The 60,948-nt window shown below is 38.5% G+C and overlaps 2 protein-coding genes across 6 annotated transcripts; both read left to right on the plus strand.

The window, feature by feature from the left end:
* Positions 1-28,779: 28,779 nt before the first annotated feature.
* On the plus strand, positions 28,780-60,235 carry LOC114307375 (uncharacterized). The gene is made up of 3 exons (XM_028252783.2): positions 28,780-29,245; positions 48,813-48,899; positions 59,976-60,235. Exons 1-3 carry the CDS (start codon positions 28,913-28,915, stop codon positions 60,048-60,050), a joined length of 495 nt encoding a protein of 164 aa, XP_028108584.2. The 5' UTR covers positions 28,780-28,912; the 3' UTR covers positions 60,051-60,235.
* On the plus strand, positions 49,956-58,838 carry LOC114302267 (uncharacterized). 5 transcript variants are annotated; one of them, XM_082877826.1, is made up of 7 exons: positions 50,016-50,438; positions 52,508-52,693; positions 52,807-52,941; positions 54,780-54,861; positions 54,970-55,047; positions 57,250-57,312; positions 58,143-58,838. In XM_082877826.1, exons 3-7 carry the CDS (start codon positions 52,884-52,886, stop codon positions 58,228-58,230), a joined length of 369 nt encoding a protein of 122 aa, XP_082733952.1. In that variant the 5' UTR covers positions 50,016-50,438; positions 52,508-52,693; positions 52,807-52,883; the 3' UTR covers positions 58,231-58,838. The 5 variants fall into 5 exon arrangements, with proteins under 5 accessions (XP_082733953.1, XP_082733955.1, XP_082733952.1 ...); XM_082877825.1 differs by having other exon boundaries at positions 50,024-50,431; XM_082877827.1 differs by lacking the exon at positions 52,508-52,693 and having other exon boundaries at positions 49,956-50,431.
* Positions 60,236-60,948: the final 713 nt, after the last annotated feature.

Raw genomic sequence — 60,948 nt, forward strand, 5'->3', positions numbered from 1 at the left:
ATATATATGAATTTATAATATTGCTTTGTGTTGGTGAAAATACCACCAGAAAATAAATAAATAAATAAATAAAGGGAAAAAGTAAATATTGAGCCAAAAACAATTGAGAAAACACCAAATTTAACATAGTTTGGCTAACTCAATCTATGTCCACAAATATTTCCTTTTTTTCCACTATATAAAATCATTTCTAAAGAAGCCGTGTCAATCGCGTTACTCTGCTCATACCGTATATATTGACAACGTACTTCGTCTTCATCTTCTTCTTGTTCTTTGTCTTCATCTTCATCCTCTCTTGGTCTGCGCCGTTGTGTTCATCGTCTTCCTTCATTAATAGGCGTATTGTGTGATTAAATTGAAATATTTTTATACATTGAAAATTAAATTGATATTTAAAATTTGGGGATTAAATTGACAGATATTTTTTTTTTTTTTTAGCATTAAAAATCAAATTGACATAATCTAAATATTGGGATCTAAATAACTCATATTTTAGGGACTAAAAATATAATTAACCCAAAACAGTAAATATAAATGTTATTGAACAAGCTGGGTCAATTCAACAATACTATTTTTCAGAAAAAGTACTCAGAAAACTACCCACAACAATGCATCTATGGACTATAATGGCCCATATCCCTCCAACTTTAAATCTGCACCATCTACTTTATTTTCAAAATAAAATTCAAAGAACAATTTCATGGCGGGTAACATTTTTCAAGTTAACTTGTATATCAAAAATGCTACAAACAAAATTTACATAGAATTGCTTCTCATAAGTGTTTGTGTAGTATAAATTTAAAATTGAAAAATATCAAATAAGTGGTATTTTTTAAAAAAATAATTACAAATTAGTGATAAATTTTATAATTATTAACAATTAAAATAATTAATTTTTTCACCCATGTGTAATTATTATTTTAAAATTACACTGCGTGCAATTGCTCTATTTAAAATTAGTGAGATATGAGTCATACTCACAATAAATGTAAACTGTTGATTTCATTTTTCGTTTAATTTTCTAAATGTATATATATATATATATATATATTTTCCAAATTTATAGTATTACTTTGAGTTGGTGTAAATACCACCAGAAAATAAATAAATAATTAAAGGAAAAAAGTTAATATTGAGCCAAAAACAATCAGAAAACACCAAATTTAACGGAGTTTGGCTAACTTATTCTATGTCCACAAATATTTCCTTTTTTTCCACTATATAAAATCATATAATTACACATCATTTACTATGACTAAAATAATAGTGATTACACAAAATATATCCAAATGAACAATTTATACAAAGTGGACTGAGGTGCAATAATCTCACTTTATTTAAAGAGATTCAAACCTTCGATAATCTCGCTTTATTTAAGGAGATTGAAACCTTCTATGGTTGATAAATCCTTTAAACCATCTAGTGCAATAAACCATGTCAAATGGATTGTCTCCTCCAGTATATAACAACTGACTATACATCGTAATGATTTAAACCATCTCTGCACAAAAGGTTAAATCCAAAGGTTAAATACACCCTTACAGCTTGCCTGAAATCTCTTTGTAAATAGAATACAGAATATATATAATGACAAATTCTTGAAAACTTAATCAAACAAAAACTGCCTTATATCTTAGAGAAATTCGTGAGACTTCTTCCTTAATCACACACTGCCTTATCTTGGGCTCCGCAGAAACTCCAAGGAAAGAGTCAAATTTATAGAAAATGAGAGCAACACTACGGCTTTCTGACCCACGTGAGAGACTTTTATGTGAATAGGATATATTTATGTAGTACTTTCTATTATTGTGATGGATAGAACATAGTGAATTATGATGTATATTGTTAGGTATTTGAGAAATAATAGGACGCATATATATTTGTGATTGGTAAAAAATAGTGCCATATGATACCTTATTGGCATACAAAACTTTTTGCTAACCCTACACCATGAATTTTCTACCTGATACTCTAAGAGCATCTTCAATGCTTCCTCTTTTGTTTCATCAAATTTAGATTTGATAAAAAAAAAAAAAAAAAGGCATACAGTTTTGGTGCTCCAACTAAAAAATTTAAAAACTTTTGAGATATTGATTTATGATTATGTTTCAATTTTAAACAGTGAATATCAATCCCAATCAAACAATTAACGACAAAGCAGCACAAGATTTAACGTAGAAAAAACAACAATTGGAGCACCTCCAATTGTGATAAAAAATCACTGGCCAAAACCACAAACAATCCACTGAGAAGATAAACAAAAATTACACATGAGTGCCCTTAATTACCTAGTGAATTCATATCCGAATTGAACTAAGCCTGATGTGCCTATTCCACCACTGTCTTCACTTTGGAATTGCTTTGCCCAACTGTCACGACCCAAACATGCCCCTATAGGTTTAGCATCGTAACCGGTCAGTAATCCTTGGATTACCAAAGGCCTCTTGGCATAATGATATATAACAAGGGCTGCGGAAGCAATTAATCAAGACGTACATAGTCCATAGAGCTGTGCTGACATACATGGAGCAGGTAACTTAAAACTTTTTATAACAGTAATACAAACCTTACACATCACTTCCAGATACACATTACCAGACACCTTGCCCAAACAAAACATAGTATAAACATAGTCTTACATAATAGCCAAAAACAACCATGAAACTTGACTTCAATCGGAACCTCCTCGGGAGGCGCAACGGTTGGCTGACAAAACTGAAGTGTAGGCCATCAACTCTGGGCCTGATCTCGTGCTTGCTCACCTACATACATAATATAAAGAGTGAGCTAAAGCCTAGTGAATAATAACAGAGTAAAGACTTTAATGAACGATGCCCATAACATATTTCAAATCTCGTAACAGAACAAAATCATAATTATGTCCATATTCAAATCATGTGTGGTACATCCCTTAGCACAAACATGTCTCTTGGGTCAAGCTTATCAAGTTCCATGAAGGAACCTCTGGTACCGAGTAACATATCTCATACATAGGCCACAGTATTGTCTCTCCCGGGCGAGGACCTGTGCGACGGTATTGTTTCCCCTGGGCAAGGGCCTGTGCCACGGTATTAACCCCCGGGCTAGGGCCTCATGACCATAAGCCACGGTATTATGCCCCCTGGGCGAGGGCCTCTGCTAAGAATACCACAATTACGTTCAAGGGAAATTTGGATAATCATTCATTCATACAAACATAGCATTTCAGGGAACTTGTCATTTCATATCATCAGAAAATAATTAAAGTTAAACATAACGTTACAAGTTATTACTCACAAACAATTGGTCACCCCAACTAGATGGCAAAAAGGCACTTCACTTATCCTAAGGCGCCTGACCTACACGAATACACATACAATTACCCACTTGAAACACACGTTCGAGTTTTACATAATTTACTTTGTTTGTTCTTAGTATGTGTTTAGCCATTAACCTCATTATGGAGTTTTAATCATGGCCTATGAATGCCTAGGATGGAAAGAGGATGCAGTAATGCACTTGAAAACATTTCTCAATTTTTGCTGAAAGTGGGGTTCCTGCTCGAGCGTGGCTTTCCCTGCTCGAGCGGATATGCAAGACATGAAGGCTCGCTCGAGTGGACTGCAAACTTGACGAAAGTATTGGATGCATGAATTTCACGCTCGACGGACGCTCGATCCCCGTTCGAGCGTGAGACTCAAACCTACGTATGAGCGTGGATTCCCTCGCTCGAGCGAACTGTAAAACATAAGAACTTCTAGGTATATGCATTTCATGCTCGAGCGTGACTCTCGTTGCTCGAGCAGGAGCGCATGTACTCAGAGTGCACGCTTGAGTCTAGAATTTCCAGATTGATCTTCAAGCACAAAACTCAACTTTTAAAGCCTTAAACTTGATTTTTTTGGGCCAAATTTTTCGGAAAACATTTAGAAACTCATAACATAACATGTTTTGAAGGTCATTTCATAAAATCAAAGCCCAATAGTGTGCCAATTGAACACAATTTCAATGTAAGTTTTATGAACAATTCGAAAACATAACATGCATGAGTTCTCATGAACTTCAAACTTCCAAAGCTTGATCAAATGCAAGATTCAACTTAAAATCATGATGAGGTTCTAAAGTATAGCCATGATATGACCATGCATGCAAGAATTTCATGAAAACAATCTCAAGGTTCAAAGATATGTACATGCATGGATTGTTTAACTCTCAAATCTACTCTTTTAGGCTATTTCTTGACTTAGTCTCTCATTTTTCCATGAACCATGCAATGAACAACTTAAATTCACAATCAAGAGGGTGATTTTCCTACCTTAAATCTTGAATTCCAAGTGTGGCAGCTCAATTATGAAACTCTCCTTCAATTTCCCCTAAGTCTCAAGCAAATTCTCTTGTTGACAGTTTCTTTCAACTCTCTCCCTCTCTCCCATGTTTTTGGGTCTTAGAGGACTCAAGATGCATGTAAGATGAAGAAAGGAGTGAGTGGAGGTGTTTTTGTGTTCAATAGAGCCACTAAGGCCTTAATTAGGCCATTAAACAAAATGTGCTCAATAAGGTTAATTAGTGGACATTAATTTAATCTAATTTAATCGCTCCAAATCGAATTTTAATTAAACATACCATAAAATTCCATAAATCCCAATTAACACATAACACAAGTCAATTTCTGAATCGGTCACCGATAGGGTTTTCAATTCGCAAATTTGAAATCAAAACTCGAATAGATCTTCCTGTGCTAAACAGATATAAACACTATAACGCAAGGCACACATGCAGATTAATTCAGAATCTCGTCTTAATTTTAATCAAGCATAATTAATTACGGATTAATGTTAATCATAGGTCGGGGTTGTTATAGTCTTCCCCCCTTAAAAGAGTTTGGTCCCCCAAACTCGAATTACCTTCGTTCTGGAACAACATTAGGTCCAATGGGAACAAATCCGGATATCTCTTCATCATGTCTTCTTCGGTTTCCCAGGTTGCATATGTTCCCCCATGATTTTGCCAATCAACTTTTACTAGTGGTATTTCCTTGTTTCTCAATCTTTTGATCCGGCGGTTTACAATCTGGATAGGTCTTTCCTATAAGTGTAGTCGTCCTTCAAGAGCACGTGTTAGTTCAATGACATGGAGTGGATCTCTCAAATACTCTCGAAGCATCGATACATGAAATACATTGTGCATAAGCTCCATTACTGGAGGTAGGGCCACCCGATACGTCACGAAATTGATCTTTTCCAGGATCTCATACGGCCTAACATACCTCGGTGCTAGCTTGCCCCTCACTCCAAATCTCGTTTGACCCTTCATCGGAGTTACCTTGATAAACACGTGATCTCCAACTTCATATTCCCTATCACACCTTCGAACATTAGCATAACTCTTTTGCAGGCTTTGTGCGATTTTCAAACGTTGTTAGATCAGTTTCACCTTCTCCGTTGTTTTTTGCACAAGTTCCGGTCCCAACAAAGGTCTATCACCTACTTCAGCCCAACATATTGGAGATCTGTATTTCCTTCCATACAAAGCTTCGTAAGGAGCCATTCCAATGCTTGAATGGTAACTGTTGTTATACATAAATTCAGCCAACGGCAAATCGGTCTCCCAATTTCCCTAGAAGTCTATTACACAAATTCTGAGCATATCTTCCAAGGTTTGGTTAGTCCGTTCAGTTTGTCCATCTGTCTGTGGGTAATAGGCGCTACTCAACCTCAGTTCTGTCCCCAAAGCCTGCTGCAAACTCTGCCAAAATCTTGACACAAACTTTGAGACCATGTCAGATACAATAGATACTGGCACTCCATGTAATCTCACAATCTCAGCCACATAAATATTGGCCAATTTGTCAGCATTGTAAATGGATTTAACAGGTAGGAAATAAGCAGACTTAGTTAAACGATCAACTATAATCCAAATAGAATCCATACCTTGGGAAGAGCGAGGCAATCCCACTATGAAGTCCATGGTAATGTGCTTCCATTTCCATTCCGGTATTGGGAGTGGTTGTAGCAACCCAGCAGGTCGTTGATGTTCAGTTTTAACTTGTTGGCAATGTAGACATCTAGCCACGAAGTCTGCAATACTCTTTTTCATTCCAGGCCACCAGAAATTCTATTTCAAATCATGGTACATTTTTTGTGTTTCCTGGATGCATGGCAAATTTGGTGCTGTGAGCTTCGGTCATAACACGCTTCCTTAAATCAGCGGAATCTGGCACACAAAGTCTATTCTAAAATTTCAACACATTATTCTCAAACACAAAACCCGGCCTCGGTTTTGAATCAAATTCCACTATGATCTTTTTCAAGTACTCATCTTCGCATTGCTTCTGTTTGATTTCTTCGATAATCGTAGGTTGAGCAGAAATAACAGCTAAAATCCCACCTTGCTCTCGTAGGCCAATTTCAATTTCATTCTATTCCAGGTCATTTACCAATTCCTTTCGATTGGACAACAAACATGACAAACTTGCAATGGATTTTCAGCTCAAGGCATCTGCCACAGTATTTGCCCTCCCCGGATGATACAAAATCTGTAGATCGTAGTCTTTAATCAATTCTAGCCACCTTCTTTGTCTCATGTTCAGTTCTTTTTGGGTAAAGAAATATTTAAGACTCTTATTGTCTGTATACACTTCACAAGTTACCTCATACAAGTAGTGACGCCAGATTTTCAAGGCAAACACCACTGCTGCCAATTCAAGATCATGTGTCGGGTAATTCTTTTCATGAGGTCAGAGTTGTCAAGAAGCATAGGCAATCACTTTCCCATTTTGCATTAACACACAGCCCAAACCTTTGTAGGAAACATCACTGTAAATTTGAAAACCATCAGTACCATTGGGCAAAGTTAAAATTGGTGCAGTCACTAACCTAGTTTTTAACTCTTGAAAGGCTGCCTCTGTTTGTTCATTCCAATCAAATGACACATTTTTCTGGGTTAACTAGGTCAATGGCATGGAAAGTTTAGAAAAGTCTCTCACAAATCTCCTGTAGTAACCTGCAAGTCTTAGAAAACTTCTAACTTCTGTCGCGTTCATCGGTTTAGGCCAGTCCACGATAGCTTCAATCTTCTGAGGGTCAACAAAGACACCGTCTTTATTGATCACATGTCCCAAGAATACTACACTGTCAAGCCAGAATTCACATTTGGACAATTTAGCACACAATCTCTTTTCTCTCAAAATCTGCAAGGTAGTTCTCAGATGGTTCTCATGTTCTTCCCTGTTTTTGGAATAGATCAAAATGTCATCAATAAACACAACAATGAATTCATTGAGATAGTGTTTGAAAACCCTATTTATTAGGTCTATAAAAGCTGCAGGTGCATTTGTTACTCCAAAAGGCATTATCAAAAATTCATAATGTCCATATTTAGTTCTGAATGCAGTTTTCTCTACGTCTTCTGCTTTAACCTTTAATTGATGATAACCGGACCTAAGATCAATTTTAGAGAACACTTTGACTCCGTGGAGTTGATCAAACAAATCATCTATTCGGGGTAACGGATATTTGTTCTTAACGGTCACTTTGTTCAATTCTCGGTAGTCAATACATAGCCTCAAAGACCCGTCTTTCTTTTTGACAAATAACACTGGAGCACCCCAAGGTGAAGTACTTGGGCGAATGAATTTCTTGTCTAAGAGTTCTTGAAGTTGGACTTTTAGTTCCTTCAATTCTGAAGTTGACATCCTATACGGAGTCTTGGAGATGGGTTGTGTTCCAGGCATTACATCAATGGTAAACTCAATTTCCCTATCAACTAAATCCCTGAGTAGATCATTAAGAAACACATCAGGAAAGTCATAAACTACAGGAATAGTTTCAGTACTGGCACTATCCGAAGGCTCAGTCAACGCACTACACAAATAGCCCCGATACCCTTTTCTTAACAGCCTTTTGGCTTTCAAAAAGGAAATCAAGTATGGCGGAGGAACTACCCAACTTCCTGTGAAAGTAAATTCGGGCATACCGAGTGGATGAAATATGACAGATTTATTCACACAATCAATGGTGGCACAATATGTAGTCAACCAATCCATACCTAGAATACAATCAAAATAATTGATATTCAAGGGTACTAAATCAACATACAATGTCATTTCCCTAATCATAAGATCGCATGCTGGATATACATAGGCACATATCATGGAACCCCCAAATGGTGTAGTTACAGATAACACACAGTTCATAGGTTCTAATGGTCTTGTTAATTTTCGAGAAAAAGCATGCGATACGAATGAATGTGTAGAACCAGAATCAATCAATACATATGCGTTGTGAGTACAAATAGAAATGATACCTGACACTACTGATTCAGTGTTTTGTACATCGCCAAGCACTAAGGCGAATACTCTCCCTTGTCTCAGTGTTTCATTCCCATTGTTACCCCTGGCGTTAGTTCTGACGTTTGATTTGGCCACTGAAATAGACTCAGCTGAACTTGCTGCAGGGCGACTGACATCCCCAGATCCTACTGGACAGTCTTTCATCATATGGCCCACTTTGCCACACCGGTAACAAGCACCTGACGCACGATGGCATACTCCCATATGTCTCCTGCCACAATCTGCACAAATCGGTATAGACCCACTACTCTGGCTGGAACTATCGGAGGATCCTGTGTTTCGTTTCTTCAAAAATGATCGGGCCCGTCTAAAATTAAACCCGACCCCCTTGCCTTTCCATTCGGTTGGTGGATTTGTAGTTTGTTTCTTTGCTGCTATTGTAGCTTCTGCCATTAATGCTCTGTCAAGCACCTCCACATAAGTAGGCAGTTTCAGGTCACCCACTCGATCAAATATCTCCAGGTCCAGTCCTCCCTCAAACTTTCGTGCTTTCTTGTAATCAGTGTCTACCATGTGTGGAGCAAAACGAGATAGTTCAGTAAACTTAGCTTCATATTTGACAACAGACATTCTGCCTTGTTTGAGTTCTTGGAATTCCAAAACTTTTCGGTCCCTAAAACATTGGGGAAAGTACTTGTTGTAGAAACTCATAACATAACATGTTTTGAAGGTCATTTTATAAAATCAAAGCCCAATAGTGTGCCAATTGAACACAATTTCAATATAAGTTTTATGAACAATTCAAAAACATAACATGCATGAGTTCTCATGAACTCCAAACTTCCAAAGCTTGATCAAATGCAAGGTTCAACTTAAAATCATGATGACGTTCTAAAGTATAGCCATGATATGACCATGCATTTAAGAATTTCATGAAAACAACCTCAAGGTTCAAAGATACGTACATGCATGGATGGTTTAACTCTCAAATCTACTCTTTTAGGCTATTTCTTGACTTAGCCTCTCATTTTTCCATGAACCATGCAATGAACAACTTAAATTCACAATCAGAAGGGTGATTTTTCTACCTTAAATCTTGAATTCCAAGTGTGGTAGCTTAATTATGAAACTCTCCTTCAATTTCCCCCAAGTCTCAAGCAAATTCTCTTGTTGACAAAGTTTCTTCCAACTCTCTCCCTCTCTCCCACGTTTTTGGGTCTTAGAGGACTCAAGATGCATGTAAGATGAAGAAAGGAGTGAGTGGAGGTGTTTTTGTGTTCAATAGGGCCACTAAGGCCTTAATTAGGCCATTAAACAAAATGTGCTTAATAAAGTTAATTAGTGGGCATTAATTTAATCTAATTTAATCGCTCCAAATTGAATTTTAATTAAACCTACCATAAAATTTCATAAATCCCAATTAACACATAACACAAGTCAATTTCTGAATCGGTCGCCGATAGGGCTTTCAATTCACAAATTTTAATCACCGGACATTCAAACTTTTTGTCGCCAAAGACAAATAATAATTTTTTATTTTCTGTTTGGTGATGAAATAATTTTGCTAGCCAAAACTCAATATACGGTGATTAAATTTTTTTTTTGTCGTTGAAAATATGTTTTTGGCGACCAAACTTTTGGTCACCAAAGATAAAAAATATTTTTTTATTTTCCAATTGGCGACTAAATGGTTTTAGTAGCCAAAACTCAATATACTACGACTAATTTTTTTTTTGTCGCCAATTCTGGCATTTTTAGTGACTAAATTTTTTTTAGTCACCAATAATCAATATACGTCGACTAAAAAAAATTAGTAGCTAAATATTTTATTTTTGCCGACTAAAAAAATTATTAGTTGCCAATTCCACAAATTTTGGCGACTAAATTTTTTTTAGTCGCCAATTTTAGTCACCAATGGTGCATTTTGTTGTAGTGTACCAAAATTTATTTCAATAATTATGATTTATATCAACTTTAAAATTATATTAAATTGCAAAGAAATATAATATTATAATTATTGTAAAAAATAAATTACAATCTATTCACTTGATGTTTGGTAGAGCTGTGGGAAAGTGCATATAGCTTATGCCTCAACAGCTTCTAGCTTATAACTTTCAGCTTAAGTTGATTTCCAGCTTATTCTTAAAGCATCTCCTGCCCCACTCAAAGAATAAGCTGATTTCTGACTTTCAAAAAGCTATAAGCTATAAGCTATAAGCTAAACTAAACACATCAAAATAGCTTAAATTAAGCTGAAAGCTGAAATAAGCTGTAATTAAGCTCTGCCAAACAGGCACAATATCTTCAAATTAGATTTATTACATAATATTTTTTGTGAGTAAATAACTACTAATTTGAGTGTTTGTCTGAGCAAAACTTACTAATTTATCAATAAATATATTTTTTAAAAAAGAGTTTGGTTTCTATCATGTTTACAATTCAATTTGAAAGAATATTTGGACTTAGTAGACCCATTGTGAGTCCAATCTCAGTGATTTAAACCGTTTACTTTTTAGTATTCATTGAAAAAAATATTCATGTAAAAAATCAAAATGATTAGATTTCGATAGTTATATAGTAATCATACTTGGGTTTGGTCTTGATCAGTTTTACTTGTTGGTTTTTTCATCCCATGGGGTTTGGTCTCTCACCAACCCTTTGTGGTTGAGTTTGCAGATGATTGGACTCTCTTCTCAGTTGGGTTTGGGGTAGTTTGCTATGATGCTTTTTGTTCTTCCATCCATTTTTTGATCTCTTCTCGGTGCTAATCTAGTTGAGATTGGGATAGCTTGCTATGATACTTTATGCTCTTCCACCCCTTTTTTGATGTAATCTCAATTGATGTATGGTTTTATCATCAATAAAGGCTCCTCTTTTTTTTGCTGATCTATATATATATATATATATTTCAATGACATTTATCTTAAAAAAATAGCAGGCAAATATAATTTCAATTTCAAAAAATCACTGTCTATATTTTAAAGACAAATGTGATTCAAACATATAACTATCAAAATTCAATCATCTTAGTTTTTTAAATGAATAAACTCTCAATGAGTTTTAAAAAGTTAACGGTTTAGATTACCGAAATTAGACTTACAATGAGAACACTATTTATCTTAAAAAAATAGCAGGCAAGTATAATTTCAATTTCAAAAAAACACTGTCTATATTTTAAAGACAAATGTGATTCAAACATATAACTATCCAAATCCAATCATCTTAATTTTTTAAATGAATAATCTCTCAATGAATTTTAAAAAGTAAACGGTTTAGATTACCGAAATTAGACTTACAACGAGAACACTAAGCCCTGCATCGCTATATAAGGATCATTCATGTCTTATTTAAGCTTGCAGTGCAAAACAATCGATCATCATCCAGCGACGATCTGAGAGAAAGGGTGAGGCAGATGGAGGAGTTGCTTAAGACTGCTGGTATCTATTACAACTCCAGCTCTGCCAATCTGAAGCAGTTGGCTTGCGAGTTTTTCAAATCACTCGATTTCGACAATGATGAGAAAGTCAGCCTCCATGAGTTCAAGCGGTTCATGAGGGATGAAGGCCATCACAAAATGAACAATCGTCACTTCTTCGAACTGCTCGACAGGGAAGGAAATGGCCATGTGTTATGGGCGGACCTTTGAATAATTTCCCTTAGCTTATTAGATTGAATTTTACCTTCTGACTTTTTCATTTTTCATTTTTTAGTTTTTGAATATATAGAGTTATGTAAATCTTTTGAAAAGGGTTATTTACAAGAAAACCTTTTAAATTATTGAGAAATATTATTTTGACCTCCTAAATGATAAAAGTATATAAATAGATCTCCTAAATTATTGATAAGTATTACTTTACTCTCTAAACTATAAAAACCTATAAATTGATTCCTTAAATTATAAAAGTGTATCAATTGGACACCCTAATGAAAGAAAGTCAAAATGAACATGTCAATAGTTTAGAAGGTCTATTTGTATGCTTTTATAGTTTATGGAGCAAATTCATACTTCTCAATAGTTTAGGAAGTCTATTTGTACACTTTTATATTTTAAGAGGTCAAAATGATACTTCTTATTAGTTTAGGGGGTCTCTATAAGTGAATAACTCAAAAATAAATAAATATGATGGTGTCCAAATTATTCATAAACAAAAAAAAAAAAAAAATGAAGCAACAAAAAGTCACATTATTATAAATAAAAAATTTATTTTTATATGAACTTTTTTGTAAATAATAATAATAATAATCTTATCATAGACTTACTTTTTTTTTTATTCTGTTTCTTTATCTTTTTAATCGATATAATTCAATCTATTCGAATTACTTGTGCAATATTATTATTGCAAACATAATGATAGGGAAAATTACTATAAAAAATCTAAGGGTTTGACCTATGTAACAAATAAATTCTAAATTTTTAATTTTGTTATTTTAAATTTTAATATTTTGATTTGTTTTTAATTTAAATTACTTGTAACGCCTTCAAAATAAACCCATAAATCATACATTCTTGACATGCTTAGACGAAAGAAAATAAAGCATAATTTCATAAATCAGAGTATTCTTTACAAAATGTATTACATGTTGACACCAAAAGTAAATGGCCTATAGACTTACAACTTTCCAAGTCAACACTTGGTTTCAAAATGAGAGTACTAACTATACACAAAATAAGCCATTGGCTTGATATACATGTAATACAACAAAATAAAACAAAAAGAGTCTTCGACTCCCACTGCATCCAAGCTAAGGCCTCGGAGACGGCATACTACCTGTGCCTACAAATAATGTCCTATATAGGGTGAGCCAACGCCCAGTAGAGATATGCTAAACATAACATGAGTAATAACAAAAACATTAGCACTTGATAAATGTTTAACTTAACAAAACTCAACTTATAAACATGGCTCAGAACCTGGCCAAATAACTGAAGTAAGACTACATCTCATGCCAACAATACTACATCTTGCCATTTTACGGAAATTAAGTCTGCGGAATTCGGCACCCATGTATTTTCATTCTCTTATGGCCATTTTATGGATATTTCATCCGCGGGACTCGGCACCCATGTATAGATATATTCGGATTGCCATTTTACAGAAATTACGTCCGCGGGATTCGGCACCCATGCATAATTATATTCAAATAGCCATTTTACGAAAATTTCGTTCGCGGGATTCGGCACCCATGTATTCAAATACACAACTTGACTAGTTTCAATTTACCTAATCATCATGCAATGTCTACAACAATCAAGGCTATCCTCCATTGATAGCACAAAGCAGTTATTTCTAAATAGATAATAAATGCCTCAACAGATATATAATTGACATTTTCAAAAGTGAGCGATTTATAAATCCAACTCCACCATTCTATCTCTTAATGATCAAAATTCATTATCCCCAACTCAATCTCATAACAAATGTCATTAATTACACTAATGACCCAAATATACCCAAATATGGCATTTTCCCATTTAAACTCAATATTGACCCAAAAGTCCAAATGTTACCAACAACAACAATAATCTCTTTTTAAGACCCCAAATATATATATATATATATATATATGAGCCAAAAAGACAAAACCCCTCTTCTTCAATATAATACATTGCAAACCCTAACTTCCCAAATTTAAACCATTTATACAAAAGCTCCACATTTAGGTTAAAGATCATAAAAATAAGTAGGAATCCCTACCTTAAGTTTAGAAGGGGAAGGAGGAAGAAAAACCCAAAAGTCGACGGAGGAGAAACCAAGCTTTGCTCCAATCAAAATGAAGCCCTTGACAAGCTCTACACTTTATCTCAAAGGAGCAAGGTGAGTAGAGGTCTTCAAACAAGTAGATCTAAGGATCTTTGTGTGAAAAGTGCCTTGAGAGAGAAAGAGAAGGTGTTTCACGGTTTAGAAAGAGGAAATGAAAGAAAAAGTGAGAGAAAAGGTCAAGCGAGGGCCTTTATATAGTACTAGGTCAAAAATAGATATAAGCCCCAAAGTCAACTCAAAATATCTAGTCAAAATATCCCCAAAAAGTAGGTCCAAACCGTGAGAAAAATCTGGGAAAAAGTTGCAGGTGTCGACCTTTGCAACAGTGGTGTCGACACCAAAGAGGAAAAAAAATCTGGGAAAGCTTTGACTGCACTGCAGGTGTCGACACCACCCCAGACTGCTGTCTACCCTATCTTCCAGCAATCAACACACAGACAGAAGAGGGTCGACACCACCCCAGACTGGTGTCTACCCTATCTTCCAGCAACCAACACACAGACAGAAGAGGGTCGACATCACCCCAGACTAGTGTCTACCTTATGTTCCAGCAACACCTCCAGGACTTCATCAACAGGTAAGGGTCGACCCTAGGAAGGCTGGTGTCGACCCTAGAATGGAATTTCTAAGTCTCCAAGGAACTTTCGACAAGAATAAGTGCGAACAACCAAACCCAACAAGTTTAAATCAATTTGTACCCCTCCAAAACTAAAGCGCAACAACACCAAAGGTTCCCGAAATAGAATATAGGGTTCAAATACATTTACCAAAAGCTTTAAAAGGCACAAGTGCTACAACCTCCCCACTTTAGGAAATTTCGTCCCCGAAATTAGGCACAAGTTTTCAAAAACAAGTTTTTCTCAATTTCCAACGATATCACATTTCAATATACAATAATTTGATCCATTACTGATCATTCCATCTCTATTCAAGAGGCATTTCACAATATATATTACAATATGCATTATCAACATGCATTTCTTCCAAATCCAACAATATTCCAACGCACAAGATTTACAATTCCATAACATATTCCATGTTCATGATATGTGTCCATTTCTACAACACATTCAACATATGCAATGCTATAATAAACTTCCATTTCAAGGCAAGTTTTACAATATTTCCATAAACCGAAACATATACCATGTTTTACAACTTAAGATACATTCAATGCTCTTAAAGTTTAACAACACAATAAAATATACAACATATGCTCAAACATCCACAAATAGATCTGGATATTTCTATCGGACCTCCAAATCACGTTCCCAAGTGGCTTCTTCCACTCCGTGATGTTTCCACAAAACTTTCACCAAGGGAATGGTCTTGCCTCGCAAGACTTGATCTCGCCTATCCAAGACTCGAACCGGTCTCTCTTCATACGAGGCATCCTCGTCAACCTCTAAGTCGGTCCAATCTAATACATGCGATGGATCCGGCTCGTACTTCCGAAGCATACTAACATGAAACACGTCATGCACTCCGGACAACTGCGGCGACAAAGCCAAGCGATAGGCAACCTCACCAATCCTCTCGAGGATCTCAAAAGGGCCGATAAACCGAGGGGACAACTTCCCACTCTTCCCAAACCTCATCAAACCTCGCCTAAGTGATATTTTCAGAAAAACATGATCACCTGTCTCAAATGCTAAAGGCCTCCTCCTACGGTCGGCATAACTCTTTTGGCGACTCTGGGCTGTAACAAGCCTCCTACGGATAAGCTCAACTTTCTCCATCGTTTCCCCGACCAACTCCGAGCCTAACAAAGGTGCATCACCCACCTCGGCCCAACAAACTGGAGACCTGCATGGTCGGCCATACAAGGCCTCAAACGGTGCCATACCGATACTCGACTGAAAACTGTTGTTGTAGGCAAACTCCACCAAGGGCAAGTGCCTCTCCCACGACCCACTAAAGTCAAGAACACAACCTCGAAGCATATCCTCAAGGATCTGAATAGTACGCTCGGACTGCCCGTCAATCTGAGAATGATAAGACGTGCTAAAGGTCAATCTAGTGCCTAAAGCACTCTGCAAACTCTGCCACAATCTAGCAGTAAAACGAGGATCTCTATCAGAGACAATCGACACTGGGACCCCGTGCAACCTCACTATGTCCTAGATATACAAGTCGGCAAGATGATCTACCGAATCTCTCACGCGCATAGGGATAAAGTGCGCTGACTTAGTCAACCAGTCTACAACCACCCAAATAGCATCACTACCTCCCTGAGTCCTCAGAAGACCTATAACGAAGTCCATAGTAACATGCTCCCACTTCCACTCAGCAATAGGCAAGGGTTGCAACAAACCCGCTGGCCTCTGATGCTCGGCCTTCACTTGCTGACAAGTAAGGCACTTAGACACGAAAACTGCCATATCTTTTTCCATACCCCGCCACCAAAACTGATGACCTAGATCACGATACATCTTGGTGCCTCCTGGATGTACCGCAAGGCGTGAATAGTGAAACTCTCGGAGTACTTCTTCTCGGCAAGACTCCGGCACAAACAAACGGTCACGGTATCTCACACTCAGGTCGGGATACACAGTCAAGCCCTTCTCAGCCTTCCCACTGGAGATCTTCTCTCGGAGAGATTCTACCTCAAGGTCACATCCCTGTGCCTCCAACACTCGTGTCACAAGTGTAGGTTATGCAACAACAGAAAACAAGGCCGCAGCCTCACCGGATTCGCCCAGAAGCAAATCAAACTCGCCAAGTGCACCCAATATCCCCCACTCCCGGATGGCTATACAAGCTACATCGCTAATGGATTTCCTACTAAGGGCATCGGCCACAACATTGGCCTTTCCCGGGTGATAGTGCAACTCAAAATCATAGTCCTCAATGAACTCCATCCACCTTCTCTGCCTCAAATTCAAGTCCCACTGTGTAAACAGATACTTCAAACTCTTATGATCCGAGAACACCTCGAACCTCTCACCATAAAGGTAGTGCCTTCAAATCTTTAAGGCAAAAATTACGGCTGCTAACTCAAGGTCATGTGTAGGGTAATTCCTCTCGTGTATTTTCAACTGACGTGAGCCATAGGCTACCACTTTCCCTTTTTGTATCAAGACACAATCCAATCCCTCCCGTGAGGCATCATAATAAACCGCATAACCCAAACTTCTCTCCGAAATAATCAAAACCAGAGCGGTGGTCAATCTAACTTTCAACTCTTGGAACGACTTTTCGCACGTCTCACTCCATACAAACTTGACCCCTTTCCACGTCAACTTGGTCAACGGCGAAGCTAGCTTGGAGAAATCTTTCACAAACCGGCGGTAATACCCAGCTAATCCCAGAAAACTGCAGATCTCAAAGACACTCTTAGGCTGTGCCTAATCCTGCACTGCCTCTATCTTGAATGTATCAACAGACACCCCTTTCCCAAAAACTACATGGCCAAAGAATTTGACTTCCCCTAGCCAGAACTCACACTTCCCAAACTTGGCATACAGTCTATGGGCTCTAAGCAACTCAAGCACTACTCTCAGGTGTTCCTCGTGTTCCTCCTCAGAAGGCGAATAAATCAGAATGTCGTCTACGAAAACGACCACAAAGCGATCTAAGAATTCTCCGAAGATCCGGTTCATCAAGTCCATAAAGACTGCCGGTGCATTGGTGAGCCCAAATGGCATCACCAGAAACTCATAGTGGCCATACCGCGTACGGAATGCCGTCTTCGGAATATCCTCCTCCCTGACCCTCAACTGGTGGTAACCCGATCTCAAGTCTATCTTAGAGAAACAACGGGAACCCTTCAACTGGTCAAATAGATCATCTATACGGGGCATAGGGTACTTATTCTTAACCGTAGCCCGATTCAACTTCCGGTAGTCGATACAAAGTCTTAAGGCACCATCTTTCTTTTTAGCAAAGAGGGCCGGTGCTCCCCACAGTGAAACACTAGGGTGAACAAAACCCTTATCTAGCAACTTTTGGAGTTGAACCTTCAACTCACTCAACTCGGCTGGGGCAAAACGGTAAGGTGCCATAGAAATTGGTGCTATACCCGGCACTAAATCAATAGAGAACTCTATCTCTCGATGTGGTGGCAAACTAACAAGATCCTCGAAAAAAACATCCGAATACTTGCAAACCACTCTCGGTAACTCAACCCCGGTCTCATCACACTCACTACTCATAAGGTTAGCGAGAAGACCACTAAGCTCACTCCGCCCTCGTGGATCATACACCAGTGGCAACACAATACCAACCCGATCCCCCAAGAAATGGAAACACTCCCCGCTCACGGTACAAACTGTGACCCTCTGGCGGTAATAATCAATAACTGCCCGGTATAACGATAACCAGTCCATACTGTAGCACGCGCCCGCGAGGGACCCCGCTACTACAGTTCGGACTCGATTTTGTGTCACGGTTCTTAATCTTGAACCAAAGAGTCCAAATCTGGCAAATCGTTTTGAGAAAACAGATTTTGAAAAGAAGTGCCAAACATGGACTGCTTTGCCAGATACAGAGTCGCCACCTAAATATTTTAAAATGGGGAAATTTAGGAAACCCTGACTCGGTGCCAAAGGCCACGTGTCCGTCATCACCGGAGTTGTCTCGGCTCGGGAGCTAGGGTACGATCGGGGAAGGTCAGCTATGAGCACCCCCTTTCGCCCGGTCCGAAGACCGGCCTCTACTAACCATGATATTCGATTTTGAAAACGTTATGTGTTCTTATTCCATTTGTTAGCCTAGAATTACTATGTTATGTGCACAGCAAATAAGTATAGACTAAATTGTCTAATTTGGAAATAAGCATTGCATATCCGTTTGTTTTGAAAAGCGCTTTGGAATTTGCTACTCGCAAGTGGGCTAAAATACGGATTTCAACGAGTTTTTCCAACTCAAACAATCCAACCTTCACCCACAGGCATCCAAACAATTATATCACGTAAGCATTTAGCCGCATGGCAGGCATGCTGTCATGGCAACACTCGTACGCATGCAGTATGCTAAAGCAGGAAAATACTTACATAGTACTCCGTGCCAAAACAATAAACTAGTTAGCAAACATGCATGATCCTAGTTCATGTTAGAGTGGCTAATGCAACGCATGCAAAATGCAATTAGAGTAGGCTCGACTAACCTAAGCATGGCATGTGAAATGCAGTCAATTGATGCACGTATTCAATTTGGAATTGAAGTACAAATGCAGTTAGCGTGATGTACCGAGCCCGGTGCATGTAAAACAAATGAATGAATGCACGCACACATTGCATAAGGTATGCTAATTTAAACGTGCCCTAATCTACCATCAAAACAGGTAAATAAAAGGGAAGAAAGAAGTGGGGATTGGAAGACATACACACCACTCACACACACTTATTACAGATTTGCCCTCGCCCGGAGGGACCAAATAAATATTACAGATTAATTAATTACGCAAGCTAATTAAATATTACAAATTGCCTAATTAATTAATAAATTAACTAAGCTAGGAAAAATAGTAAACCGCCTCGGGAGGAGAGCCAGATGCAGTGCATGCTCGGGTCCCGTTCGGAAGTGCACGGCCATGCATAGTCTGCCTCTGTTTTCCCTGCTCTGCTTCTCTGGAGGCTACCAAAACCTCAGGGATGTTTCTCTGGATGTTGGGAATCACCACCGGCTGAGTAGAATTACCACCGGCAGTGGTATATGGTCACCGGCACAGAATGAATCCATCGGCTGGTGAATTAATGCCGGTCGGCAATGTACACTGCCGGTCGGCAAAGAATGCCTGTAGAACCTGCAACTCACAGCAACAGAGGACAGAACTTGCATGGCAATACAATTCAAACAATGTATGCACCAATTATGCCCTCTATCATGTTTATGACTCAAAAGGGCACGTGTCTTGATTCTTGGACCGCCAATCACGCATTTCCATGCATGACGGCCCAAAGAATCAAGTGTGCAACTTTCATGTCAAATGAAATGCAAACCAAACAAACAAACCAAGGCCCAATTCCTATCACCAAGTCAAGGAACAAAGCATGCATGCAAGATGCAATGCAACCTAGGCATACATGCTAAAGATGCAACATGGCATGACAAGACACTTGTGCAAGCATACAAGCAAACATGAGGCAATGCAAATTTATGAAAAGGTGGACTTATACATGATTTAGGCAACTCTAAATAGGCCTAAAACAGTGGCCATAGTGCTATAATAAGGGACCAAATACACATGCACACATGCACATGATTAGAGGCCAACACTTAGGCACAAATGGGACAACTCTCAAGCACACTTGAAAAGGGATATCATGGACAATTAGCATGCAACATAAGCTCTGAAAATCATGTTAAAACATGGTGCCAAACCAAGCAACAAATCAAGCTAAACATGCAACAAATGGCCCAAGTGCTTGAAGCAAGTCAAAGGGGCTTGAACCATGACCAAGCCAACCAAGCCTAACAAGGCTAAGAGGACTTAAAATAGGTTCAAGGTAGACCTAGACCATGCAAAGGGGACCTCCTAGATGGCATCTAAGTGGCTCAAATTCAAAGGCATACACAAGGCCAAAACATGGGGCATGCAAGTCAAGCTTCCAAAGCTTCAAAAAGGTGTCCAAAGCAAACATACAAGCATGCTATAAGGTCTGAAATTATGCTAAAAATGATGCCAAATCATTAGAATAAAGCAAATAGTGCATGCTACAAACTCACACACTTGAGGCCAACAAGCCAAAATGCAAAGGGGGCATATAATGCGTGCCATGGCCGACCCAAACAACTATGGACAGACCTCTAGCATGGCAAAATAAGCACACAAGCTTCACAAAACGAGACCTAAAACATGCTCGAGCAAAGGCTAACAACCTAAGGCATATTAAGGCAATAACAAGGCATTACATGGTAGGTATGCTAAGCATGCATGGTGTACCAAAACCAACACACAACAAGGTTATATCATGGCATAATAAGCATGGAAAACAACCGAGACATAATCAATACACACTCTAACATGATGCTCTCTCAAGAGGCCAAAAAGGGTCCCTTTCAAGGACAACAAGGAGAGGGGGTGGCCCTCCCCTTTTGGAGACTGCAAGGCACCATCTCCACCACTGAAATCCCTCAAGATTTCAGTGGTGAAGAGGCCCAAACACCCAAGTCTCGAAACTCACTCAAAATAGCACAAAATGGGGCCTTTCAAGGCCTAAGAGGGGCCAAACACCTCCAAACCACAAAACACTCTAAACAAATAATTTAGAGGGCCTAAAAACAGAACTTTTTTGTATTATACACTAAGCTCAAAAACGATTTTAAGATAGGTAAAAATACAATGCAAAAATGGGGAATATAAAGGCAAGATTGTTACCCTTGTTGACTTTCTTCAACAATGATGCTCCAACAGCCCTCCTTGGCTTGAAAACAGCTCCAAAACTTCAAAACCAACCTCTTAGAACCTCAGTAGCTAAGTGAAGGTGAAACACTATGTGTTTGTGTGCAATAGTAAGACACAAACACACTTTAACACACACAAGAGGGAGATATAGAGATAGAAAGTGTATGGTTTCTAACCCTAGAACTCAAAACCCTAAAAATGGCTGTCTAAAAATATCTTAAGTCTCTCAAGTTTCTAACCCTAAAGCCAAGAGAGAAGGCTCTCTCTTATAGAGCCTTTTGTCTTGTAAAGCTTACAAGACAAGCTTCCAAGAGAAAGATCCCTCCATACACAGGGAGCCAAAAGCAAGACAGCTGTGATAAAATATCTGCAAAAGCAGATGCACAGTAGTCGGCCGGCCAAAGATGCCATTTTTGGCAAAAAAGAGTGCCGACCGGCAACAAAGAGTGCCGACCGGCAACAAAGAGTGCCGACCGGCAATATACATTGCCGATGGCATCAAAAACCAGCCGGTGGCCTCTAGCCACTGCCGGTGGTGTGTGGGGATGCCTCACAAGGCATTCCCTGCCCCTCCAAGGCAAAACACAAGTGTTTGGTGCAAAACCAGACACTAAACAATCAAGTTCGGAGATCCTGAGGCAAGGCGCGTAGCCGAGACCTCCGGGAACTCCAAATGAACACAAACATGGATAATCACTGAATGTTCAAACGGTGACGTCCAAGTCTTGAGGACGGTCAAAAATGGGGTGTCTACACATACCCAAAATAACATCAAAATCCGACATGGGCATAGCTACAAAAGGGAATGAAAGTCGGCGGTCGGCGACTTCTATGTCACAACCTCTACATCCGTGTTTCAAAATCAATTCGCCCCCAACATGCGACATAACACAAATAGGAGATGCTAACCGTGCTAACTCCAATCTCAAAACAGATGCGAATGCAGCAGATATAAAGGAATGAGATGCACCCGTATTAATCAACACATTGGTAACCGAGTTGCAAAACAAAAAGGTACCTCTCACAACAGATGGAGCCAGTACAAGATCCTGTACGGTAACAGCATACACACGCCTTGTAGGCCCTTGATCTACCTGCTCACCTCTCGGAGCAAAGAACTGATGCACAGACTAAAACGATGAAGCCCCCTGATTGGCCCTCGAGGCCTGAACAGACTGTGCTGGCTGCAAACTCTGCGTCTGTCTCAAACCAGACGCACCGGGTGTACCACCAACTGTGGACAGAACCTCTTCAGGTGTCCTGTCTGACCACACTAATAACAAGAGGACGATCGGCCTCTGCCCTGACCCTGACTATAAGGTCGAGCTGAAGATGAAGCTGCTCCCTGACCTCCTCCCCTCTGCGGGCAAGCTGGAGACTTGTGGCCCAACTGGCCACACTTGAAACAGGTAAAGTCCCCCTAGCTACCTCTCGCAGAACCTGAACTCGGCACTGGAAAGGTGGATCTCGCTAAAGCACTCAGGGACTGCTGAGGGTTAGAACCCCTCTACTTCCTACCATCCCCCTGGCCTTCCTGACTCCTCTTGGAGCCCCTCATCCTCTCCTCCTCCTTCATCATAGACTCCATATGGGTCGCGGCATCCACAAGATGCCCATACTCCTAGATCATGGATCCTCCAACCCTCATCTTGAGGCCATGCCTCAACTTCCTCCCGAACTCAATACAACGGCGTTCCTCCGACGCCACGAGCTCAGGTGTGAACCTGGACAAACTGGTAAAGGCGGCCTCAAACTCGGCCACTAACAAGCCTAGCTGCTTAAGCTGGCAAAACTGATCCCTCAGCTTTTCCCTGATAGCTGGGGCTAAGTACTTCTCCTAGAAAGCATCAACAAAAGCCTCCCAGGTACCACCAATACGGCCCCTCGTAAAGTTCCACCATTGACCCGCATCCCCATTAAGCTAGAAAGATGCCAAGGTCACCTTTAACAACCCGTCCTTGATACTAACCATCTCAAATGTCTTGGTCATCTGCTCTAACCACTCATCAGCCTTGAGTGGCTCCTTTGGATCCCCAACAAACTCATCCGGATTAGACCGGAAGAACTCCTTCTTTTGAAAAGAAGGCCTTGCATCAACAACCGGGGCCTAAACTAGAACCTCAGCTCTGAGAATGCCCATAGATTCCCTCAAAACATCGGCTATCCCATGGGCTAAGGCGCCCATAGCTTGCTGACCTGCTGGCTCAGCCACATTGGCCTGACCAACCCCTTCCTGCTAGACCGGAATATCATCCAGTATGGGCATTTCCTGCCTCCTAGGCTTGCCTCGCCTACCACCACGTCCTCGTCCTGACATCCTAATAAAGGTAACGAAGAACATTAGCACATTCATAAATGTGCCGAAGCTAAAACACTCGCGTCCTAATACAATGGACAACTGTAATTCACTCCACGTAAGCACATAATCACGTAAGCACCTACGAATTTCATTTTCGGATAATGATAGTCCCGAGGCGTTACTAGAGTTCCAGTTAGAAACAGCATTGATCAAGTGCTTTTCCAACAAGACTCACAGAAACCCAAGGATCCAATCAACATCCTAAAAATTAAATCCCATACCCAAATAGTCACATAAACATTTTATCACATAAGCATATAACACTACATCTAAGTCTCTATCAAGCGAGACGAACCCATTGTGATACTAACAACTTCCTGCGTACCCAAAGTATTCGAACCTGGTACGCTCTGATACCAAGTTGTAACGCCCTCAAAATAAACCCATAAATCATGCATTCTTGACATGCTTAGACGAAAGAAAATAAAGCATAATTTCATAAATCAGAGTATTCTTTACAAAATGTATGACATGTTGACACCAAAAGCAAATACCCTATAGGCTTATAACTTTCCAAGTCAACACTTGGTTTCAAAATGAGAGTACTAACTCTACACAAAATAAGCCCTTGGCTTGATATACATGTAATACAACAAAATAAAACAAAAAGAGTCTTCGACTCCCACTACCATCCAAGCTAAGGCCTCGGAGGCGGCATACTACCTGTACCTGAAAATAATGTCCCATATAGGGTGAGCCAACGCCCAGTAGAGATATGCTAAACATAACATGAGCAATAACTAAAACATTAGCACTTGATAAATGTTTAACTTAACAAAACTCAACTTATAAACATGGCTCAGAACCTGGCCAAATAACTGAAGTAAGACTACATCTCATGCCAACAATACTACATCTTGCCATTTTACGGAAATTAAGTCTGCGGAATTTGGCACCCATGTATTTTCATTCTCTTATGGCCATTTTATGGATATTTCATCCGCGGGACTCGGCACCCATGTATAGATATATTTGGATTGCCATTTTATAGAAATTACGTCCGCGGGATTCGGCACCCATGTATAATTATATTCAAATAGCCATTTTACGAAAATTTCGTCCGCGGGATTCAGCACCCATGTATTCAAATACACAACTTGACTAGTTTCAATTTACCTAATCATCATGCAATGTCTACAACAATCAAGGCTATCCTCCACTGATAGCACAAAGCAGTTATTTCTAAACAGATAATAAATGCCTCAACAGATATATAATTGACATTTTCAAAAGTGAGCGATTTATAAATCCAACTCCACCATTCTATCTCTTAATGATCAAATTTCATTATCCCCAACTCAATCTCATAACAAATGTCATTAATTACACTAATGACCCAAATATACCCAAATATGGCATTTTTCCCTTTAAACTCAATATTGACCCAAAGGTCTAAATATTACCAACAACAACAATAATCTCTTTTAAGACCCCAAATATATATATATATATATATATACATATATGAGCCAAAAAGACAAAACCTCTCTTCTTCAATATAATACATTACAAACCCTAACTTCCCAAATTTAAACCATTTATACAAAAGCTCCACATTTAGGTTAAAGATCATAAAAATGAGTAGGAATCCCTACCTTAAGTTTAGAAGGGGAAGGAGGAAGAAAAACCCAAAAGTCAACGAAGGAGAAACCAAGCTTTGCTCCGATCAAAATGAAGCCCTTGACAAGCTCTACACTTTATCTCAAAGGAGCAAGGTGAGTAGAGGTCTTCAAACAAGTAGATCTAAGGATCTTTGAGTGAAAAGTGCCTTGAGAGAGAAAGAGAGAGAAGCTGTTTCACGGTTTAGAGAGAGGAAAGGGAAGAAAAAGTGAGAGAAAAGGTCAAGTGAGGGCCTTTATATAGTACTAGGTCAAAAATAGATATAAATTCCAAAGTCAACTCAAAATATCTAGTCAAAATATCCCCAAAAAATAGGTCCAAACCGTGAGAAAAATCTGGGAAAAAGTCGCAAGTGTCGACCCCTGCAACAGTGGTGTCGACACCAAAAAGGAAAAAAAAATTGGGAAAGCTTTGACTGCACTGCAGGTGTCGACACCACCCCGACTATCTTCCAGCAATCAACACACAGACAGAATAGGGTCGACACCACCCCAGACTGGTGTCTACTCTACCTTCTAGTAACCAACACACAGACAGAAGAGGGTCGACACCACCCCAGACTAGTGTCTACCCAATGTTCCAGCAACACCTCCAAAACTTCATCAACAGGTAAAGGTCGACCCTAGGAAGGCTGGTGTCAACCCTAGAATGGAATTTCTAAGTCTCCAAGGAACTTTTGACAAGAATAAGTGCGAACAACCAAACCCAACAAGTTTAAATCAATTTGTACCCCTCCAAAACTAAAGTGCAACAACACCAAAGGTTCCCAAAATAGAATAAAAGGTTCAAACACATTTACCAAAAGCTTTAAAAGGCACAAGTGCTACATTACTTATCTATTTTCATTAAATAAACCAATAAAAAAAATAGTATTTTAGCCATTCAACACAACGAAAAAATATATTTTAGACATTTTATGTATTCCTACATTAACTTTAATGGCTAATACATACATATATATATATATATATTTCTATCGATTTTACTAACAGAAATAGGCGAATAGTATTGAAAATAAATTAAAAGATTGCAGTTCAAATTGATAAAAATAAAAAATTTTATTTTGTTACAAAGATAAACTCGGATTTTTTTATTTTTTTATAATTTCTTCTATATGATATTACATTTGTATTGTAATATACTAGCGGTAATCCATGTTATGCATGGACAAGTAATAAAATGTGATAAGCTATGCTAACCACGCTAAAACTTAGGGTTGTTTGGCATCCCCTACAATAGTAATATTTTTATCTTTTTTTTTTATCATACCAACTCTCTAGTTTTTTTGCACATCTCACTCTATGTTTGTGTAGTATGTAGGATTGATTCAATTTTTTTGAAACTCACGCAATTGAATAGACTCAATTGAAAATGAAGAGCAAAAGTAAAATTCTATAAATATCAGATAAATTTTTTTTTAAAAAAAATAAAATTTGAAGATAAATTATAAGAATATAGAAAGACAAAATTAGATAAATTCTACAAAAATGGAGATAGTGAAAGATTCAATACACATCAAATCAAGATTGAAAAAAGAAAATCAAATTCAAATTTAAAAATTCAAAAATAAGATAAGATAAACTTGAAAAAACAAATAAAATCTACTATAACTTTAATAATAGAAGAGCTATAGAGGGTAGGAACTTAAAAATTGGATAAAAGTGAAATAACACCTCAAAATAAATAAATAAATAAAATAAAACTCAAAAATAATAGAAGAACAAAGGTAGCATAAGTTAGAAATTAGATAAAAATGAAATGTCACTTATAAGTTTTTAAAATTTAAATTTTGTGTAGTTAAAAAATAAGCATTTATAATATCTTATTGTAAATTTTTTTAAACTCTATTTGTGTCTCTTACCTATAATTTTTAACAATTTTTGTATTTTAAACTTATGTAACCAAAAAAAAAAAATTAAGGGATCACCCTTTTATTTTTGAATTTTGTTTTCTATCTATAACCTATAAATTTCAACAACTTTTATATTCTGAAACTAATAAATAAATAAAAAAATATAACATCACTTTTCTATTTAAAATCTTAGATTTATCTTCTTATTTTGTGTTATATGATAATATAATTTTTCATTTTAAATAATAAGATCTTAAGCATAGAACGCGCATAACTTGAATACTTCTTTAGAAGTGACACGTATTATGTATATGAACATATAATTTAACAATCATAGAAAAAAAAAATCTTGTCTATGATATTTTTCTAAATACATAAATTATCTTTATTAAAATTAATTTTTAATTTTTTTTATTATGAATATGTAATTTGTTTATAGTTTCAGAACAACAGGTGAATAATAATTTTGTTTATAAGAAATTAACCAAACTTTTATTGAAATATTCATATATTAAATCCAACTTATTTAAAAATTATATGTCATTTAACGCAATTGAAATGAACTATTCAATAACAATTAAACAAAAACATGTATGTATCTTGAGTTTTTACTCTTCCAATCGATCCAAATGACTATGTCTACAATTGATTTTCATTATATATATATATATATATAAAGATTATTATGAGTTGAAAACAAATAGTTTATTTGCATGTTTATTAAGGAATTTGAGATCCAATATTGCACATAAAATGTTCCTTTGTGCAAATGACTCTTACTACAAAAGAGAAATTCAACATTTAAAAACCTACTTAATTAGTAACTCACTACATATATACTGAAAAACAAATTTAAATCCATAAAGATCTCAAATAAAAAAATAAAATTACAAGTAAAAATGTTGTAGAGTTACATAATTAAATTTAGTTACATTTGAATTTAAATCAAGTATCCTCCTTATACATTACAACAAAAGCGAACACAACTTAATAATAATATAGAATAAATTACAAATACACCCTTAAAATTTGTATAAAATACAAATTGCCCGTTGTAATTCTAGAAATTACAAGCCGCTCCTTGACATTTCAAATTTCATAACAATTGACAATTTTTATTAATAAATCATCAAGTTAATTAACAATTTTTAATGATATCAAAATTTTATTTCTCTGCAAAGTTCTTTTTGTTCTTCGATCTTTTTGTCCAATTTAATATTGTCATAAAAATTGAGTTTTGAGATTTATAAGTTTAATTTTTAATTAATTTATTTATTTTTAATATCTTTAGGTATGATATAAATCTGATGAAAGAATTTAAATTGGAGTCAAATTAATCTTTTATCTCTTAAAAATTTTGAAAAATTCTTATCCATATGATGTCACATATATCCATGTCCTACGTAATTAAAAAGTGAAAAAAAAAATTATATATATATATAAGGGAGAAAAAAAAAAGAAGGAAAATAGAATGGGAGAATAATGAATGTGGCACACTTAAGAAAGAGAATCCAAACATTTCATGAAATATTAGGATTGAAGGTTTGGTCTCTTTTAAGACACCACTACATTTGTTTATGTAGATAGTATAAATAGATAGATAGACGGATTATGTGAAAGTTTATTTTAAGAACGAGGAATATGAAATAATGATATATATTGAGTGTGAATCAAAATTTCAGGTAATGGCAGTCTGAAATTCATGGAGGTGATGAGTCTATACTACATCATCAAAAGTGGACGGCCTTTCTGTGAGGGGTGTGATGAATTCATTCCAGGCATGTTCTTCACATGTTCAGAATGCTTTGAAAATGGCACAAACAACCCCTTCTGCGTTTGCCCAATGTGTTTCGAAATTGAACGGTTCATCCATCCTTCTCACAAATCCAACCTGTTCTTGGATAACTACACATTGCTCGAGGCTAAGAGGCAGTCAGCTATTGCTACCAGAATCGCAGCCGAGGCTAAGCAACTCGAGGCTAAGAGGGAGGAAGAACTCTTGGCTACCTTCGATACCTTCCCTCGTCAAAACCAGGTTATTAACGTCGTAATTGAAAATTTTACCTTCCGTTTGTTTTGGTAGAATTTTTTTTTTTTTTTTTGGTTGTTGTATGCTTCGTTTTCTTCTTGAAATTAATACACTAATTGTTGCATTAGGTTACAATCATTTAATCATTTTTTCTTTTTCTTTTTTTTTTCTTTTTTGCAATATACATAAAAATTCTTACAAAATAAACAGTTGGGATAAACTCTTATGCCCTCACAAGTCTAAACAACACTCTCAAATTCAAATTTTGGACCAAAGATAAACCCAATTATGTATGTATGTGTATATATATAATAATAATAATAATAATAATAATAATACACTTGTCATCTATTAGATGACAAATGTGATAAATCGAATAAGTTATGAATATCTGATCAATTTAATTTTTGTATAAATAATATATACGAATTTTTTTTGTAAAATAAGCTGTTCAAATCATTAAACGAAATTTGTGGTGAGCTCTATATGTCCAAACAACAACCTACTATTCAAGATTTGGATTGGAGAAAAACCAAACACTAGACATTTTACTTGTGAAGTTAGTAAAACTGAATTGATCATCATAATATATAGAGTGGTCAGTGATAATACACAAATATAAAATTTATATAGAACTTCATAAAGAATGAGATGGTCAAGTCTTCGTTTATTCATTTTAAATCAATAAGTCCATTAAAATGATTTTAAAATTTTAAAATACCACTACATTTTTTGTAATTTATTTATTTATTTATTTTTGGTATGAAATGCTTGTTTGCAAATCATTTTCATAATACATTAGTATTATAGAAACATTTTTTAAACTGTAATTCCAATTGTACAGTATATTTTGTCTTAATTAACACCATTTATGTTATTCGAATATTAATTTTGTAAACTTTTTGAGAGGGAGTTTTTTATGTGCATTAGGGCCGAGCTAGATCCAGGCGCAGTAATGCGCCGATCTATGGGCCGTGGTAAAAAGGGCTTAGCAAAGTGGACCATTGTTGTTAGTTCGGTCCAAGTATTGTTGCAGTCACCACGGTCGTACTAGTGATAATTAGCTCGGTCATAGTATTCAGAGCCGAGGTGCTTGGCTTCTTAAGGTGGACCTTGCTCTTGTTAGCTCTGTCAAAACTTGCTACAGCTAGCCCGGTCTAAATAGACAAAACCGAGGTACAGGTGAAACAAGAGCCAAGCTATGTCGTATAATTGGAAAGGTGCTGGATTAAGTATGACAAAGGGCTAGTGTTAGCTCAGTCATACTGTTGTCCAACCGTGGCTAAACCATCTCACTTGGTTTAAGCAGTGAGGGGGGTGTTGAAGGATAAGTATCATCTTTCAAGAGTGTGATTCCTATGAGGACTCTACATGGAGGAATAAGAGTCCTACTAGGATTGTGCCAGGCAAAAGTTATAAAAGCTCTCAGCAAAACCTATGTACAGGTAACACAACTTTGATTCCCGAATACACAGAGCTTGTTGTCTATTCTGCTGACTTAGGCATCGGAGAGCTATCCGACACACACCCGCCGGCTAGCTCACGTTTGTGTTTTCAGGGAGTAAAGAGATGATGTTTGGAGGAGCTCAAACTTGATCAACAGGATTATACGAGAAGATTATTCTGCGCTCGTACAATTGACGCCGTCTGTAGGAAGACCAGAAAGAAGAAAACCTCTTGATCAAGTTTTCCTCTCCAGCTGAAACCAATGGTGCACAATGAGGATTTGCCGCAGTCTGCTATCGACAGAGAAACCCCAGAAGGGGGTGGGAGGCGCGAAGGTTTACCTTCTATCCCGTCCATAGCAGATTTAGAACTCCAACGACAAACCCCCTAGAGGGATGCAAGGGGAAGACGAGGCAGCAGCCCCCGTCGCTCCCAAAGTCCTGAAAGACAGAGGCGGAGATTGGACCCCCAGGTTCTGGAGGATCGCGTTAGGGAACAAGATGAGTTAATAAGGAGGATGGCGGCAGACATGGAGTCAATGAAGCGCCAGATGAAAGGAAAAGGGGTGGCGACAGGAGAGGGGCACAAAGGCAACACGCCCTCTTGCCACTTAGAGGATCGTGGCAGACAGCGGGTCACCCCATCGCAAGCACAAAGCAAGAGCCTTAGAACAGGCGACACTCAACCAAGGACTTCCAGGACTCATTACTCCAGGTCTGAGAGAACGAGAACTGAAAGGTCGTGTATTGAGGGGAGCATCTATCTGCCCTCGCACACGTACCAAACGACATCTAGGCACACGGAGTTGCCTAGATCATCGGACTTGCGGACAGTACTTGACGAAAGGGCCCAATGAAAGGAGGACACCAGGGCTCGCGACCCACGCAACGTTTCAGCACTACAGCGATTGGCCCCTAGGACACATAGGAGTGTCGAGGTAGGGATGCCAATGCCTCGCCTTGCTTACGAACCAACGGATAAGGTATTAGCAAGGTTGGAAAGTTCGCCATTCGTTCCGGCAATAGAGATCGCACCACTACCTTCGGGCTTCCACCAGCCTAAATTCACCACTTATGAGGGGAAGACAGACCCCTACATGCACTTTCGCCACTTTCGCCAGGTTATGGCAGTATACCGGCGGAATGAGGCCCTAATGTGTATCCTGTTCCCATCCAGCCTTGGCGACCTAGGTCTAACCTGGTTCAAACAGCTACCAGAAGGCAGCATCGCCTCATGGGCACAATTGGCAGAGGCGTTCGTGACTAGGTTCAGAACGAATACCAAAACACCAGTGGAGATTGATAAGCTACTCTCCATTGACATGGGCGACAAGGAGACATTGAGATCCTACAACAGTCGATATTGGGAGACTTTTAACCAGATAGGAGATTGCCCTACAAATCTCGCCATCTCACAATACAAAAGAGGTCTACCAGTCGGAAACAAGTTGAGGGACTCAAGTACAATGATGTCACCCCTCACGATGGAGGCCCTAATGGAAAGGGTACACCAACATATCCGTGTGGAGGAAGACAATGCCCGGGCTAAAGCAAAGTCTGGCTCAACAGTAACGCCGGACAAAAAGACTGCAGCAAAAGTCAACACGGTAGAACAACCAAACAGGAATGGGCGAGGCAGGCGAGCCAACAGGGAGGACCCAGAAAAAATAAGGTTAAGAGTTCGCACTGCTATCACCATCGTGTTCAATAAGCCTATCTACCGAATTCTCAGCGAGATAAAAAGTGAACCCTTCGTTTGGCGGCCAACCAAGTTGAGAGTAGCACAAAGGGGCTACGACGAGAGGTCTCGCTGCACCTTCCATGATGAGAAGGGGCACCCAACTGAAAACTGCACACCCCTGAGGCAACATCTGAAAGAATTAGTAGTTGCCGGTCACCTAGATTAGTATATTGAAGGGGGAACACAGCCAGCCCCCCAGTGGACGAACCACCCCAAGGCGTAATCAATGTTATTCATGGGATCATTGAACCTTAGCAGGTATGTGAACTCAGGGGGATGATAAAGAAGGCAGAGCACCTGAAGAAGGTACTAAGTTCACAACCCACCATCAAAAAGGGCAAAACAGAGGCTACGAACGTCATATCCTTCTCAGACAAGGACCTAGCAAGACTACATTGTCCACACAATGACGCACTGGTGGTAACTCTGCGCGTCAAGAACTTCGACGTCAAGCGAATCCTAACTGACCAAGGAAGTTCATGCGAAATAATGTACTATGAAACCTTCAAACAACTGAAGCTGGAGGACAAAGTCTAGGCCCCTACAACATCCCCCCTAGTTGGCTTTAACTCACTGCCAGAATGGCCAGTAGGCAAGATAATCCTCCCAGTCAAAGCTGGGACCATGACTAAACAAGTGAAATTCTGGGTATTGAAGGTCCCTTCCACTTAAAACATAATCCTGGAAGAACATGGTTGCACGCCATGCGATCGGTAGCATCAACCTACCATCAAGCACTGCGGTTCCCCAACGAAGCCGAAGTAATTGAAGAAGTCTTGGGAGACCAAATCATGTCAAAACAGTGCTTCGTCACAGTAAATGACAATCGAGTTGCAAAAGGCTATGTAAAAATGGTGGAAGAGCCAGAAAGCAATGAACAGTTTGCGGACGTGGGCAAAGCAGCAGAGCAAAAGGCAGTAGAGGACTTGGTTGAGGTAAAGGTAGATGAAAAAGACCCAGAAAAGTTCTTTTTGCTAGGCTCATCTTTGTCCAGCACTGAGAGGACTGAGTTAATGGAATTCTTAATTTCAAATATTGAGGTGTTCGCCTGGACGCCATATGACATGTTTGGCGTTGACCCAAAGTTCATCTGCCACCAACTTAATGTCCACCAAAACGCCAGACCGGTCATACAGCGCACTCGCAGATTGATACTCCGCCACGTGGAGATAGTGGCGGAGGAAGTAGGAAACCTGCTGGAGGCATGGGCCATCAGAAAAGTGCATTATCCAAGGTGGATCTCTAATACCGTTGTAGTGCCAAAGAAAAATGAAAAATGGCATGTTTGCGTAGACTACAAAACAGTCAACAAGGCATGCCCAAATAACAGTTTTTCCCTACCACGGATAGACCAACTGGTAGGCCTGACAGCAGGACACAATCGACTTAGCTTCCTTGATGCGTACAGAGGTTACCATCAGATCGCTATGTATGAACCAGATCAGGAGGTTACATCCTTTACAACGCCTAGAGGATTGTATTGTTACAAGGTCATGCCGTTTGGCCTAAAAAACGCAGGGGCAACATTCCAACGGATGGTCACCAAGATGTTTGAATCATTGTTAGGCAGAACAATGGAGGCTTACATAGATGACATGGTGGTCAAAAGCAAGGATGAGAAGGACCATCTCAAGGACCTAGGTGAAATGTTCCAGATTCTAAAGAAGAACAAGTCGCGCCTAAATGCATCCAAGTGTGCGTTCGACGTAGGATCAGGCAAATTCCTAGGCTTCCTGGTGACCAACCGAGGTATAGAAGCAGACCCCTCCCAGATCAAAGCAATCCAGGATCTGGAAAGGCTCAACACAGTAAAAGAGGTGCAGTATCTCACTGGCCTAGTTGCCGCACTCAACCGGTTCATAAGTTGGTCGTCAGATAGATGTCGACCATTCTTCTAAGCATTAAAGGCCAAGTTTGAGTGAGATGAAGAATGCGACTGTGCCCTAAAAAGCTTGAAAGAGTACATGTCTTCTCTACCGTTACTAGTAACCCCAGTGCTTGGAGAAGAACTCTTTTTGTACCTAGCAGTTTCACAGCACGCAGTCAGCGCAGTATTGGTCAGAGCGGAAGGAATCCAACACCTGCCCATCTTTTATGTTAGTGTAGACGCGCCTGTAGGCCTCATGCTACAGTTCAGACTCGATTTTGTTTCACGGTTCGTAATCTGAACCAAAGAGTCCAAATCTGGCAAATCGTTTTGAGAAACAGATTTTTTGAAAAGAAGTGCCAAGCATGGACTGCTTTGCCAGATACAGAGTCGCCACCTAAATATTTTTTAACGGGGAAATTTAGGAAACCCTGACTCGGTGCCGAAGGCCACATGTCCGTCATTACCGGAGTTGTCTCGGCTCGGGAGCTTGGGTATGATCGGGGAAGGTCAGCTATGAGCACCACCTTTCGCCCGGTCCGAAGACCGGCCTCTACTAACCGTGATATCTGATTTTGAAAACGTTATGTGTTCTTATTCCGGTTATTAGCCTAGAATTACTATATTATGCCCACAGCAAACAAGTATAGACTAGATTGCCTAATTTGGAAACAAGCATTGCACATCTGTTTGTTTTGAAAAGCGCTTTGGAATTTGCTACTCGTAAGTAGGCTAAAACACGGATTTCAACGAGTTTTTCCAACCCAAACAATCCAACCTTCACCCACAGGCATTCAAACAGTTTATAACACATAAGCATTTAGCCACATGATAAGCGTACTGTTATGATAGCACTCACACGCATGCAAGATGCTAAAGTAGGAAAATACTTACACAGTACTCCGTGCCAAGACAATAAACTAGTTAGCAAACATGCATGCCCTAGTTCATGTTAAAAATGGCTAATGCATCGCATGCAAAAATGCAATCAGAGTAGGCTCGGCTAACCTAAGCATGGCATGTGAAATGCAGTCAATCAATTGATGCACGTATTCGATTTGGAATTGAAGTACAAATGCAGTTAGCGTGATGTACTGAGCCTGATACGTGTAATACAAATGTATGGATGCACGCAGACATAGCATAAGGAATGCTAATTTAAACATGCCCTAATCTACCTTCATAAGCAGGTAAATAAAAGGGAAGAAATAAGTGGGGATTGGAAGACATACACGCCACTCACACACATTTATTACAGATTCGCCCTCGCTCGGAGGGACCGAAAGAATATAATACAAATAATTAACCACAAGCTAATTAAATATTACAAATTGCCTAATTAGTTAACAAACTAATTCAAAGTAGGAAAAGCAGTAAACCGCCTCGGGAGAAGAGTCAGATGCAGCGCATGCTCGGGTCCTGCTCGGAAGTGCACGGCCATGCATAGTCTGCCTCTGTTTTCCCTGCTCTGCCTCTCTGAAGACTGCCAAAGTCTTAAGGATGCCTCTCTGGATACTGGGAATCACCACCGGCCGAGTAGAATTACCACCGGTAGTGAATTGTGGTCACCGGCACAAAATGAATCCATCGGCTGGTGATTTACTGCCGGTCGGCAATATATAATGCCGGTCGGCAAAGAATGCCTGCAGAACCTACAACTCACAACAGCAGAGGACAAAACTGGCATGGCGATACAATTCAAGCAATGTATGCACCAATCATGTCCCTTATCATGGTAATGATTCAAAGGAACATGCTCCTTGGTTCTCGGACTATCAATCGCGCATTTCCATGCGTGATGGCCCAAGAGACCAAGCATGCACATTTGATGTCAAATGTAATGTAAACCAACAAACCAAAGAGACTCAACCTCTATCACAAGCATGTCAAGAGGCCAAGCATGCATGCAAGTGTAATGCAATCCTAGGCATGTGAGCTAAGGATGCGACATGGCATGGCAAGGCACTTATGCAAGCATACAAGCAAACATGAGGCAATGCGAACGGATGAAAAGATGGACTTATACATGATTTAGGCAACTCTAAATAGGCCTAAAACAGCGGCCAAAGTGCTATGAAATGAGGGCTAAATGACATGCAAACATGCATGCACACAAGGGCCAATATTTAAGTATTAAAGAGCAATTCTCAAGCATGCTCAAGAGGGTATAACATGGACTAATGGCATACATTATAAGCCTTGAAAACATGTAGGAAATGATGCCAAATTAACCTACCAATGCAAGCTATGCATGCAACGAGGCCCAAGGACCTAAAGCATGATCATATGACTCATGAAGCAAATGACCAAATTGAATCAAAACAGTCCCAAATCATGCAAAAACAAGCCTCAAGAACCACTTAGATGGCAGCCAAGTGACCTAATCCTAGAGGCGTACACCATGGCATAAACATGAAGCATGAAACATCAACTCTTGAAACATCAAAAGGGTCATGGAATACAAGCATATAAGCATGCTAAGTGGACTGAAATGACAAGGTGAATAGTCCCAAACCACTAAATCAATGCAAGAATGGCATGCTATACACTCAAACACTTAAGGCCAACAAGCCGGAATGCAAAGGGGCTATACTAAACATGCCAAAGCCGACCCAAACAACTATGGACAGACCTTAATCATGGCAAAATATGCTCAAAACCTTCACAAGACTAAGCCTAAAACATGCTTGAACAAGGGCTAACAACCTAAGGCATATTAAGGCAATAACAAGGCATTACATGGTAGGTATGCTAAGTATGCATGGTGTACCAAAACCAACACACAACAAGGTTATATCATGGCATAATAAGCATGAAAAACAGCCAAGACATGATCAATACACATTCTAACATGATGCTCCCTCAAGAGGCCAAAAAGGGTCCCTTTTAAGGACAACAAGGAGAGGGGGTGGCCCTCCCCTTTTGGAGACTTCAAGGCACCATCTCCGCCACTGAAATCCCTCAAGATTTCAGTGGTGAAGAGGCCCAAACACCAAAGTCTCGAAACTCACTCAAAATGGCTCAAAATGAGGCCTTTCAAGGCCTAAGAGGGGTCAAACACCCTCAAACCACAAAACACTCTTAATAAACAATCAAGAGGGCTAAAAAAAGAAATTTTTTATGTTATACACTAAGCACAAAAACAATTCAAAGATGGGTAAAAATGCAATGCAAAAATGGGGAATAAAGGGACTAGTTTCTTACCCTTGAAGCCCCATTCAACAATGGTGCTCCAACAGCCCTCCTTGGCTTGAATCCAACTCCAAAACACCAAAATCAACCCCTTAGAACCTCAGTAGCCAAAGGAAGATGAAACATTAGGTGTTTGTGTGCAATAGTATGGACTAAAACACCTAGAACACTCAAGAGAGGGAAATAGAGATAGGATATGTATCAAACCCTAACCCTAAAACCAGAGCTTTCCTCTGTGTTTTCGATCTCTAAAATGTCTAACCAACCCACCCTAAGCAAAGGAGAGAGGGGCTCCTCTTATAGAGCTTCTTGTCTTGTAAAGCTTACAAGACAAGCTTCTAAAGAGGGAGATCCCTCCATACACGTGTATGGAGGGGAGCCAAATGCAAGACAGCTGTGATAAAATATCTGCAAAAGCAGATGCACAGTAGTCGGCCGGCCAAAGATGCCATTTTGGCAAAAAGGAGTGCCGACCGGCAATAAATAGTGCCGACCGGCAATATACATTGCCGGTGACAGCAAAAACCAGCCGGTGGCCTCTGGCCATGGCCGGTGGTGTGTGGGGATGCCTCACAAGGCATTATCTGCCCCTCCAAGGCAAAATGCAAGTGTTTGGTGCAAAACCAGACACTAAACGGTTGAATTCGGAGATCCTGAGGCAAGGCACGTAGCCGAGACCTCCGGGAACTCCAAACGAACACGAACATGGATAATCACCGAGTGTTCAAATGGTGACGTCCAAGTCTTGAGGACGGTCAAAAATAGGGTGTCTACAGTTGCCCCTCTTTGACAGAACTCGAAAGTCATAACAATGACGGGAGTGAATGTCAAAGCCCAGAGATGACCCATTTTTGACAAGGCCGAAGACTTAGACAAACATGCAAGACAAACAAGGTATGCGCCCGAAGGCAGGGGCAAAATGCAAGACAATGCACGAAGCCGAGCATAACTTATGATCATGCAAAGAAAGCTGTAATGAAGCATACATGCGACAACTTTAAGCTAGCATACACCAAACTACACTACAATGCAGAAAGGATGTAAGAGAATTATACAATTCTCGATACTTCTCACTCGGAGGATACAATACCTGTGCGGCTCGTCTGGTTGCACCAGCCTTAAATGAACCGTACATACAATATCGTGCCTGCAAAGAAAACAAACTTAACAGGTACAATATTGTTAACAACATGCATAGTAGTGTACTCGAAATGCGTGACAGCGCAACGCAAGTGGGGAGCATAACAATGCTGTGAAGGTATAGATGTGTAAATGGAGCACACGGTCTACGCGGGCAATGAATTTGATCATAAGCATGCGGTCTACGCAAGCAATGAAGTTGGACAACCATGCGGTCTACGCAAGTAGAATATGCGGTCTACGCAAGTAATGAATTTAACAATCATGCGGTCTACGCAAGCAAAACATGCGGTCTACGCAAGTAATGATATTGAACAATAATGCGGTCTACGCAAGCAAAACATGCGGTCTACGCAGGTAATGAAATTGAACAATAATGCGGTCTACGCAAGCAAAACATGCGGTCTACGCAAGTAATAAAATTGAACAATAATGCGGTCTACACAAGCAAAACATGCGGTCTACGCAAGTAATGAGATTGAACAATAATGCGGTCCACGCAAGCAAAACATGCGGTCTACGCAAGTAATGATATTAACATGCGGTCTACACAAGTAATAATATTTGGTTACAAACATGCGGTCTACGCAAGTAATGAAATTGAACAATAATGCGGTCCACGCAAGCAAAACATGCGGTCTACGCAAGTAATGATATTAACATGCGGTCTACGCAAGTAATAATATTTGGTTACAAACATGCGGTCTACGCAGGTAATGTAATTAACATGCGGTCTACGCAAGTAATAAAATATTACAAACATGCGGTCTACGCAAGTAATGTAATTGGCATGCGGTCTACGCAAGTAATAAAATTGATTACAAACATACGGTCTACGCAGGTAATGTAATTGGCATGCGGTCTACGCAAGTAATAAAATTGATTACAAACATGCGGTCTACGCAGGTAATGTAATTGGCATGCGGTCTACGCAAGTAATAAAATTGATTACAAACATGCGGTCTACGCAGGTAATGTAATTGGCATGCGGTCTACGCAAGTAATAAAATTGATTACAAACATGCGGTCTACGCAGGTAATGTAATTGGCATGCGGTCTACGCAAGTAATAAAATTAACATGCATAATAATGCAAAATGGATGCAAGACAGCGCAGGTCGCAAGGAATGTAAGACGACGCAAATAAGGCACGCATGCTAACGCAAATAAGGCACGCATGCTAACGCAAATGAGGCACGCGTGCCGATGCAAATGGGGCATGCGTGCCGATGCAAATGGGGCAGACGTGCCGATGCAAATGGGGCACACGTGCCGATGCAAATGGGACACACGTGCCAATGCAAATGAGGCACGCATGCCGATGCAAATGGGGCAAATGAGGCACGCATGCCGATGCAAATGGGGCAAATGAGACACGCATGTCCCATAAGATGCAAAATGAAACAAATGAGACACGCGTGCCTCATAAGATGTAAAATGAAACGAAGTGTGACACGCATGCCACACGGAACGTAAAATGATGCCAAGTGTGACACGCATGCCGCACGGAATGTAAAATGATGCGAACGGACTTAAATGCATAACAACGCACGTGTTTCGAAATGCATGACAATGCATGGTAAGGGAATGCACGACAACGCGAACGATGCGCGAGGCGACGTATGCATTGAAATACATGACAATGCTTGTAATAAAAAATGCAATGACAATGCATGAGAGATGTGCATGACAATGCAAGGGGTGCGTGTTGCAACGCATGTAGTATGTGCATAACAATGCAACTGTGAGGCGCATGATAGCGCGATGTAATGCACCGAAATAGTGCGATGAACGCGTGCAACGCACACGGGGTAACTTTTGGATCTTGTAAAAGGTAAGAAGGATACCAAAGGATACAACATTGTATAAGTTGGAGTGCTACGCACAGAAGACGTGGTCCGAAGTCAAAACGGAGGCCGGTTGAGCGTCGGAGATATACTTTATTGCACTTTCTTGAGCTATGAAGACCAAAAACTACTCATATGGCCTAAACAAGGTTGTGGGAACACCACCGGCCGGGAGGGGAAGCCACCGGCTGTCCACCGGCTGCAGAATAATTCCATCGGCACAATATTCTGCCGGCCGGCACAAAATATTGCCGACCAGCAAAAAGTTCCTGAGTCGAGGCAGATTCGACATTTCACCACGGGTGTTTTAAAATAGGGTTTCTAAACCCTATTCCTCACTTTCCCTTCCGCCGAAATTCTATACCCTCTCTCTCTAGAGTGTTTTCCTCTCCTCTTTTCTCCGTTTCTTCGCGTTCTACGCCCGTTTCGTCGTCAGATTCGCGATTTTCTTCGCATTTCGGACATTTTCAGCCGAACAAATCTTTGTTTCGGTGCCTCTTTTGCCGTTTCCACCTTTTCGGGGTTTGTTCCCCTTGCTTTCCGTACCCTTTTCACATCTCGGCCTTTCCGGCCATTTTCGACCTTCTCGGGAGTTGACTTTTCGGTTGACTTTCCGTATTCTAGCCCGGTTTTCCTTCCTCCGGCTATTTTCTCATCATTCTTGACATGGCAGACGACATTCCACGCGGCGGGACTCCCCCAGATCCCGAGATGGATCCCGGGGTCGAGCTCCTACCTTTGAGCGAGCGCCCATTCGACCCGGCGACCTACCGGCCGGCGATTCATGTTCTGTCCCCTGACGGACTCCGCCAGTTTCGGAACTTCGAGAGGCACGTACCACCCGAGCTATTACTGCGGGAGCCTACCTCCCACCTGTCCTTCGGCGCTTCCGAGGCAACTCTCTTTTCTCTGCTTTACTTTCTGCAATGTAGGACACAAAACTGTCGTAGCTACTTGTGCTCTTTAACTGCTTTAGCTCAGATACCCTGTATACTGTAGTTGATTGTAAACATACATACAACTGATATCTGCTTGAAATTGATACATGCACGCACACTGCACTAGCCATGAATTACCCAAACACACTGTATTTCACTGCATACACACTGGTACCCAGCATTTGCTTGAATCTGTCAAACTTGCACACATGCTATACTGTACTGAATCAACCGAACATGCTGACGCATCACACGTTGTAGTTCACTGTAAGCACACCGGCACCCGGTATTTGCTTAAATCTGTCAAACTTGCACACATGCTACATCTGCTCTGAACCACCCAAACATGCTGACGCATCACACGTTGTAGTTCACTGTAAGCACACCGGCACCCGGTATTTGCCTAAAACTGTCAAACTTGCACACATGCTACATCTGCTCTGAACCACCCAAACACGCTGACGCATCACACGCTGTAGTTCACTGTAAGCACACCGGCACTCGGTATTTGCTTGAAATCTGTCAAACCTGCACACATGCTACATCTGTATGCTTCTTAGAACTGTATTTTGAATATTGCCTTGCGATTGTTGTTTTTGATTACAGGGAGATTCCCATACCATCCGTGGGTATGGGAACACCGGCGCTCGGGAGTGGTACGGCGAGCTTCCTGATGCGGTCCGCCGCATAGTGGACCAGGCGGGCTTCGGCGCCTTCTGCAGAGGACTCTCCAGGCTCACTACGTGCAGACCTCTCCTCGCCGCTCTGGTGGAGAGATGGTAGGACACCACCGATTCATTTCATTTCTCCACGGCAGGGGACATGACGATGACCCCTTATGATTTCTCGATGCTCACAAGCATCGGGGTAGGGGGTGATCCGATCCCCTTTGATGCTGACATGGACGAGTGGACTGCCGCTAAGGTCCATCTGCTGGGTGAGGCGCCACCTCTCGCTCGTCCAGGCTTTGTCCGATATTCCTGGTTCGAGGTGCAGTTCAGGGTCCAGCCCACCCTTGTCGGTCACATCTTCAACCGTACTGGGCACCAGGGGCTCCACCCGAGCTGACTGAGCGGCTTGGAGATCGAGATTAGTAATAACAGCCGGGGTGTTGTTAGGCTCTAGGGATGCCTCATCCTCCTCCCCAACTTGAAGAAATTTTTGCTGAATGGCATTGGCATACTCCGCCATGCAGCTCGGTATAAAATATGAAGGAGGGTTCTGAAAGACCTCGGTCTCTTAGCCATAACCGAGCTTCACCACAGCCGCCTTCCATCAACATTTGAAGAATATGTCTTTTGCAGCTTCACATTGCTGGATGTAAGTGGCCTCCCCTTTCTTATAACCGCGGTCTTCAGCATCGTCCGTGCTCTTTTTTAGCTCAGCGATCTCCGCATCTTTCTTTTTCGCGAGCTTGGCCACTTCTCGCAGATATTTGTCTTTCCGCTCGGCCAAAGCCTTCTGCTTGTCTGCTTCAGCTGAGTTAACCAGCTCGGTAAGTCGGGCGACTTCTGATTCAAGCTCGGTCATTTTTTGTTTGGCTTCGTTTAGTTCAGTCGTCTTGCTGTCGGCCTCAGCCACGGCCAACCTTGTTGTCTTGCGCAGTTCCAACACACGCTTGTGAGCAACGTGGTTCTTCTGTATGGCCTACAAAATGAGAGATAACAATTATGAATAAAAGCCGAGCAAATAAATGATGTAAAATGAAAGATGGTTAAAAGAAGCACTTACCAACAACATTAGCTTCGTCGTTGACTGGATGGCCTTTAGCTCGGTCAAATGGTCATGATGTTCCATATCGGCGAGCAGATACACACTTTTGGAGAGATTGAAAGCGAGCGAGTGGTCCTTGTCTACTACTACCGAATCAGGACTGAAAACAAGCCGGTTCTTGTATGTGATCTTTGGTGCCCATTCAGAAGGGCTAGCCCAGTCAGAACCCGCAGGCTCTTGGCTCGGTTGCGTAGACTGAGGGAGCAGGGTGTCGTCGTCATCCACAAGGTGTTGTGGCTCGGTTGAAGGAGTGCGAGCGCACTTCCTCGACCGGGATGACGATGCTTGGGCTGTTGGGAGAGCCACCACTGCATTAACGGTTTGACCAGCTGGAGTGGTCTCGGTCTGAACCCCGCTGTCTGGGATTGAGGTTGTCTCTGTAATAAGGGCTCGCACAGCTCGGTGCTTTGTCATCTCTGGTTCTTCGGTTAGTGGAATAAGGTTGATTTGTGGAAGGGTTGGATCTGGTTCAGGTGAAGGTTCCAAAAGGGAATCTGTCACCCTGGTCTTCCTCTTGCTGCTGTATCTGTATGTCGGCTCAAAATTGAGTAGCTCGGCCCAACCTCTATCGCGGTACCGAAGCGCAGCACGAAGTGCGTCTAAGTTGTGGTGTTGGTACTGTAACTTTAGTTGGTTCAAATCTGCATAAAGAAACAGGCAAACGGTTAGCACGGTGCAAAACTTATAGACCATAAAAAGTAAAGAACATACAAGCTAAGCCAAGGTATTCATATCGACTACTCTTTTATTCCAGTTTATTTCGTATCCCGGTATTAGGGCTTCCTGGTCTTCAAAGTTACTAGAAACCCAAAAAAAATCGTCATCGTTTAAGTCTTTATCCGGCGTGTTTTGTATTATTTTCTCTCGGCGGCGTCTTATTCTTAAATAATATACCCAGTCGTCATCATTCTGGCCAAGTGAGTATTGGTGAAATAGCTCAGCTAGACAGAGGTTAAGGCCAAGTCGGCGATTTAGCTCGGCGATGCCATTTATTATTCTATAAGAATTGGTGCTAAGTTGGGTTGGACATATTCTAGTTTGCCTAAGGAATTCACAAAGAAGTGGTTGGACTGGAAATCGGAGACCGGCTTCAACAATGGATACTACGGTAAATGGAACGAAACCTTGTTTTCCCCAGGGCGTGGTATCTAGTTCGGCTAGGGAAAGGTGGACATCGTCTGGAATTTGGTAATCCTTTCGGAACTCGGCTATGGCCCTGTGAGAGTTTACTAAAAATCGATATTTGCCCATGTGGTCTTAAATTATATATAAATTAGCTCAGAGTACTGGCTCAGTGTTGAGATGATGTTGAGTATCTCGGTTGAGCGTGTAAAGGAGTGCCTGGCCAACCTAGTCAAAGTCTGCAAAATGGAGATGAAAAGTGTTAAGCCCAGATCGTTGGACCGTGCTAAAGTACAAAGGCAAAATGAATATAAGCCTAGCTCGGCTACGTGGGATACTATCAATTCTTAGTTCGGTTGGAGCAAAGGACTTTAGCTCGGTTAAAAGAAACGAAAGGCTCTTAGCCCGGTTAAAGCTTAAGGTATGGCGTGAAGTTTTAGTTCGGTTATTAGGGGAGTTATCTAGTTTGGCCAGGTGCACTCCTAAATACAAACAAGTTCCTAGTTTGGTTGGAGTATTATTTTGGATCAAAACGATTTTCATGACAGATTATGAATTTGGTGAAAGATCTATTACATAGTTTCTGGGACTAAGAGGTTCTTTCCCATTGTTATGAGAACTATATTACTATGTGTTTTGAAAAACATATATGTACTATGTTATATATTGCTATACTATACGAAATAAATGGAGAGGAAGAAGGCTGGAACCACTTACAGCTTTGAGTCGAAAGGGTGAAGATCGAGACCACAAGGATGAGCTTCGCAGATGCTGTGTTTGGGAAAAAAGAGGCTCAAAGGGCAAGAGAGAGAAGATGAACAGAAATGTTTTGATTTGAAAAAATAGGGTTTTTGTATAAAACCTATATTTGGGCGGGACTGTTCAAAATTCGCGAGGTACGAAGACGGCGTTGACAGTTGTACTCAACCAATAGGGGTCAGCCACGTGTCTATGGAAATAATAAGCGATTCAGATGTACAACGTGACTGAAGAGACATTTTTTGACCAAACAAATCGGTAGCCCGGTGACAATTTAGCTCGGTTGAAGGTCTGAAGTTTTAGCTCGGCTGGTAGCAGGTAATCCCAAATCATGCATGGCAGATGGGATTAAGGGGCAATTGAGAGGGAGTTTTTTATGTGCATTAGGGCCAAGCTAGGCCCAGGCGTAGTAATGTGCCGATCTATGGGCCGTGGTAAAAAGGGCTTAGCAAAGTGGACCATTGCTGTTAGCTTAGTCCAAGTATTGTTACAATCACCACGGTCGTAGTGGTGATAATTAGCTCGGTCATAGTATTCGGGGCCGAGGTGCTTGGCTTCTTAAGGTGGACCTTGCCCTTGTTAGCTTGGTCAAAACTTGCTGCAGCTAGCCCGGTCTAAATAGACAAAACCGAGGTATAGGTGAAACAAGAGCTGAGCTATGTCGTATAATTGGGAAGACGCTGGATTAAGTATGACAAAGGGCTAGTGTTAGCTCAGTCATACTGTTGTCCAACCGTGGTAAAACCATCTCACTTGGTTTAAGCAGTGAGGGGGGTGTTGAAGGATAAGCATTATCTTTCAGGAGTATGATTCCTAGGATGACTCCATATGGAGGAATAAGAGTCCTACTAGGATTGTGCCAGACAAAAGTTATAAAAGTTCTCAGCAGAACCTATGTACAGGTAACACAACTTTGTTTTCCGAATACACAGAGTTTGTTGTCTATTCTGTTGACTTAGGCATCGGAGAGGTATCCGGCATACACCCGTCGGTTAACTCACGTTTGTGTTTTCAGGGAATAAAGCGACGACGTTTGGAGGAGGTCAAACTTGATCAACAGGATTATACGAGAATATTATTCTGCGCCCGTACACTTTTTTTTCCAAAAATTAATATCCAAGCAATTAACTTTTATTTGAAAGTTGACGTGGTATGGTGTGCAAATTCAACCACCCTTTTCGAGTTTGTTGTGTATGTTAACAAATTGTAGTGCATCAACTTGTTTTTATTAATATTTGTGCATGCATTTTTTTTTTCATAACAAAATCTATGCATGTATTTCACTAGTATCTTTGCATTCTTATTTTTTTTAAATTAAATTAATATTTTTTGTCTGGCATTTTATCATGGATACTATTAAATAAGGCCGAAAAATTTTCAATTGCAATACACATATTTTTTAGTGTAATTATAAAAGGAACTGTCTTCTCCGGTCCCAAATCAAATTAGGGAGGCGTTGGACTCATTGGGTCTACTTTTGGGTATAATTTTGATGATCCAAACCGAACGCATTTTAAGATTCGTCAAGTATATCATTCCTATAAAAGAATCAAGTCAATCGGAAAACAGCAAACACGTGTTTGGATTAGTTTTGTATGAAAAGAAATGTACAGTGAGAAAATAAACGGTTCCTACAAAATTTATCCGAACACATAGTTTCCGTTATCCGATTGACTTAATTTTTGCAACGATAATATACTCGATGAATTTTAAAATGTCAACCATTCGAATTATCAAAAATGAGCCGAATGGTTCCATTATAAAACACTTTTTACACCTATATGCCTTCATAACCATTGTTCATTGGGTGGCAGTTTCCTACTATTGTACTAATGTTTAAAACTTGTTTGTTGCACTCATTTATTGTTAATTTATATTTTTATTTATTAAAAAAAAAATTGATGATGTAAATTGAAGTTGAGATATTTTATAAAGGAATGATATGCTTAATTATTTATAATAGAATTGCAATTCTAACCTAAACCAATCTGATCTACATCGATTCAGTTTGGTTTGATTTTAATAAATAATTTGATTTAATTATGAGTTAAGAAAATTAAAACCGATCATGATTGGTTTGGATATTCAGATAGTGTTACCAATCAATTGATCCATGAACACTTTTTAACTAAATGCATATAACACATCACAATATATATATTCTATTATTTAATGTGAGCATTTTTTTTTTTTTTTTTTCATCGGCCTATAAAAAAAGAAAACTTTATTGATGAAAAAAACATACTATGTGAGCATTGGAGTTAGTATGAACTCCAGTAATGCTATTTTTCTTGAATAACATCAACTTGACTCCTCTCAAAACTCTCTCTCTCTCTCTCTCTAAAAACCTCCGCTCCAGGCCTCTCTTTGGGCCGGCCGGCCACCGCCTTTGGCTATGGTGGTCGGCTGGCCTAGCTCTTTTCGGTGTTGTTTTGGTAGTTTTTTCGTTCAATAAACTTTGATTTCCCCATTTTCCCCTCCTTGGTGTGTTTGCATTGCTGCGGTAGTCTCTGTTTTTTGGTGATTCGGGGCCCGGTTTAGCTGCTTTATTAGGGGACGTCCAGGATCTTCATTCGAGCACTCTTCTGCGAGTAGGAGCTTGAGGGATGAACTCTGGTTCAGATTTGGTGGACAAGTATCGATGCTTCGCTTCGTAGGCGATCCAGTTCTGTCTAGTTTTCGTTCGTGCACTCCTCTCCGAGTGAGAGTTTGAGGGGTGAAGAAGAACTGAAGTGGGTCATTTTCTTGGGTGTTCACCTGTGAATAAGATAGCGGTGGCAGTGAGTAAGAAGAACTGTTGGGTGAGGATCTGTGGGTGAGTTAGTGGTGGTAGCGGGTGTTGATCTGCAGTGGGTGGAAATGCAGGGGAGTTGGAACTGCAGTGGGTGTATTCGGCAGATAATGTTTGGCTATGTTGGAGCTGCAGTGAAGTTTTCTGGTGGTGGCTGTGGGGAGTCTTCTAGGCCGGATTAGCAGCATAAGGGTGGGTATTGGGAGTTGCAGCAGAATAGGTGTGGTGTGGGCAGCAATGGTTGGTGTAGGCTTTGGGAGTAGGGAGTTGCAGCAGCGTAGGGGAGGCGTGGGCAGCAGCATAGGCATGGGTGGTGAGGACTTTGGGAGTTGTAGCTGCAGAGGCCTGTGAGTTGTAGCTGCACAGGCGTGTAGGGACTGTGTGGGTTGTTTGATTAGATTTTAGTTTGGGCGGTTTGGGCTGTTTCGGTGTTGGAAAAATCAAGTTTTGGTGGGTTGTTTTGGTGGGTTGAATTTGTGGGATTTGTTGTATTTTATTTTCTAGTTAAGTCCTTCTTAACTTTTTTTAAAAAATTGAGAGGCCAAGGGGTTGGTTGTATGGATGCGAGTAGCAGTAGTAGGGGTACTTTTGTACTTTCCGAATCTCTCTCGATGCATGTCGTCTTCCTGTACCTTTAATTTCATGTTGTTAAATGAAATTTTTCTTTGCCGATCAAAAAAAAAAAATGCTATTTTTCTTACCAAATTTGTCCCACAAGTAACTAATTCAGTTTCACGAACTTTGGGGAAAACATGAAACCTCTTATATTGTTTCAATTTTTAAAAATAATTATAATTTACAATTATCAGATTTTGAATTCAATTAAATCTTTGAAAAAACAATGATCTATACACTCATTAAAATAATGGTTAGCTTAATATTATTAAAAAAAACAAAAAACAAAAAAGAAAAAAGAAAAGCGGCCCTGATATTCAAAGCGACTGTTACTTTTGTTGCAGCCAAGCTCTTCAGGTGTCACCATAGTTGAACTTCCAACATCTGCATCCACATCATCAAATGTAATGGTTCCATATAACTACAAACCAGTAAGTCCATCCTTTTCTTTTTTATAACAATCAAGTATTTCTTCATCAATCATTTCCTCATCAATCCAGTATTTCTTGAAAAATTTGATTGGGGGCAGATTTAACAAATATTTTTTTAATAGTTTTTTTCAAGACAATATTATTGTTGAAAAAGTTGATTCTTTTGGAAAATACTAAAAAAAGAAAAAAAAAATTGTTTTTTGTCATTGAAAAATTTTAGGTGACATTTGAATTTTTTTTTTTATAAATTTTTACTGAACTTTATTCATTTATTTATTTTTACTTTTAGATCCTTCTAGACTATATGTTACGTTATATAGACTTGGGTATAAGTGTTAGATTAGGTGCAAATCAAGAGGCCGGATTTATTCAAATATTAAATTTAAAGGCAAATTACACTAATAGTCTCTATATTTTGACCATTATGTCATTTTGGTTCATGTAATTTCAATTGGCCCAATTTAACTTGAATTTATGATTTTATCTCAATTTAGTTCAATTGATTATAATTGTTAACATTTTTTAATGGAAAATACACACATAAGTGGCAATTGTCATGCTCTTATGGAAAAAATATAAACTTGCTCAACTTCCACAACCATTTTCTGTTAAAAACATTAACAGTGTTATCAATTATATCAAATTGACACTAAATCTAAAATTAAGTATCAAAATTGAGTTAATTGAAAGTGTAAGGACCAAAATAATACGAGGGGCAAAACGTAGAGACTACCGATATAATTTATTCGAAATTTAAATGTATGAGAACTCGGCAAAAAAAGATTATATTTTTATACATATTTATTTATTACATAAGATAAAATTATATTATATATAACAAATAAGACCAAAAAAATATTTTATTCATTTTATAATCATTATACAAAAAATATATATATATATATATTTATAATAATATTGCTAAATATAAATATATAAAAAGTGTCTGAAATAAAATATTAAACATATATCTCATTCAATATAAATATTTTATTTCTTTTGAAGAGTTCACGAAACGTAAACTATATATCTATATAATAAGTCACAATGGTTTTTGAATTTATGTCAAAAATGTATGTGAGATACATTTTGATCCGATGGCTGAGATTAATTCTAAGTTTATATCAATGGTCTAGATCTCCCCTCCAATCACTTCTCCTCCTAAGCTTTTCTACCTACCCACGTCTGCCTCCCCGCCTCCCTCTCCCTCTCTGTTCTTTAACAGGTGCATCTCTCTCTTCCTCCTATCTCTTTCATACGCTGCTCTCTCTTCTCTTGCGATGACCGCCGACCACCTCTCCTCTCCTTCGCCGGAGTCCCAAACCCGAGCCCTCTATTCCTATGTTCCTCCCTTCGTCTCCCGCTCCCTCATCCCCCTTCCCCATCCCGAGCCCTCTCCCTCGCCGGAGACCCAGACCCATACCTTCTTCGATTCAGTGAGAGGAGAGAAAGAGGAGGGCATCGTCGTCCCGCCCCGCCGACGCCAACGCCCTACCCCGCCGTCGCCGACAAGAAGGTTCGAAATACATGAGGTAAAAGGTTCGAAATACATTTAGATTCAGTTTTGGAACTAAAATTCATGACAGTATGTGATGGCTGTATGTGATAGCTGTGTGTGAGTGCTGTGTGAGTGTGTGTCTTTGACAGTATGTGATGGCTGTATGTGATGGCTGTATGTGATTCAGTTTTAGATTCAGTTTTAGATTCAGTTTTGATCAATAGTGAAGCTGTGTGTGAGTGTGTGTCTTTGACAGTATGTGATGGCTTCTCCCTCCCTGTTCTTCTTCTTCCCTACCCTCCCTCCTCGCTTGCTCCCGAAACTGCACAAAAATCCCAAATCATCCAATTCAAGTTTGTCTTGAGTTGATCACTTCGCTCACTCTTCTCAAGTGTGTGTCTTTCATTTTATTATGAAACTTCTCTCGAATCAATTCAAGTGTGTGTCTTTCATTTCATTATGTTTGATTGCTATATAAACATGTCATTTTGTGTTGAAGAATAAGATTTTTTGGTTGAAGAATAAGATTTTTAGGAACAGTGATCTACGGAAAAAAAAAAAAACATTGCATATATAATTCAAGAGGTAAATCTACCCCATCAAACTAAAAATCTAGGTCATTTTCTGCATTTTTTTCTGGCTTATTGGTTTTGGACATTGAGGGGCACAGCTAAAGCGTTCTTTTCATTCTGTTTAGGTAAGTATGCTTGGAGTTTAATTTTTTTTTTCTTTGTTCTTTGTGCATCATAAGTAATTGTAAATTGTAAAATACTTTTTGTTGGGTTTTCATGTGTTAATGTGTTTGTTCTAGAATTGAATTTGTGAACTTTCTTCTCCCTTTGCATTGTAAATGTATGATGAAATGCTTGAATGAAATTTTATTTTAACAATAAGTTACATCAATCCCCCCCTTGCCTTGAATTCACATCATGTCTTCATTTGATGGATTTATGGAAAGCCCACCCCTTTTCAAAGTATTAGTAAATACGTCAACCAAACAACAGAAAATAAAAAAAAAAAAATTAAATGTCACTCTTCTGTATATATACATATATACATGTCTTCAATTTGTGTTGATTTGATTGCATGAAACTTCTCTCGAATTAATAGCCTCACTTTACCTTTTAATTTCTCTCTCTCTCTCTCTCTCTCTCTCTCTCTCTGTTGGTTGATTTTAAGTTTTTATATCTGGATCGATGGATCATACTATTTTATTTTATTTTTGTTTGTGTTTAAGGCTTCAAGGTCGTTTCTTTGTTTCCGGAGTGGTGATCATACTATTTTCTTTTATTTTTGTTTGTGTTTAATTTCCTTATATTGGGATTGAAGAGTTTCTTTGTACATTGATGTTTTGATTATTGGAATTGTTGGGCTTCAAGGTCGTTTCTTTGTTTCCGGAGTGGTATACTTCAACTGCAAAATTGAGAAAGAACAATCACTAATTGTTATTTGTTATTTGTGTTCAAATGTGGTGAGATAGAAATTAACTTATATTCTCATAGAAAACTGCAAAGAAAACTCTTCAACTTATATTCTCATAGGCATTTTCATTTCAGTAGAAATTAACTTCAAACTCTTCAATTCAGTATTAACTCCTTTAGTGTTAAAAAGAAAATCCTTATTAAAGTCATTAACACATAAGCTAGAATGTTCTATCCATTAAAGCTTTATTTCAATTTATTTGGAAGTTGCAATATGAATCTGTTACCTATTGATCTTATTAATGTTATTTAAGTTATGAGAGGCATCATATTTTTCTGTACCTTGCATATTGCTAGACCATGGCCTACCGAATGTGGTTGCACACAACCCTCACAGAAGAGCCAAGGGCAAGGGTCTGAAACTCCCATCCCATCCATCATTGACCACCTCTCTCAAACTGTCTGAAACTCTCCTATTCTCCCTCCCAATAATTGCAACAAAGCTATAAAAAAATTCAATTAAAAAATATATAAAATGAAAATCTTTGATCCTTTGCCATTCATAAAATGAAAATCTTTCTTCAATAAAGCTCAAGTTTTTAGTTATTTTTTTCTTTATTTGGTTTCATATCAGATGATAAAATTAAAAAAAAAATAAAGCTGTGTCAATTTTTTTTTTTTTTTAACAGAGGTCAATACAAAAACAGCACAGTAGAAAAAGCTAAACCAAATCATACATGCCACAAGCCCAAGAGGTGGGTTAGAAACCCAATTAAGAGGGAGGATGTTCAGAAGATGGTGATGAGCCACCCAATGGGTTGTTCCCAATTCTTTTGCGTAACGCGATTCGATTGAAATCGCTTCGAAAAACACAGGTTTGGTCTTGATTTGATTTGATTTGATCGATGTGGGTTTTGGTGTTATTGTCAATGATGTGTCTTTTGGTGACTAATTAGGTAAGTGTTTGTGTGGTTGGAAAATTGGGTAGGTGTTGGATTGAAGAGAAGATGTGATTGCAAGCTAAGCTTTTTCAGTCCCTATCAGAAGTGTTTGTGAGTGAAAGAGATGAGTTGTTTTGGAGCATTCAGTTCTTGCAAAGAGAAATCTGAGACTCAAACAGAAGGTAAGGGCATGAATATGATTTTATGTAATTGTATGCAGTACTTATTTGTTGGATACAAGATTTTATTTTTATTATTATTATTTTTTTGGTGTATTAAAGTTTGTGATTTTTTGAGTTATGGGAGATGGGTTTGAACTTTATTGACCTATTCAACTCTTGGTTATGGCCTAAATAAGGATATGGTTCAATTGATGTAACGGTTCAATTGGCACATGGCATGAAAGTTCTGGATGGTCTTTTGTGTACCTGTTTAGTTTGGTTCATTCTATCGGAATATCCGTTCTCATGTTTGGTTAAGTAAAAAAAAAAAGGAATTTACATGGGAAATGAAATCACCATTCACCAATTTAGGAGAATAGCCATTCCATTCTTGCCTAAAATCATTCCAGCGAACGCAACGCAACCTTAATAAATTATCGTGGAAATATGTGATCCGCTATAATTGTTATAGTGTGGAATGTTTGCTGGACATTTGTTCTTGAATACATAGCTTTGGCGGCACTTGCATTTTCATTTTTTCTTTGGTGCCCACTCCCTTAAACTACATCATGGTCAGGGTGTCTGTTGTACAGGATTCAGGTTGGCCAAGGTTTATCAGTCATTAAATATCATGTGTAGTTTAATGCATTTCAAAATTTAAGCTTCAGGGGCAAGAACTTTGTTTTGAGAATAACCTCTGTGATCATGCAATTTATTTATTTTTACTGTTGATCACAGTTACGAGTTAGGAATCTATTTAAGTATCTATAGCTTGGTGTGCATTGATAGGCCTTTTAGGCTATGCCAACGCATCTGAGCTTGCAAAATGGTCCCATGCCAATCTAAATAATCATGGATTAAACTGCTCAAGTTCATGTGAGCATAATGTTCGCCCAGCCTAGCCTTTATGTTTGCCTCTGTAGATTGACATTTATTCACCCCATAAATTCTTCAAAAACTTAGGCATGTTTTGAACTTGGAAAGCATGTGTGAATATGAGAGGTGTTTGAGTTTAAAATGAATGCAATTTAATAATTTAATCAATTTAATTTAAAGTACATAATATTATTAAGATGAACTTAAGAAAATCTCCGCCACTTGCATAATTAAAAATGACTAAATAATAGTCAAGTAAAACCTACCTATATAAATCCAAATTATAATGTTGTAAGTTTTAACATCCAAAATGTAATACCAAAATTCTATTATAAATTAAACTGAACGATCTGTAATAATTCTTTATTTTATTTTATTTTGTTGGTCTTTATAGATTTTCCCTCCTCTTCTTGCAGTAGCAAAGTGTGTTCTGAGGAGAGAGAGAGAGAGAATGAGTGTGTTTTAAAATTTGAAATTTGAGAAAATGAGAGAGCGAGAAAGGACCGTGGGTGGGTGGTGTAGAGTTTTAGGCTTATTTTTTTATTTTATTTTATGTGTGGGGCTCTTCGGCGCATGTATAATTTGACCTCAATTTTTTTTTTTTTTTTGCAACAAATTAAATAAATTATATTTTAATCCATAAGAAGAATAATAATTCTTTATATTTTTCAGTATTTTTATCAAAAAATGTTACAGATTCCATAAATTATTAAATAAATTACAGATTCCATAAATGTTACACTCATTCTGATCTTAACAATATTTATACCGTGCCTTTAGGCACGGGCATACACTAGGCAGTTTAAAAACAAACTTCTGGTGTTTCTGAATTGGCATTTGCGAGTCGACTGCGATCAAATTTGTATGTGCATATATGTTAATTTTGTTTATAACATTCAATTGTCATGCAAGGTTATAACATTCAATTGCCAAATTTCGATTACTATTTTTTAAATTGTTGTATTGTTTGGTATGGTGTGCAGAATCTGCTTCGAACCCCGATTGGAGCTCTCCGGTAGAGCTACTTCAGAGCTACACTAAACCTGAGGCTTCTATCTGTGCAAGGTAATATTTCTGTCTCTATTCCCCTTCTCTCTCTGTTGAAAAGAAAAAAATTAAATCCAAAAGAGTTCAAATAAAATTAAAAGAATTTTTCTGTAATATTCAAACAAGGGCCTCCGATTCCTCTAGACAATCACAAACCTTTGCCAGTTTTAAAGAGTTGCAACCTCTCTTTGGATCATTTAGAAGGTAGATTTTTTTCCCTTTTCAATTTTTTTTTTTATTGGCTCTGGATTTTAATGGTAGTTTAAAAACAAACTTCTGGAGTTTCTGAATTTGCATTTGCGAGTCGACTGCAATCAAATTTGTATGTGCATATATGTTAATGCAAGGTTATAACATTCAATTGCCAAATTTCAGTTACTATTATAGAAAAATTGTCACTCACTTTTCCAATTCATTCGATTTTCACTAATTCTTCCTGCATATATTCTGCATACTAAGTTTCCGAGAGTACATAACATAGTTTTTGGTTTACTGGGCAAATTGATTGTAATGTTGCTTCAACTTACGAATAGATCATTTCATCCTAAAAGATGAGATCCATAGATTTAAATCTACATAAACAAACCTGCACCATTTTCCGATTCAAGATTATTGATTAGATAAATGGTAGGGAAGAGTTGAGAGGGAACTGCATGTAAACTACACATCATTAGCTTCCCTAGGGTTAAAGCAGAAATAATCTTCTTCACGGAAAAGCTTCCATTCCAAATTATTGTATAACTTGACATAATCCAACATTTGTTTAATAATGTGTCTAACTCGAAGACAATGTGTCTATTAGTTTGAATGCATTTAATAGATGGACAACTTTGAAAATCCTTACTATACTGTTAAAGTGTAAACATATTAACTCATTTGTTTTAAATTGGGATAGGTACGAAATTAGATGCATTCTTTATTTGTTTATTTATTTTTAAATTGATGAGGGGCCGATATTGTGATTTATGGGTGGAAAATTGAATTTAGGAAGGTGAGTAATCATTTAGTTTGTTGATCTGACATCACTGTAATTTATAATCTGCAAGATATTTGAGAAATTATTGAGAGGAGTTAGAATTCCATAGAGAAACTGATGGATTTGCAAAAATTCTGATTTATATCACTTGGGAGAACAGGAAAGTAGGTACTTGCAATTTGTACATGTTTGAAATGATTTGGAAATTCTAGACATAAGAGAGAATTTTTTATGATGGAGATTAATTTAGCTGATTAAATCTTTTACCGTTGATTGGAAATTAGTACATTATTGAATTAAAATTGGCATATTCTAAGCTAACATAAAAAATTCATGTATTTGCGTGCAATGAAAAACAAATAGTTGACGAATAACATAGAATGGATGAACATTCAAATCTGATGCATTGCATTTAAAAAATTGTCCCATGTTCCCATCACAGAAATCGTATTTTGCCAGATAAAGAAGAAGAATAATTTCCTTATTTTAAAAAAAAATGTGAATGATAAACACAATTTTTGAAATTTGATACATATCCTATTATATCATTATGTGAAGAATTGTGGATACTTTTCTAAAGGTTTCGAATATTTTTCAGAGTATCACTGTAATTTTCCCAACATGAGAGCTATGCTACGCTACACTACACTACCCCAAAAAATAAAATTGAATAATTTGAGATGTTATAATCTGTTCAAACACGCTTCTATTGTTGTGGAACTTTTTTCTTTTTTTCTTCTTTTTCCTTTTTCATATTATTAGCCTGTAGTTTTTTATAAGAAAAATAACATTGATTTGAGTTCATTTTGCAAAGCAATAAAATGCCATAATTGCTAAGTAGAAGATGGAAAAGCTGATGATGCCATGATCAGGAATTACCAGATTGTTTGTTGTAGTTTCTACTGTAAAAAATGTGATTTGTGTGTGTGTGCGTGCGTGCGCCCACGTTTGAGATGTTCCTATCTGTTCAAACAATCTTTGTATGTTGGAATAAGGTTGCAGTTTTTATCATATTCCAGGTTATGTATTTCCTTTTACCTTTTATCATCTCTTTACTTAAAGGCTTTTATTTTTATTGGAATTCTTCTTCTTCTTTTATTTCAATTTTTATTTTTTATTTTTTATATTAAAAAAAATGGGATTCGTGCATTTTAATCTTAATATTATTTAAAGTTTGGTAGGCTTATATGCCACCAAACTGGGTTCCATTTTTTTTTAAAAAAAAATTGGTGGGTTTGGATCCGATCAACATTCTTTATTTGTTTATAGATTTTTAAATTGAATGTTTAAATATGTTATCATACACTTGGACTTCATTCTAAGTAGTTTGCTTTTTGATTAAATGTGGTGACTATGGACTTCATTTTATCACGTTTGATTTCTACCTCCTCCTCCATCATATAACAGAGTAAAATTGATTTGTTAATTAGGTATTATCTGGATATCACCACCACCACAGCCACCGTCATCGTCTTTGCTTCAAACCCCCTCCGGTACCTCTCTCTCTCTCTCTCAAACCCTGTGTCTCTAAGGTTTAAATTGATGTTCTTTGTGGCTGTGTTTGTTCAAACCAGTGAGAAAGAATGTCTGGGTTCATCATGTTTCGTGACGATCTTGATGATGCATTGTGTGGTGTTGTTAGAAGATGTATAAGAGTAGAGTATTTATTGCTACATCTTTGTTACATTTGTGATTTTAATTTGTTTAGTTATGCAATATTGGTAATTGGTAAGTTGTGGTGAGTTCCATTTATTTAGGATTTAGCTTTACTCTTAGAACTGGACTACTACAAACTTTGATGAGATATTTATGCTATGGATGATATGAGACAATGGTGATTACATTTTTGTACCGTATTAACCTTTTTAATATGAATGGATATTTATGGTCAAATGCTGTATTTAATTCCAAGTGTTAATTGAAGAAGTTTGGAATTGTTGTTCATTTTATTGAGTATTGGAATTGCAAGGTGGTCAACTTAATTTTAGATGAAGCTGCTAAGAGGCCAACATAAATGCTTTAGATAATACAGTGAGGTGTAATGAAAAAAACTTGGTTAGATATGATTTAAGAAGAGTATAGTTTTGCATGTTGAATGGGGTGAAAAAGATTTCATGTTGCCTACATCAAGTATACAGGAGTGGAGGCAACTCGAGTGTTTTGTTTCAGTATTATTACTGATTGTAGTTAATGTGCGCTTTGTTTTTTTGACGTTTCCAATTTCCACATGTATATATATATATATATATATTCATATGTATGTTCAAATTTATCTCATCCGAATTTAATGCTTTAATATGACATTTTGTATTTTATGTTTCAGTGAGGCTCCTTGGACTCTTCAATTGATTAATGTTCTTTTGCTAGCAAGGTTGAAGGTTTTATGCAGCAAATTAGCAGAGTTTGATTGATTTATTAATAAAGTTTGGCTGCTTGAAATGTATGGTCAGGGTAAAGATCACTCTATTTCTTATGTTTGATTGCTAACACACAGACTCTTCACATTAAGGTAAAGACTCTTGGCTCCAAATTAGATGGGTCTTTCCTGTTTGTGTTTTCTGCTTTTAAATTGGTCTTTCATCTAAAAAAATTTCAAATTGGTCTTTCCTGTTTGGAAGATTTGGCATTTGTTTTCAGAAATCTCACCAAAGGTCTTTACGATATTTAATAAGGCCATGATTTTTGGGCTTTATATGTGTATCTCTATGAACTTTCTTTTTTCTCTTTTGAAATTTTTGACATTATACTTTAACTACATGTCTCTTTTCAGTTATGATATTAAGAAAGATGTATGAAACTATGGATTTAAAAGGAATGTATGAAGAGGAGTTGTTTTGAGGAGTTGCATTTTTGCTTCCCATCTTACTTTGTTGTTGTCTACTGCATAAATTTTTTTATGCAAGAAGTTGTGATGGATGTTAGCATCCATATCTTTTAGAGAGAGAGTCATTTGAATCTTCGACTAAATCATTATGTGCTTCACATTACATGCATTTGGATATGAATAAGGTTTCCAACAGTGACGTGTGTGTGTGTGTTTGTATATATATATGAAACTGTAATGTTGAATCAGTATGACACGTGAAACAGGAGTATGAAAACATCATATTTGGCCTCATGATCACTTTGGAGGACCATCAACTTGGTGATTCCTAAGAACGTAATAATAGTTATAAAGTGATTTTCCTTTTAAAGGTTATTCTACATGTACACATGTTGAAAATAAAAAAGGAAAATGTATCATCATAATGGAATAAAAAGGAAAATGTATCAGCAAAAAATTATGAGCAGTTGACAGTCAATTAGCAAGCTAAAAAATTATGAGCAGTTAAAATTTTCTTATGTAGTTATAATTTGATTGGCAACAGTAGCACTAATTGGTGTGCATTTTAATTTTAATTTTTTTTTAAATTGCAGAGCACTAGCTGGTATGTATTATTTGATATTTAATTTTTTTTATATTTGATTTGTTTGGAATTGTAAAGTACAGTCTGTTAAATATATTTTTATAACTGCATTTTAATCTTAATATTATTTACACCGTGCCTTTAGGCACGGGCATACGCTAGTATATATATATATATCACTAAAAACAAAATAATAGGGGGGTGGGTTTGTTGAACATTTTAAACAATTACAAAGAGAGTGACAGAACTTGTTGGATTACAATGTTTATAAGTACAACAATGTTACGTACCTCGAATTTGATCTTATTTCGAATGACTCGAATTTTGTTTTACCAATCGTTCGGCCGGTCATTCGACAAAGAAGTTGACAATCGCAGTCAACAAGTTGACAACCGCAGTAGACAAGTGCTTCACCCGGTTGTGTGAGTGATTGTCCGATCGGTCGTTCAGCCGGTCGTCCGGTGAACACAAATTTACACCATTCGCGTCTGAAGCTCTCGAGGCCTAAAGTATTTTTCTTATAAATATTAGTGGCATTTGTTTTTGTCATTTGTTATAGAAATTAAAAGTATAAGGTTTAAATTGATCAAACTAAAATTATGTTGAGCAAATTAAATTTAACTAAAACTAAAAAGACCAAGTAATTTACCCTAATTTTTATTATTATTATTTCACATCCAAACACTTAATTTAGCACAGTAACTTAAGTTTTAATTGGGATGGCTAAAACTTTATGTTTATCTTTTCAGAAACCATGGAAGAGTGCTCTCAGAGTAATTGAGGTTGCACTCGTAGCAGCTGGCAATGCCTGTAACATTATGTGAGACATATCCACTCCAAGCAAATTGCCCCTATGGAAGAAGTTTATGGTCTTAAACCTAAATAAATCAATACTTTAGTTTTTAAATTTTAGGTCTATGAAGCGAAAAGAACTCAAAATGAAAAAGTTAAGAAAATTTAATTTTTATTTTATTTACTATTGCATCACAGATCTAAGCTTTAAACGCAGTTTGAGAAATTGCATCTTTTTCTATTGTATTTGTTTGAAACTTTTTCTATTATTTAATAATGCATCTTTTTCTTTTGTATTTGTTTGAAACTTTTTTATTTTTGAGATTGTTCGGTTTATTGCTTGTCAAAGGATTGCGATGACTTCTTTTAAAGGAGAAATTTACGAACTGCACTCCTAAAAGATGCATATCATAAGTGAATTGTGATTTTCTATGGTTAAGAATGTTTGTGATGTGCATTTTGCTACTTTGTGGTAAATTTAAGTTCAGGAGCGGCCCAAGTGTATGCCATTGGCTTGAGCCCCAAGTTGATGAAGGTTCCAAATGCCTACGTATGTATTTATTATTGTTTTGATAAATTTCATACCATTTGACTACATGAGGTAAAAAAAAAAAAAAAAAAAGCTTGGGATGAGTTTCAACTCCCAAGCTTGGGACTTGACTACGCCTACTTTCCTAGGCTTGCTCCCATACCAGTCACGGAGACTCCTCTGGTCGTCCCGTTCTCGCGACGCTTCGTGGGAGATGCACCCGGAGGCCGCGAGAGACTTTCAGCTTCTTCCGCCGTTACTTTGACACCATTACCCCCACCGAGGTATGTTTTACTTGCGGTTCATTTTAGCTTCGCTTTTTCACTGCATATTTCGATAACAGTAGATAACAAACTGTATTGCATTTTCAGATCACCTGGCAGCCTTGGGCTCCTTTGCCA

Source organism: Camellia sinensis, chromosome 7 (assembly GCF_055761805.1).
Source record: "Camellia sinensis isolate YWXY chromosome 7, ASM5576180v1, whole genome shotgun sequence".
NCBI lineage: Eukaryota > Viridiplantae > Streptophyta > Magnoliopsida > Ericales > Theaceae > Camellia > Camellia sinensis.

Coding starts and splice junctions, on each gene's coding strand:
- LOC114302267 (XM_082877827.1), top strand. CDS start 52,884: ATGAGTTGTTTTGGAGCATTCAGTTCTTGCAAAGAGAAATCTGAGACT. Junction 52,942..54,779: donor ATCTGAGACTCAAACAGAAG/GTAAGGGCATGA, acceptor TATGGTGTGCAG/AATCTGCTTCGAACCCCGAT. Junction 54,862..54,969: donor GAGGCTTCTATCTGTGCAAG/GTAATATTTCTG, acceptor TATTCAAACAAG/GGCCTCCGATTCCTCTAGAC.
- LOC114307375 (XM_028252783.2), top strand. CDS start 28,913: ATGGAGGTGATGAGTCTATACTACATCATCAAAAGTGGACGGCCTTTC. Junction 29,246..48,812: donor CCTTCCCTCGTCAAAACCAG/GTTATTAACGTC, acceptor CTTTTGTTGCAG/CCAAGCTCTTCAGGTGTCAC. Junction 48,900..59,975: donor TTCCATATAACTACAAACCA/GTAAGTCCATCC, acceptor TTATCTTTTCAG/AAACCATGGAAGAGTGCTCT.